The following is a 72,089-nucleotide window of genomic DNA, read 5'->3' as shown; positions in this document are numbered from 1 at the left end:
AATTTGTTGTCTATAGGACAACTTGATGATCTTAATTGCAAAATTGAAGTTCAAAACAAGATCATGAAGATAATTCGAGGAACGCTTGTATGTATGAAGGGAGAAAAGATAGCTGCAAATCTATACATGCTGAAGGGAGAAACTTTGCAAGAAGGAGAAGCTTCAGTTGCCACAAGTAGTCCAAGTGAAAGATGCACAATGACTTGGCACAGGAAACTTGGACACATGTCAGAGCAAGGAATGAAGATTCTTGTAGAGAGGAATCTACTTCAAGGTCTCACAAAGGTAACACTACCCTTTTGTGAACATTGCATTGTAAGCAAGCAGCATCGACTCAAGTTCAACATATCTAATTCTATAAGCAAAGCAATTCTAGAATTGGTTCACTCTGATGTGTGGCAAGCACCAGTTACATCCACAGGAGGAGCAAATTACTTTGTATCATTTATTGATGACTATTCCGAGGAGATGTTGGGTGTACCCTATCAAGAGGAAGGGTCGATGTGTTTTTAATTCAAGTCTTCGATTTTTACAAAGCGGGTGGAACTTGAATCGGCAAGAAGATTAAGTGCTTGAGGGACCCGATAATGGAGGAGAATACCTGGTAAAGAATTTGATGAATTACGCAAGCAAGAAGGCATCAAAAAGGCGATTCACTCTGACATACACTCCTCAACAAAATGGAGTGGCAGAGCGGATGAACAGGACTCAGGTTGGAAAAAACAAGAGCCATGATGGGAGCTGCAAGCTTAGACAAGAAGTTCAGGCGAGCGGCCCAGATCACTTTGTTATGTGGTGAATCGGGCCCCATCAACTACAATCGAGTTGAAGACACTGATGGAGATGTGGACTGGTAAGCCAGTTGATTATTCAAACCTTCATATATTTGGAAGTCCTGTATATGTAATGTACAATACCCAAGAAACTACAAAACTGGATCCAAAATCTAGAAAATGTATGTTCTTAGGATATGCTTATGGTGTTAAGGGGTACCGCATGTGGGATCCCACTGCCAATAAGGTTGTAATCAGCAGGGATGTTATCTTCATAGAAGATAAAGAACAAGAGCAAGTAGATGGTGAAAGCACTTCAAAAGAAAGCACAAAGACTACAACAATACAGGTAGAAAAAGAAGCTGAAGCTACACCAGAGCACGAGGTACAAAAGCCAGCTGAATCTGAAGTTCCAGAAGTTCGGTGGTCAACTCGTACAAGAAAGGCATCAAGTTGGTATTCGGACTATATTATGGAGGGTAATATTGTGTACTGTCTTCTAACTGAGGATGGAGAGCCATCAACTCTTCAAGAAGCACTGAATAGTTCAGATGCATCTCAGTGGATGGAAGCAATGGAAGAAGAAATTGAAGCTCTTCATAAAAATAGGACATGGGAACTGGTGTCGCTACCACAAGGGCGAAAATCCATTGGCAACAAATGGGTCTACAAGATCAAGCGCAATAGTGATGATCAAGTAGATCGTTATCATGCTAGATTGGTGGTGAAAGGATATGCTCAGAAGGAAAGTATTGACTTCAACGAAATATTTTCACCTGTGATTCGACTTACAATAGTCCGAGTAGTCCTGACGATGTGTGCTACATTTGACTTGTAGCTTGAGCAGTTAGATGTCAAAACTGCATTTCTTCATGGAGATCTTGAAGAAGAAATTTACATGCTCCAACCAGAAGGTTTTGAAGAAAAAGGTAAAGAGAACTTGGTTTGCAGGTTAAACAAATCTCTGTACGGTCTAAAGCAGGTGCCAAGATGTTGGTACAAAAGATTTGATTCCTTCATCATGAGCCTTGGATACAGCAGATTCAATACAGACCCTTGTGCATATGCCAAGAGGTTTGAAGAAGAAGATTTTGTCTTCTTTTTGCTGTATGTTGACGACATGTTAGTAGCAGGCCCCAACAAAGATCGTATCAAGGAGTTGAAGGCACAATTGGCTAGGGAGTTTGAAATGAAGGACTTGGGACCGGCAAACAAGATTCTAGGGATACAAATTCACCGAGATAGAAATAATAGGAAGATTTGGCTTTCTCAGAAGACTTATCTGAAGAAAATCTTGCGGCGGTTCAACATGTAAGACTGTAAGCCAATTTCTACCCCACTTCCTATTAATTTCAAGTTATCTTCAAGTATGTGTCCTACCAGTGAAGAAGAGAGGATGGAGATGTCTCGAGTACCATATGCACCAACGGTGGGAAGCCTAATGTTCGCCATGATCTATACAAGACCAGACATTGCACATGTAGTGGGAGTGGTAAGTCGGTACATGGCGAATCCTGGTCGAGAGCATTGGAGTGTTGTTAATAGGATTCTCAGATATGTAAAGGGAACCTCAGATGTTGCATTATGTTATGGGGGATCTGACTTTACTGTCAGTGGATATGTTGATGCTGATTATGCAGGTGATCTTGATAAAAGAAAATCCACTACTGGATATGTGTTCACACTAGCAGGAGGAGCTGTGAGTTGGGTTTCAAAACTACAGTCAGTCGTGGCTACGTCAACGACGGAAGCAGAGCATTTGGCAGCTACACAAGCCAGTAAAGAAGCAGTGTGGTTGAAGATGGTGTTGGAAGAACTCGGGCACAAACAAGAGAACATCACTCTATATTGTGACAACCAGAGTGCATTGGATCTTGCAAGGAATCCAACATTTCATTCAAAGACAAAACATATCAGAGTTCAGTACCACTTCGTTTGTGAGAAAGTGGAAGAAGGTATAGTGGACATGCAAAAGATCCATACCAAGGACAACCTAGCAGACTTTATGACAAAAGCAATCAATGTTGACAGATTCATATGGTGTCGATCCTCTTGTGGTCTGACAGAGACGTAAGCAACATCGAATGGCAAGATAGAAAGAATGGTGTGAAGATCTTATTGTCTTTCAATCAAATCTTCAAGTGGGAGAATTGTTGGCCCAAAACCATTTCCTCATCAAACCACCAACTTAAACCAATGGCCTTTTAATCCATGGATGATAAATTAATGGCTCATCAAACCATCAACCCTCAAACCAATAGATCATTATCCATTCACCCAAACCATGGATTCTCATCTTTTATAAATAGAGAAGATGGGCTTCTCATTCACATACAACCTTGAGTGAAGAATCAAGTGAAAGAAGTGAGAGTGAGAGGAAATTAGAGAGAGAAGAAAAGTGTGGAAAAAATATTTTGAGAGTTAGTCCAATCTCCTAGTATAAGAGAGAGTTCTGGTTTTCTCCTTGTTATTAGAGAGAGTTTGTAACTCCTGGAATTTTCCCACTTAGTAAATTCTTCCATCTTTGCCCATGGTTTTTACCCTATTTATTTAGGGGTTTTCCACGTAACATCTTTGTGTTCTTTATTTTTCAGCATTTCTTTTCATTTATTTTGCTATTGTATTGCTCTATTCGGTCCTATATTTTACAACAATTTGTTCAGTTATATTAACCTATTAATACTCTAACTATAAATTATGTTGGAAGAAATAAAATCCTGCACATCTGAACATGGGAAATGAAACTATTTGGGCTCAGCAATAGTAAATGAGTACAGAGAGTGCAAGTCTTTTCTTGTAATTAAAGTATTTATGCAATATTATCACCTTATAATTAGAGTACTGAATAAGGCTTTTGCTAGGTTGTTGCCTTAGCTAGTGAATCAAAAGAACTATCATCATCTTAACTAAAGGCATCAGGTCACAATCTAGTAAGCTTAAAGATACATCATCAAAGTCAAGGATGCCTAATGCATATAAAATTCCTCTTTGAGGCAAACTAATAAGAATAACCTTAACCTTAGTTGGAAGCATTTTTTTCGAGTACTTATCCCAAAAAAGAAAATCATCTTGAACAGTGAAAATTCATATAAAATAATCCATTACAAACGTTGCAACCTAAATTGAGTCTATAAGAACAGGGAAAAAGTGGAACTTTTATTTCTTGTAGCAATGTTATAGAGAAGAATAGGAAAGAAAATTTGAAATATAATTTCTCTTTCAAATCAAATAGTAGACTAGTGTAGAAAGAAGGAAGAAAATTATCTTTTCACATTTCAAAGTCTAGGGAAGAAATTAAGAACAATTAAAAGAACAAAATTCCTCATTTCACAACAAAGAGGAGCACGCACAAACATCTAATTCATATCTTAACACTATAGCTCAAGTAAGACCAAATAAAATGGAAAAAAAAAACACTTTGAAACATGAAACAAAAGCATAAATCCCAAATCTAAAAACAACTAAAAAAAACATACAAACAAAACAAACAAATAACATCAAAGCTTGCAGATCAAAAGAAGTTAAAGTTCTCATAAACATTGAACTCACCAAAATGACACCCTATAATATCCACACTTCCTCAATTAGAGAGCCGAGTGGTAGCACCAATCTCCATCTGTTGATAAATAAAAGAAGTGGAGGCTTGCTATTATTGTAGATGCTTGTGTTACCTTCTCCTGGAGGACTTGATTTTCCATAGTTTCTGACATGCTATGGATGTGAGGAATTCTAAAGGCAATGGATTTAGTTTTATAGACAATCTGAGTTTCATAGGTTTTTGAAATCTAGTAAGCCAAGCATTGAACTTCTAAAAACCTAATAACTCTGCAAAGCAGCCCAAACAAACACTATCTTAGTGAATTTAGAAACTGTTGATAGGAATGTTGATGTGAACTTAGAAATTAAATTTGTAATATGGTTCTATAAGTGTGCTAATGATCCATCTAAATACATTTCAAACAAGTTCTTGAAAGTCCTATCAAAAGGTGACTAAAAAGTTATAAATCTTATAAGGGTACATAATTAATGGGTATAAATTTCATACAAAGGATCATGGTTTTGATAGAGCAATGATAAATAGTGGCATATGCATAAAGGTAATGAATTACACTACTAATGAGAATGACTATTATGGACAATTCATTGAAGTTCTATTCTTAGAATACCATGGTTTGCCAATTAAGAGAATTACTTGTGTTAAATGTGAATAGTTTGATCCAACACTAGATATGGGAGCAAAGGTTCATCGACAATATAAATTTTTGGAAGTTAATCATAAGCAATCTTTCGATAAGCATGAACCATTTATTGACACTGTCTAATTAGCTTAAGTTAATTATACAACATAACCTAATTTAAGGTGTGGCGAGGTTGATTAGTAGGTATTGTTCAAACTATAGGCTAGATCTACTGTAAAGCTTCCTCAATAAGTTTCTATGATGACTAAACATATCATGTGAAGCACTTTCTCAAGAAAATGAAATGGAAGCTCCTTTGTCACATGTCAACATTAATGATGTAGACCAATCATTGAGTGATCGAAGTAGATACTAATTAAAATTAATGATGAAGTTGAGGATAAAGAGGAGCCTCAACTTGCATTAGAAAGTGAGCCTATAGATGATGAATTTGATAGTGGTAGTGAATGAATTGAGGTAATTCCCTTAGCAAAAATCTTTTGTGTAAACTAAAACCAATTAATAATAGTAGTATAACTTGTATGTCATTTGTTTGTAAATTTTTCTTTTATATATATATATATATATATATACTGATCTAATGGTACTTATTCAAGCAAGATAATTAAGGGGGATAAGATATAGAAGAAAATTAGTTGATAAATATTTAACTATGTAGTTGAGACTAGAGGATCTTTAGAGGATTTGGGGGATTATTACTTGCACGATTTAACTAAGTAGCTGATAAAGATTTATCTCCTACAACATGACTTACTTATATTCCACCGATCAGTTCAGTGTATGGTTCATTACCTACTTATGCATCTATAAGATTCTTATTGTATTTAGTTTGTACTCATCTTACTGGTTTCCCTATTCTCTTGATGGGCCCTAGTACTATTGTTAATAGATTTGACATCATCTATTGATGACTTAGAACTTACTAGTGGGTTGGTGAGACCATGCATACAACTTGCAAATGCAGCAAAAGTATTATAGTTTTTTAGTTTCTTATACAATTATTAGTTGTAAGTAGGTTATTTAGTTTATTGGTGCTAACTACTTGTTTTTTGTTATTGCTTGACTTTGTCTATTCATAGGCTATATTCTTCTAATGTTTGTACTAAGAACTCGCATCCGTCTTTAAGTCTAGATGAGAATACATACTATAGAAAAATTTCTCTAAGGAGACAAATGACTTCTACTTGGATGAATTTTAGATAATAAAATAATGACATTTATAATATTATGTATGTTTTTTATTTGGGTTACTAGCTTTAGTAAAGTTTAATGATGTTCATTTTAAGATGGGTGCTCTTCTCCAAATGGAATTGGATACACATGATTTAATAAGAGTTTGTTTGGATGTTTAGGATTTAGTCACATTTGGTAAAAAAATATTTATATGGTAAAAGAAACAAGGACATAGGAGCAATATCTTCACTACCCATTCTCACGCATTGTGCTAGCATATTGTCTAAAATATACACTTGAGTGAAGTCTTAGCCTCAAATACTATATGCTACTATACTACTTTCTCACTCTAATTGGCTCCACTAGATGTGTAAAGAAAAGATGAGTATACTTTAGGTTAAAAATGGTATAAATTAAATCAAAAACTTTGATACTAATAAAGTTGCCATGCCTTGACCCATGGTTAAGCAAGAGGCAATCACCATGTTGCCTTAAAGTAGGTGACATTGACATCCATCTTACCCTGAGTTACTGTAAGGCAAAATATCCTGTAAAACTCCATTGGGAGAAAATTATATATATATATATATATATAGAACATGAATTCCAACTAGAATATAGTAGTTGGATATTGATGAAAATAGTGTGAGAAATACAAATATTAACCATTAATTACACACTAGTTGATCTACTTAAAACAAGTTTGAATACAAGAACAAAGTCTGACCTAAAAACAAACTCTAGTTAAAAGATAAGATACATGGAGCTAAGCACAACACCCTAATGTGCAACGGCTCTAAGAATCAACGCCTAAAAAGAGGGAATAGAGTGGGTGAGTAACATAGTTACTCAGTGAGCCGTTAGAACTATTTCTCAATACTTACAAAAGAAATTAAACATTTTTCGACAACACTTTTCCATTAATAACATCATAATATGAAATCAATAAATAAGTTTTATGTATAGCAAATAGTTCCATGTAAAGTTTTAAAAGCCAAAATTCAAGATTTGTGTGCAAAAATCAAATTTAGTAAAAGGGTTGTACACAAAATCATCCCTCTAACCAAACAGCTGTCGTGATAAGGAATGGGACAACCAAGGCTAGTTATCCATTTTGAATATAAAATCTAGCCCACCTTAGCATTAGCCATGAGATCACTATTGAGGTGACACAATGTCTCAGAATCAGTGGAGGACCCAACAATTCCCAATTTAGGTTCGCTGCACACCCCCTAAAAGTGTAATCTATGTTAGGAATATTGAGGAATATTAGGTGAAAATTAATATAGCTTGAGGCGTGTTATCACTGCCCTTCAGGATAATTGGTCGACACCAACAATAAAATTAGCACAGCATATCCTCCAGGATTCAACAAGCTCTTCTATATAAAATAGGATCAGGAACAACAGATAAAGAGAGAAGATCAACCCAGCTATAAGAAGAAAGGTTGAAAATGTAAAAGAGAGAGATAGATTTTTTTTTCTTATCTTATCTTCTTATTTTAAGATCTCTTATAAAATCTCTCCCTAACTGGTAGTTTTGAAATCTTAAAACCCACATTCACAAATCTGTTAGAGTGATAATAGGATTACAAAAATAATGGAGAAAATAAGTTTTACTAAGTCAATATTGAACTAGATACTTTTTGAAATATCCTTATCCCTTACAACAACCTATGTCAGCCAATCATAATGCCATCTCTCACAAGGTTGGTCCTTTGTGATTACTGCTGTAATAGTCGAGTCATAGACTCATGGTCACCAATATCCAAAAATACCAACAGTGGTATACATGATTAAAATCAACAATTACATACAACTTCACTTTCCAACATATCACTTAAAATATTTGATGTTTTATATCACATTCTTAATTCATGTTAATTTGCAAACCCATCAAAACATTCATGATAAAGAGATATCATAAAGCCAATTACGAAACCCCATAGCTCATTGTAATAATATAAGAAAATGGTTAGTTTACAACATCAAAAGATAGGACATAAAGTTATTTACATCCAATTAATAAAACCATTTCACTATACCGGTAAGGATGGTATCCACTTATAGTACCTAAACCCTTTAGTCTAAAAGCTTAGACGCGGTATTCCCATGTGAGCTTCTTGCCCTTGGTCTAGGGTTCCCGACTTAAGAGCAAATCCAACTTAATGCAAATTTTAACTAAACCATGCATGTAAGAGAGATATGGATAATTCTATCCCTTTATGTAATGCATGAAGGATTTGGGTCAGTTACAGGCCATAAACCTTTAACGAAACACCTTACAGGCTCCATAAGGCTACTTATAACCATAACCACTTGATAGAAGGTGACAAATCCTAGGTGAGTGGGTATCGTATCCACAGGGAGTAGGGAGTAAAAATACTTAAATTGTTTCTTAACCAAGTGAAGATGAATAATGATTGTGTTGACAAGATGTAATGTAAACAAGAATAAAATGAGCAAGAAAGGAAAGCACAAGTAAGTGAGAGATAAGGCAATCGATATAAATGGGGTACTCGAATATTAATCCACCTAGGACAATCGTTTCAAGTGCAAAACCGACTATTATTCCTCCCAACTAATACATTAATTAGTCATGGAAATCTGTCAATACACGATCCCAAATCTAAGGTCAACCGTGACTAACTCTATACCATGTCCTGGAGGAGAAATCGAACAATCTCAACACTCGCACTCGGATAGAATCGCATGGAGTTCTACGGATTCCAAGTGATAAACCTTCTTCCTAGATATAGACCTAACCCTTTGGTCCAGGTGAGAGGTCCCTAGTCACAATTAAGTCCAAGCTGCTAAAATCACTTCAACGCTTCACTCCATTACCTCTGCAACTAAGCCCCAGCGGAAGGTCATCCCTTAGCCCATTCACTCTACTATGACCGTAAAGAACTCAAGGAAATGAAGGTAGGATAGATCACATCGGAGGTAAAAGGGGACGCTCCGCTACCTCTCGACTCACCCTCTTGACCCTCTCCAATCTAGCTTTGTCTAACCCTTGTGGTGTGTCACTCACTCACAAGGGTTACCAATATGAACTCTCAACCCTAGTGTCAGTCTAAGGGAGGATTCAATCAATCAAGCATTCAAGATTAGAACTTAAATAAAACATCAATTAATGAAAGCATAATAGAAGGTTTAATGAAACAAATACATCCTAGGGTTCACAAATCCAAGTACCCACTAGGGGGTTTAGCTCTCCATGGAGGTAATTACAATCAACAATGAAATCGAATGTAAAAACAAGTAATCCATAGAAAACCCCCTCGATAGTCATGACGATGGTCTTGTGGAGAAGTCTCGTCTCCTCTAAAGGTCCCTTTGTCCGGCCAAGGACACACCTCGCCGGATCGGTGCCGACGAAAACTCTCCCAATAACCTTCTTCCAAATGGAGCGCGATGTCGAAGCTGAAAAATCTCTCCAAAAACCTTGCCAATACCTCTCAAAACCCTAGCCGCAACCTCCTCTTAAGTTTGGGAAAGAATGGAGAAAATAATGCTGAAATTGGTGCTGAATCGCGGCTTAAATAGGGTTGGAATCGGGCATCCACACGCCCCTGTGGATTTGCCCAAGGATTTAAAAACCGGACCGGTTGGTGAACCGGTTGGCCAACCGGTTCACGGTTCAACCGGTCCAACCGGTTCGACCGGCCGGGTCCAACATTTTTTTATTTTTTTAAATTTTTTTGTTAAAATAAGAAATGTCAAAAAAATCATAAAATTATAAAAAATTCAAAAAAATCAACAAAAAAATGCCCATTCATATTAGTGAATAACTCTTGATTAATAACTCTTGGCGTTATTAAAATTGTTCAACCGGATTTAATTTTTTTCAAATAAATAAATATTTAAAAAAATTAAAAATAATAATAAATAAGTAAAAAAATAACTTCAAAAAATAAAGAAAAAAATAATAAAAAAAGATACAAAAATTACATATTGCAAATTTAAATTACCTTTATAAGGTCACAAAGTCTTAACTTTATATAAAAATTAAAAATTTTTTTAAAAATACAAATATACAAGGATACAACTATATAACAAATATTAAAAAAATAAAGAATTAAATAAAAATATAAGTATACAAGTATACAACAACAATAATGATTAAAAAAATAAAAAAACCAAACCATTGAAATGTTTTGGTTTTAATACTTTAATACTTTAATTTTTAATGATTTAATTGTTGATTAGCGTAAAAATTATAAGTTAATTATAATAAATTAATGATAATAAATCATAATATATTAATATCTTCAAGTATTTTTGTTTTTCAAGTATTTTTGTTTTTTTGTTTTTGACTTTTTTGCCTTTTTGAAATTTGGACCGAGTTAATGAGTTTATTAACTTTATTTAAGTTTTTAATTATAAAAATAAATAAACTAATTAAATAATTTAAATTAATAAATTGGCGGTCCGGTTCAGCAGTTCACGGTTCACCGGTTGAACCGGTTGAACCGCCCGACCCGGTTTTTACTATTTTATGTGAGTAATCGGACCGGGTTTATCGGCGGTTCCCGGTTCAACCGGTTCAACCGGCCGGTCCGGTCCGGTTTTTAAATCATTGGATTTGCCACACGGGCCTATGGAATTTTCTCACGGGTGTGAATAATTTCCACACGCTTGTGTGGATTCTTTGGAATTCTCTTCTTCGACCGGCTGTGAATAGTACCTGCTACAATACCAGCCCGAAACACTCCCAAATCTATTTTTTCATCGAGATAACGTCAACGGGCACACGTTTAGGTCGTAGATCACTTTGCTATTTTTTCAATAACCAGCCTCATTGGTGAAGATTTTGCTATCAATGCACAAGCCGGGATACTTGAATGTGACTGCCTTTGTGCCCCTCCAAACCATTGTGCTAGCTTGAATACATGGAGGTTGGCACACATTCTCGTATCTTGAACCTGACTTATGTCTTCGCGTTTGACACTTCTCAAGATTTCCTCCAAATAGTGCGTTTACGATCTACATTGGCTTCTTTCTTTAATATTCGGCTTCACAACCCTATATGCATGAAAGTAACACAACAAGTATTAACGATAAAACCTGATAAAAGTAATGCGCATCACAAGGAAAGAACACTTCGCATTCTTATCACACAGGAACTGATCAGAAGGCCTTATAGGCTCCTTACGGGTGCTTATGGTTGTAAGCCCTTGACCAAATGCCCATAAATTTTTAGCCATAAGCTTTGTAAAAAGGTTGGAAAGGATTTATACATGTATCCTTTCACCTGTAAGGATTTGGGGAGCGTAAAAATAGGTCATTTAGGTGATAAGAGTGAAAGAAAATCAAGGGTTACAAACATACAAATTTCTATATAAGTTTTCTTTATATGTAACAAGGAAAAAAATTGAATCTAATTAAGAAATGATCATTTAATGAATCTATATGGGGTAAAAAAAAAATCCATCACCAAGGTCCTTGTGATTCTTGAAGTTGCATTTGTGTCTTACTGCGCTAGCATGAAAAAGGTTTTTTTGAATATCATGTGGTATCACTTTTGAATTTCTTGGTGCAATCTCCAAGAGAACACTTTTGATGGTTTCATTATGTTTGACAAGAAATCTAGGAAGTTTAAGATACTTTTATTGATTATGAAAATTATCTATTTCACCTCTACTATGAAAGGCCAAATCTTGACAAAAGATAGACTGAAAGCAATTAAGTGTCATCGTAAAGTAAACTTTATATTTTTCTCATGCTTGATCAAATCTCTTCTTAAAAGTAAATTCAATGTTGTTTTTATTTAACAAATCTTGTCATCTCTTCCAAGCTTTATAGTAAGCACTTGTTAGAACCTCCAACATGAATATCAAATCTTTCTTTCTTTTTCTAATTTGTGAATCCCTCCATAACAAATGAATTACGACTTGCATGCTTTCTAGTATATGGCCTAGAGAGATAACAACACAAGCAACAAAAAGCAGCATGCTTCTCTACATTATATTCTAGTCAATTACCATAATTTTTTAGCAATGAAGTATTAAAATGATATAATGTCGTTTGTGTGGAAAATTATATGTATAAAGTTGACATGGATATTTTATACAAATGAGCCCTTGCAACCTTGTTTCTCTTATTGGGGGTGATAATCTAAAAGTATTTTTTTTCATAATTCGGTATATGAAGCAGCTTCATGAAGTTAAGCATCTCAAATCATGCCATTAACAATTACAAAAAACATGAAGATGAAAATATTTTGTTCAAACATAAATCTGTCTAGGTAGTAAATTTGCTTTATATATATATATATATATATATTCCAATCAATTAACCATCTCGTAGTAAGGCTGAGGATGTTTAGATAATGGAAGCCAAAAAATCAGTACATCAGTTCTAAATAGTATGACCGGAGCTAGAACACTAGTGAGTTATTCAAAGACGATAACACTACAAAAACTTTACAGATTTGCAATGGCAAACTCAGTGGGAAATCTATTGCAAACAAGCTTTTGTGACAATTTTGCAACATATTGGCAATAGTTCCATTGCAAATCCGTTGCCAACCATTGCAAATTCACAACATTTTTGCAATGAAGTGTGTAGATCTGTGACAAATTAGTTGCAAGTCCATTACAAATGTGCAACCTCTTTGCAACAATTTTTCCTATTAATTAGTAACAAACTCTATTGTTGCAAAGTTACATTGAATTTACAACAGCCGTTGACGATTAGTAACAAATCTGTTGCAAATTTATTACAACTTTGCCACAAATTTGCAATGCTGTCTATGACAAATCCACTGCATTGTTGTTGCAAAGTCTCATGACCATTATGTTCCATAGTCGTTGCAAAGGCATTGCAAATTTACAACGAATTAGTCACAAAGTCCATTCCAAATCCTTTACAAATCCATTACAATGTTTTTAACATTAAAATCAGTCTTCAAATGTTTCAATATTTATCTTATTACACTTAATGTTGATATTTTAATTTTGTAAAAATTAAAAGATGGATATAAATATAAAGATTCTAATATATTTAACAATATATAATATACGTAGTAATAACAAGAGTAGTGTGTACAAATACAAACTACAAAATAGATCTTTAAGTAAAGGTCATCGTCGTCCTCCTCATCCTATTCCTCCTGGAGCTGAGAACTCTGACCTGGTCCATTAGGTGGCAATCCAAATTGCATCATCATTTTCATACACCTCCAATCATGGCGGATCTGTGTGAACATATTATGGTTTTATTGGATCAAATCTGATTTTGCTGCTCTAACTCTACCATTTTCCTCATGCCCTCCATCTCAAACATAATCTCTGGGGGAATAGTAGTTGTTGAAGATGGTGGGAGAGTTGATGTAACACCACTACAAAATGACTCGGGATACAAGTTGGATGCCTGAGATCCAATATCATAAACTTCTCTTTTCTTTTCTCCACCAGAAACCTCCAAGTATATAGCATCCATATTAGGTGCGGAAGGCTGTGAACCATCTGATAATTACTGTGAAGAATTCTTAACCATCTTTTGCATGGCTTCCTGCAATTAATTATAATGATGATTACAATATGTACAATATAACATGTAAGTAAATCAAATAATATCAAATAATACAAAGAGCATTAAATAAATTATTTTAAAGTGAAATTAAACTTTATATATTTACATAAAACATTCAACCATTATGTATTAGATTCATACAGAGAGTTGATTACTGCATTCAATAACAAAGTTTACTCAATATTCAATGGAGAAAAAAATGGATGGATGGTTAAAGTGAATTCATTGACAAAGCTTAGTATTTAGATCAAAAAACCAAATCTACCACTTGATACAATTCCATCTACAAGCCTAATAAAAAAATAACAAGACATAACTATTGATGTAAAACAGAAGAGAATTATTTTCAAAAGTAATTCTTAGCCTAATTTATTCTACTATTCAAAGTTTACCTTAGCACGAGTGAAAAGTTCACCAATACTTCATTCAATATAAAAAGCTAATGTTTTGCTATCTTTGATAAATAAATTGTTTCTGATAAGATTATAAACTATTACTTCAACTTAGCATAAGTGATAAGCATCACTAATACCTCTATGGAAAAATAAGATCAACTTAGAATGAATGATTTTGGAAATATATAATTTCAATTAAACAAAAAATTAACAAAAAAATATAGAAATGTAATGTTTCACTTTCTTTTCTAAACAAACAAGTTGAAATGATATGAACATAGACCCTTCTTTGCAATTTTGTTTTCACATATAGTTTTAAACTAAATTTGAAATTTATTTTTCAATATAATATGTATCACATTAAGAAGATACTTACATAAAAGATTAAATTATACATGTTGTTACGCATTTGCATGAAATCATAGACATTAATTAATTCAAAGAAGATCAAATAAATTTTAAATATTATCCAAATTGGTCATATGTTTAATAAATGAATTGGAGGCTTATACAAGAATAGATACTAATTCAAAGTGAAGCAGATGAAATAAAATCAACATATTTACCAAATCTATGCCATGCTAATCATATAATTTGGAGCTTCTTAGATGTCATCTCATTTCTTATTATGCATTTCCACACAAGAATAGATATTAATCCAAAGTCAAGAAGATTAAAAAAAAAAAGCTTCAAGATATCTATGAAAACTACAACATGCTCAACAAATGATATAAAGCCTCCTACATGCTGGCTCATTTTCTTACGTATTTTCACACAAAAATATGCATTAACTCAAAGTGACGACTAAATAAATTTAATATGTTTAGCAATTCTAATAGCATGCTTAACAAGTGATTTTGTGTGATTTCTTAACAAGAATAAATGTTAATTCAAAGTGAAGAAGATTAAATGAATTTAATATATTTACCAAATCCATAGCATACTCAACAAACGATTTGGAGCCTCCCAAAATGCATGCTCATTATGCTCCCTTCACCTCCCATCTCATTGCGCCGATTGTTAGAGGCCTACCTAGACTTATGCTTGAATTCATCTTTATTCCAATTTTCAAGCCATTTATTCCAAAGTTCATTCTCAACCCAAGCAAGCTTCCTACGAGTCATTTCATAATACTTGTGCCACCTACATAAATTACAGTTATATTGGCATTGACAAACTTTTTCCCAAACTGCTTTAATAGTTTTTTCTTCTTCTAGAGGCCAATAACATTTTTCTGAAAAAAAGGAAAAAGAAAGAATTTATATAAATATTAAAAAATACTTACAAACATAAATTAATACAATAAAACAAATATTGTCAACAACAAAGCCTAACATGTGAATGGTAATAAAATCATACATTAAATTCTCTACAATAAAAATCATACGTGTGCTTATTAATATTGAACCATGTATATCCTTCTTTTTGTACTACCACTCCTTCATTTTTTATGTGATAAATTTAGAAATCGCATGACCACGTGGTACAAATCTAATAACACAAAAAAAAATTATGTTAACAATAATTTGTACAACTTCATAATACAAATATGTGCATGCAGTTTTTGTGATATATGTACACACTTTCTCTTTTACCTGTCTGACTGGACCTAATTAGTGTCACCGCCCTTAATGGGAGCAGAAACAAAAGGAAGGGAAGCTGCTGTAGTGATTGTAATAGGAACTGGAGTAGTAACAGTAGGAGACACATAAACTGCAGCATAAGCAATAATAGATGGCATAGAAATGGGAGCAGGAGTAGCAGTGGCAGCAGTATCGTTCTTAACAAAACTAGAAGAAGATGATAAAGATGCTACTGTAGACCAAGACTGAGAAGTAGGAACACCATTCCATGATGAGTGGGCAAATGACTTTGCCCAGTCATATCTACAAAAATATATAGGGCTAATATTATTATTGTTAGATCATAATATTTAAGTACTAAATATTTGCATTAAGAAAACTAGAACATTAAATAAACAATATCAAAAACTATAAATTTACTGTCATAAGGCAATAAATTTAAAAAGTACATTCTGCTTTAAAAAAAGTGTAACTTAAAAGTGAAATATTCATTTCCACATCAAATTCTATTTCAATTTGCATCATCTACATCATTAAAAGCATCTACTCATCCACCTTTTCTTCGTCTTGTTTGTCTTCCTCGCTTTCTTCACCTTCTTCATCTTCTATTCCTCAATATCGATACCATCAATTTTACTGAATATACAATCAAATGAATTTAGAGATACCTCTTCCTCTTCATTCTTAATTTCATATATTTGTACTTCATCGCTTGAAAAGTAGGAAAAATTGATGATGCATTTGATTCAGTTATCTCCACAATAGATCTAGCCATAATTGCACAAACCATAAGCCAAACATTAGAAGATCTTGTCAATGAAGGATATGGTGAATAAAAAACTTGTGTAGCTTGGGTTGCAAGAATAAATGGTTCATATTTGTTAAATATTCTATTTATATGCACATCGATGAGCATACATTATAGGTGTGTTCTGGTACCAATTCTCAATATAGTATCAAACCATATGCATTTAAATAATATATACTACAAGAAACCTATTAATTATCAACGGAATTTACCTAGGAAAAATTTTCCTTGTTAATTAGGTAGGGAATTGATAGGGAAAACGATGGAATGATTAGAAATAAAGACTAGAAAAATTGCCAAGGGATTACACAAGGAAATACCTAGGGAATTACCATTTTCCCAAGTTATTCCATTAGTAAATCATTCAAGAACTGCGCGCCTAATATTCAGCTAGAATTAGCATAAAAAACTATCCAATGGCATCTATGCCCTAATTAATCCCTAGGTAAAATTGAACACTTTTAAAAATACCTAGAGATTAGTTAGGTAACGTAACCATTATTTTTTGTCCATAACTAATCCCTGCGTAAAATTGAACAGCTTCAAAATTACTTAGGGATTAGCTAGGTAACATAACCATTATTGTTCGTCCATAACTAATTCCTGCATAAAATTGAATAGCTTTAGAATTACTCAAGGTTTAACTAGGTAGAGTTACCATTGTTATTTGCCCGTAGCTAATCTCTGGGTATAATTATTTCTAAGGATATTTATTTTGCAAGAGATTGGCTTCTGTAGGTAAAGTTATTGAACTTAAACATTACTCAGGAATTACCTAGGAACGATAGCCATCACGTTTACTGCATAGTTAATCCATGCGAAAATGTGAATTGCCTTAATTTTTTTTGGATTTTTTTATTAAATCTAAAAAATCAAATCTAAAAAATCTTATTATTGATTGTATTAATTTTATCATGACATATATATATATATATATATATCAAATTTTAATATCTAATTTTGGTAAAAAAAAAAATATGCAAAAAGAATTTTATAAAATGATATTTGAGTGGAGGCCAAAGGATGATATATTATGTAACATGTTCTTTGAACCTATGAAAAATAATATTTTCTTATTTTAAAAAATTTATACCATATTTTAGAGCCAATATTTATCATTGCATATGATTTAATTGTTATATATATATATATATATATATAAGTTGTATAATTGAAATAGCATAAAAACAAAAATTATATGGTCCAATCCAGGTTTATCGAATGTATTAAATATATTAGAAAATTCTATGTCAACTAATCATTAAATAATATTTTCAATAGTACTATAAACAAACTCATTGATATTGTAAATATTAACTAGTAAGCTTTTTTATTTTATTTTTATAAATAATTTAATATAAACAAATATTGTTAATTTAGTATAAATATAAAATTTTGATGGAGAGCACCCTCTCCAACTTTTCTAATTGTTGGATCATCTTCTCCAATATCATCTCCATCACTGATTCACTTGAACAATTACACTCACCTTTTCTTCTCCTCTAAGCCCTAACTGTTCTCCTTCAAGCTCTAACCCACTCCTCCAATTTCTCCAAGGCCATCACAAAGGCCTTTTGGGAATGTTTCTTCATAATCGGACGGATGACCAAAAGACGCTTTGAATTAGAGTATGACTGATCATATTGTTACTTATAGAAATCATATTATTCTACGTTATTAGAATATAGATAGGAGCTAATCGAGAGTGGATGTATAATAGACTAACACACGGACATAGGTTAATTAACCTTGAATTTGTGGTTAGCATAGAGTCATTCATTCAATATACATGTGACCAACTGAGATTTAAGGATGGTGATAAAATAAGATGGCCTTGTTGTAAGTGTCAAAATCAAAGGTATGAATTAGTTGATAATATGAAGTTTCACCTTTTGAGGAATGGGTTTACTCAAAATTATCATCAGCGGGTCTGTAATGGGGAACCTAAAGTATATGCAAACTGCAGTGAAACTCAGTGCAACACTTCAAGATCACAAGATGTTGAAGGATCAATTTCATACAGAGACATGATTATTAATGAAATAGGTTCTAACTTTGACCCATATTATGATGCAAATGAAGAGTAAATACCAAACCCATAACTCAAAAATTGTATGACATGCTTGATACAACAGAAGAACCATAATGGCTTCAAAATGAAGCGCACACTCAACTATCTGCTATTACAATATTGTTAAAAATAAAATCTAAGTAACATATCTCAAAGAGGTGTTATGATGTTGTATTGCAATTTATAAAAAAGGCATTACTAGCTAATGATAAATTGGTCAATAACTTCTATAATACAAAGAAGTTTGTTGTAGGGTTGGGTCTTTCATGTGATAAAAACATTATTGCATAAATGGATGCATGTTATATTGGGGTGAGGATAGTGATGGAAGGAGCTACAAGGTTTGTGACCACCCTCAATATAAAAGTAAGAAGAGAGACATTGGAAATCATAAAGATAATTCACTGAATGAGAAGATATATTATTTTCCTTTGACACCTAGGCTACAAAGATTGTATGCTTTAAAGGTGAGGATGAAGGATATGTAGGAATGCGGGTGGGGCGGGGAATCCCCGTTCCCCGCGGGGCCCCGCCCCGACGGGGCGGGGATTCCCCGAAACATCCCCCCCGCGGGGCGGGGAGCGGGGAAAAATTCCTCCCCGCCTAGCGGGGCGGGGGCGGGGGCAGGTGCGGGGAATGGTCTCCCCGCCCCACCGGGATCCCCGCCCCGCTCCCCGCGGGGATTCCCCAAAAAAATATATTATATATTTTTAATATATTTATTAAAGATTATTTCAACATTAACATAATATTATATATATATAATCAATAAATATTTATTTGTTAATATTTTTAGTTATTATTATGGAACTCACAATTATTTCATACAACTTATTAACTATTTAAATTTATATATTTCATTAAAACATATATGGTATTTCTTTTAAATTTATATATTTTTAGTTATTATTATGTATTTCTTTATTTTTGAAGATTTTTGTTTATGGTCAACAATCCAAGCTATTTGTTCTACATTTGATGAAGAGGAGGATGAGAATGATGAGGTAAATATGATTTTTTATAAAATTTTATCTTTAATCTTGATATTATTTATAATCTTATTATATATTTACAATTTTGTTTATTATTGAAGGAGGAGTTATCATGTCAAGATGCTAGTGTTAGTGGAATTGGATTCTCAATATAAATGACTTGGAGAAAGAAGAAACAAATTGATGGAAGCATGAAATTATTGTGCTAGTTTTGCATTATGAATTTTATTTAATGGATTTGTAATTTTAATTTAGTTTTAAACTTTATGTTATTTGTACCTTAATGTTGTTGTTTCATTAAACATTATATTATGACTTGTTAGGAGAAATATTATGTGTGAATTTTTATTTTATATATGATGTGTATGTTGTAAAAAAAAAACTTTGGTTGAGAATTTTTATTTTATTTCATCATACATTATATTTTTTTATTTTCAATTGTATATAGCATCTTTAGCATATGTGTAACATAAATGCATTAGAAATATTATAGTTATTTATAGAAAATTTTTATATTAATGTTTTGGGCGGGGCGGGGATTCCCCGTGGGGCGGGGATCCCCGCGGGGGAGTGAGCGGGGGAGGATTTTTCCCCCGCGGGGAATTTTAACCGGGGAATCCCCGCCCCGTGGAGAGCGGGGATGGGGACGGGGATCCCATTCCCCGCCCCGCCCCGCCCCACCCCCATGCATGAGGATATGAGGTGGCACAAAGAGCATAATAAAAAAGATGGCATGATTCGCCATCCTTCTAAGGCTGGAGCATGGAAGTATTATGATCACATAAATCCTCTTTTTGCATCATAAGCTCGAAATTAAGACTTGGGTTGTGTATTGATGGATTTTAACCATTTGGACCATCATGCATGCAATAATTTTATTGGCCTGTTATTATGACACCACACAGTTTGCCACCATGGATGTGTATGAAAGACAATTATATGTTTTTAACTGTTATTGTACCTGACCCAAAATACCCAAAGCAAAAGTTAGATGTGTACTTGTAACCATTGATAGCATAATTAAAACATTTGTAGGATATTGGAGCACAAACATATGATGTGTCTAAGAAACAAAATTTTCAAATGAGAGCTTGACTTATGTGGTCATTAGTGACTTCCCAACTAATGCAATGCTATCAAGATAAAGCACATCAGACAGAAAAACTTGTCCATATTGTATGGATAAATAAAAGGCTTTTAGTCTTGTGAATGGTGGTAAAGTATTATGGTTTGATTGTTATCAGCAATTCCTACCAACAATCATCCTTTCAAAATAAACAAAAAATGACTTCATAAAGAACAAGATTGAAGACTCACTTCCATCTATTTTTTTTCTGTAAATCAAATTTTGAAACAAATCCAACACTTAAAATTAAAGAAAATAATAGAAATTGGTGGCAAACAGTGGAATGCTCCTATTTGTAAGTCAAGTAGATGGTACAACCATAGCATATTTTGTGATTTGTTTTATTGGAGTATTAATGTCATCCGTCATAATCTCAATGGCATGCATATTGAAAAAAAAATTTGAAAATGTGTTTGACACTATAATGAATGTGGAAGGTAAAACAAATGATAATGCAAAGGAAAGAGAAGATGTGAAAATATATTGCAAGTGTAAAACATTGGTCAAAAACAAAGCTATCAGAAAATATCCTAAAGCTTGTTATAGTTTGGGTTCGGAGGAAAAAAATTGTTTGTCAATGGGTAAGTCAACTTCAGTTTCCAGATGGGTATGCCTCAAATATGGCAAGGTGTGGGTAAGTCAACTTGGGTTTTTGCATCATTCAAAAAAGAAAGTAACTAACAAATCAAAGGTTAAAGGTTCAATTTTATATGTGTACTTAGTTGAAGAAGCATCAAGTTATATTACTTTACGCCTCATGTGAACACAAAGATAAGAAAAGTACCTCGTAATGATAATGGAGGAGAGATTGAAACATCTGAAGGTCTTTTTCAATATTTAGTTTTCTTGGTCAACTATATGGCCAAGCAAAATCAAGACGTTTGACTAATAAAGAGTACCATCGAGCTCAAACTTACATATTGCTAAACTTTGATGAGTTTTAACAATATGTCCAGTATGCCTCTCTACTTCTATTTAATTAAAAAGTAAACTTTTAGTCTCATGGTTTATTTTTTTTATATTTAACACAAAGGATTTCACTTTTGTAGGATATTTGTGAAAGAGGTGGTAAGAAATGATAAACGCCTAAATGTGTATATTCCATACATATATTTGTTGTACTATTCATGTATTAATTACGCACCCATCCAGAGTCTCTATCAGCCACCAAATTTGATGTGTAAAATCACTTTTGAAAAGTCGGATACTAGGTATGACTTAGTGGGATAAAGGGCTATCTCAAAGGATGTGTGAAAGCTACTGTTCTAGATATTAAAAAAATACTGATGAAGCCAAAAAAAGGGTGAAATGTAAATAAGTAAATAAGTTTGGTGTTTTAATTAGAGGTTAGGTGAGTTCTTATTTTTGCATAAACAAATAAAGGTTGAAAGATAGCAGCGTAGTAAAGACTAGACATGCATGTTGCAATTGCAGACCATGCTTGAAATTTCTTTTTGTAGGTTTTAAAAAATCCAATTTTGAGGCCGAAGTTTCACGTAATGTTGCCTTCAGTCGTATTGAGTTGTTTTTCATCTCTATATTCATGATTTTTTTTTTCTTTTCCTTTTGTTTGAAGGCGAGCAAAACTCTAACTTTGGGGTTATTTGATGAGTATAATTTTCACTCAATTATATAGACTTTTTTTTTTAACTCATAATGAATGAAAAGTGAATTATTTTGAACCAATTTTACTCCTAATCTTATTTTTATTTCAATATAGGAAAGAAAGAGAATGGTTTGAAAGAAAAACACATAAAAAGAACAAAAATGGGAAAAGAAAGTAGTAAGTTTCAATAAAGACTAAACAAACAAAAAAGAAAATCTAGTGCCTAGGAACTACAACATTAAGAGATGCAAAATAAAAAATATAGCACCTAGGCGCTACCTGATATTCATATTATAAAAGGGACTATAGTTTGAGATGAAAGGAGGAGGAGAATTTTGGAGAACAAAATGTTGGGAGCGAAAATTCGGTTAAGATTGACTTCCAAGTTTTAGTTTTTAGTTATTCTTTGTTTATTTGATTATGAACCTTGTTAATATGTCAAGCTTTGCATTTATCATGTTTTAAATACCTTGTATTAGGGTTACAATGTAGTCGGACTATGAAACACAAATTCATCTTTAATTAATTTAATTGATGCTTGCTTGAAAAATATGTTGGATATTTTATTCATTACTTAGTGCTTGTGATTGCTTGATCAACAATTGCATTATTGATAATTCGAATTGAGATCGGGAGGTGATAATTGAATTAGGTTTTATTAAAATATCATACAATTATTATAAGATAGAGATATTTATGAGACTGTGCGTATCATTATAAATTTTCAGAGTTTAATAAATTTCATAGATTCATAATTATCTTAGAGATGATGCTAACTTATCTAATGGAATATATTGTTGATGCTTGAGAAAGATCAATAGGTAATGTAGAGAAATTTGATGATAACATAAGAAATAAACATCGATTGATTGAACTAGACGATCTAGGTGGAATTAGTGTAGGTGAACTCCAAAACCCTAGAATCTCTAAGCATTGATTTCTTGTTTTCTATCTACCTCTCTCTATTCCTTAAATTAGATCATTCTAAATGAAATCTTTTCAATTTCAATATTCAAGGAGAATTAGTTTTAGAGTAATTTTGGTAGTTAATAAACTCAATCATCAAGAGATGATACGCTCTTATCATTATATTACTTGTTTACGACAGTATATACTTGAATGCATTAGAAAAAAATTGCACAACAATTGTCACAATGTATTAGATAATTATATCTTGAGAGGCCACTTCAGGAATGCATTAAATCAAATGTTTTGGGTACTCTTTAAATCGAAGTCAAAATAAAATGAGTTATGTTATAGCAAAGCTAATCATGTAATTTGAATAAATTTGTATAATTCTTCAATGTAAGCTTGTCAATAGGTTTTCTTTGAACCCGAAAACTAGCTAATTTTGGATAAATTGAAATTTGTGCAGAATATGTTAACTCCATATTGTTATTCTCATGTATGGTTTGGATAAGTAAAAAGGCAGAATTTAAAATGAACTTATATCTACCTTATGTCCATGGCTGTAAACTGATCAAATTATTTGTGTAGTTCAAACTTAGCTGGAAATATTTGAGTATTTTATAATTTATTTATATTTATAATATTTAATATTATAAATATAACATATTAACAAGCCATTATAATTATAGCTATTATATAATTTATATTGTTTATAATTTAAAAAATAAAAATAAAACTATAAATGAGGTTCTAGTTTCAAATTAAATGTGTATATATATATATTAACATTAGATTTTTTAAAATTAAATTTATTAAATTTTGATTTTGAGATAAATTAAGCTAAGCACGAGCTTTTGAAATTAAATAAAACTAAATTCATACAATTTTTCAAGCTAATCTTGAGCTTGAGCTACAATTTTGAAATAAGCTTGTAGGCACTGCACAACCCGACTAAGCTTTGCTTATTTACAACATTGCTTGCATATCTCTCATTTTTATTTTGTTTATGTTTTGGCAAAAAATGATTTATCTCATTTGTGGGCTTTGAGTTTACACAAGAGTAGAAGATTCAATAGAAATATTGGATTATCTAGGTATGATGGTTATATTCTTCTACTCAAGATAAGCAGTATTAATTGGAAAGTTAATTAATATTCATCCGGTGGATCGCAAGTTGCCTTCCTTTAAGTCATAAGGCTAACGAACTTTCATGATGTTCAAGAGCATCTTCATTTGTCAGGTAATGTAGTCAGGTAAGAATTATGAGTAGTGACTTAGCTGAAATATATTTCAACATGCCCTTTTACTACAAGGGGAAAAATTACAAGTTTGCAACAGCTATTTGCACCCGAATACATTTGTTGCAATTTTACAATCGATTAATTGGTCACATATTTGTGATGGAATAGAAAATTTGTGACATATTTTGTAATCGAAAAAAATAGATTTGTGACGGAGATGTTGTCATAGATTTGCAACTGATTTTATCACCAAAAAATTTATGAAAAATGAAGCAACTTTTTAAAAAAAATGACATATATAATATATTATTGGTTTGTCTTATTTTTTCCCCAAGTAATTGCATGTATTAATTTTAAAAGTTTTTTCCATTGTCACCGATCGTCTAGCCCTCTAGCACTCAGGTGAGTTTTATTTTTTAAATTTTTTATTTTTAGTTAGTTAAGTTGAGCATAATTTTATATTTATATTGTTTAATTTCTAATGTTATCAAACTTACTCTATATACCTTCCTATTCTACTTAGTATAATAGCTTTCAATAATTTTATATATTTTAATTAGAATAAATGATTGTGAAATTGAAAATTAATATAATAAATTAAATCATAGTAGCCAAAAATTAACAAAATATTATTCTGAATAAAAATGTTTACAAATTGAAAGAATTTATACAAATAAAATATGAATAAAACATGAATATGAATAATTTGGAAATAAAGGAATGAAGGAAATTTTAATGTTAAATAAATTATTATTAAATACAGTAAATCGATTAATGTATTACAATACATAAATGCATTCATTACCAAGCATATCTTCTAATTGCTTATTTGAGGATATGTTTATTTTATTATTATTGATTATTGATTATTATTGAATATTAATATTTTGTTATATATGTTTATGTATTTTTCTCATGATGATTGAGAAATTGTTTTCACAAACCAACCACATACAAAAGCCTTTTGTATCTTCAAACTAATATACATAGGAAATTTTCTTTAAAATATAAAAAATTACTAATTATTTAATATTCACCATAAAATTAATTTATGTAAAACAATTAATTAAATAATAAATTATTTATTAAATTAAAAAATATTTAATATTTCTTTAATTTTATTATTTTAAAACATTATAATTAAACTCAAAAAATACTTTACTAATTATTTTATAATATTTTCAATTATAAAAATATTTTTAATAAAAATATTTTAATCATATAAATATTAAATATAAATTATTGTGAAATACATTCAATGGATTAATGTATTAGAATACATGCAGAATGATTATATGAAATGGTGACACCAAGCCAGATATGTTCCCTTTCAATTAGAGATCACCACATCAGATCGAATAGATTTTTAAAATAATGTGATGCCAACTTGGCATCCACGTCATCATTCATGTTTTTGTAAATTTCAAATTCAAATTGTATAAATTTGTAAATTTTAAAATTATAAAACATTATAAAACACTACCTAAAACCTTAAAATCTTAAACCCAAATGTCATAAAATCTTTTACCAAAAATTCTAAAAACTTAAACCCTAAACCCTAAATTTTAAATTAGAAACCCTCTACATCCAAAACATTATAAACTAAACCCAAAATCATAAACAATAAACCCTAAATCATAAACACTTAATCCTAAATCATAATTTTAAGCCCTAAACCCCCTTGTTATTTATAATTTAGGATTTAGGGAGGGGATTTCCACTTTACAATTTATAGGTTTAGATGATAAGAGAAATTAAATTTTTTCATTAAAAAAGATAGAAAAACTTACGATGTGGTAACTTCTAATTTGAGGGGATATAATCTTTTGTGATGTCACCATTTTATTAAATCCTAATTCTAGAATACATTAATGTATTCATTAACGAGCATACCTTCTAGTTGCTTATTTGAGGATATGATTAGTTTTTCTTTATTATTGATTATATATTATTATTGAATATTAATATTTTGTCGTATATGTTTATGTATTTTCCTCATGTCATTTGAGAATAATTTTCACAAACCAACCACATACAAAAATCTTAATATCTTCAAACTAATATATATAACAAATTTTCTTTAAAATATCAAAGAAATTTTATATCACTAATTATTTAACACTCGTCATAAAAATTAATTTAAATAAAAAAATTAATTAATATAATAAATTATTTATTAAAATTTCTTTAATTTTGTTATTTTATAATTTATAATTAAATTTAAAAATACTTAATCTACTAATTATTTTTATATTATTTTCAATTATAAAATATTCTTATGAGAAAATATTTAATGATATAAATATTAAATTATAAAAATATTTTATATTTCATTTTATTACTTAAAAATATTTTTATAAATAAAATTTTGAAATAAAATGATTATTATTGAATATTAATAGTTTTTCATAAATGCTTATGTATTTTTCTCATAACAATTAGGAATTGTTTTCACAAACAAACTACATATAAAAATCTTAATATCTTTAAACTAATGTACATAACAAATTTTCATTAAAATATCAAATAAATTTTAATTACCTCAAATATTTTAGTTAATTAAAAGGCAATATATTTTAAAATATAAATTTATTTTTTATATATAAACAAATCATTTTAAAAACTAAATATATAATCTATATAGTTATCAAAATGTTTAAAAATGCTAAGAATTCAAAGCTTGGGTATATATGCTTTTTATTCATTGAATCTTTATTACCCCAATTTTTAGATAGAATTCTAACTAAATCTTAGTTTATCAAAACATTATTTTAAATTAAATAAGGTTGAGATGTACTCAATTAAAGAAAAATTTCTATTATTAAATAAACTCAACTTTCATTTTTTTTTTGGGAACCTTCTCCATCTCAAGTCTCTCCAATCTACGCCGCCACACTCTCTTGCTCTTTCTCGTCTTTGTTGCCAAAGGATTTAAAGCCCTCCAATTCCAGTTCCATTTTTGTTGTCACTCTCCGACTTTGTTGCAGCTCGTTCCAGTGCTATTGTGGGTCTCAACTCACATTTCTACCGGGGAGATGGCTAATAGGGAGCTTCAATCTCACTACTAACTTCAATCGTTTCTTGGAAGAGGGCATTCTGATTTTGGGTTCTCAGGTTTGATTTATTTATTTATTTATTTATTTCATTGGAGAATTAGATTAGGTTTAATTTATCAATGCTCTATTGTTGTTGTTTTTATATTTTAAAATTCAAAGTGTTTGATTTGTGTGAATGAAATTAGATGAATGGGGAAATAATTGGAATAGATTGAATTTCCATTTTTTTTTTTTTTAAGATGCAAGATTGGAATTGAATGCATGTTATATTGAATTTATGATTTTAAATTTAAGCATCATGCATGAAACAACCAAAATTGTGATTGTTTTATGAGCTGGTTGAGTGAAATGCCAAATCATTGAGCAATTAGTAGTGAAGCAAAAATGAAATTCAATGGCAAAGATGTAATATGATTGCTATATCTGTGCATTGTTGAATTGATGCATCAACCATTTCTCCATTGCTATCCTGCTCTATTATGTAAAATATAAGACCGACAAATTTGCAGAGTGGAGGCAAAGCACTTTAAAATAGTTTGTACTACAAGAAAATCAATAATTAGCATGGGAAAATGTCCCTAACTAAAATGCAAAAATCCCGTGGTAATAGTCTTTAGCTGGGGCTTTCTCAAAGATTGGCATTCCTGGGTAAAGACTCATGGGTAATAATTCCCCCATTGATTTTCTAATTCCTAGCTAAATAGTAACAATTTTTCCGTGGGTAAATACTAAATTTCATGGCTAATTTATGTTAACCAATTCTAAAAAGACAAGGAATTTGCTACAAAATATTTCCCAAGCAATCTCTTGGTAATTGTAGCAGTTGATTTTTCCTAGGTAAGCTGGTGCTAGATTTTCATAAATTAAAATGTTAAATCCTTGTGTAATCCCTGTGTAATATTTTTAGGGATTTTTTTCTTGGTTAATTCATTAATATTTGGATTGAGCAACAATGAATAGTTCCCTTGATAATTCCTTGCTAAATATACTTAGGGATTATTTTCTAGGTAATCCCTTGATAATACAAAATAAAAATTTATTATTATTTTAAATTTATATTAAAAATTATAATATAAATCTGTATTAAATCATTTATTTAGAATAATCAATATTTTTCTACATAATGTACTAAAAATAATAATTACAATGTATCATAATCAAATAACAAAGATTATATTGAACCTTAGAAAAGCCATTTAAAAAAAGCACAATTCATATTGAAATTAAGTGCAAGTCCACATAGTAACATAAGTGACAAATAGTAAAACTTAAAAGCAAGTATCACAAGCAAGCAACAAATGTGACAGAGAAGTTACAACATAAGAATAACAACAATTAACTAGGTGAAGTAGGATCGATGCCTTCATTATGACCTCCATGATTTATTTGATAAGGTGCTTGATTTTGAGATAGAAATAATTGTAGAACCTTCCTCATTTCAACCATCTCTTGTCGAGTTTCTTGAATCTTAAGTTAATGCCGCTCTTCTTGGAATTGTAGTTGATTATGCATAGATGTTAGCTCATTTTGTAAATCTTCATTATTTTGCACAATGGAAGATGTTGCAGTAGAGATATTGACATTTGAATTGGAACATCCGTAATAAGATGATACTTGAGAGCCAAGACCATGCTCTCCTTTTTCTTTTTATTATTTTTTTCCTTTTTTTTTTTCTCTATCAACAGTTTCAATATAGAGGGTCAATTCATCTACTTGAGTAGGTTCTGAGTTTTCTAACCTAGATTCTATAGAAGATGCATGTTGTCTCAAGGTCAAAATCTTATACTACGTTGAAGACAAATGTTAATAATGTAGATTTATAAAAGATGAACAACTTTCATTAAAATGTTATGGGTATTAGAAATGTTTACATTGATTGTTTTTGACTTAAGATCCACAAAAGTTTCCCCACTATGTTTTTTAGTATGATTTTGCAAGAAAATATCATGTGGAGTGGTTTTTTTTTTAAACCCAATTTAGATTCTTATATCAATAACAAATATTAAATTTCTTTGGCAACATGTAATAATGGAATTTGCAAAAAGGGGGAAAAACGAAAAGCATCTCAAGACATTTAAAATATTATATTCATACTTACAAGCTTCTTCCCTCAACATGAGATATTGATCCTCCTACATGGCATGATGGCCCAATAACACTGCTTCGATTTTTAGAATTTATCTTTTGTTCTTTTTAAATTCAGGCTTATATTAGATAGGCTTCCAATATTTGTACTCTTCTTAAGTTAGATATCATTGTGAGCATTTCAAAACCCAAGCTTCTTTCACTTGTGCCTCTAATGAGGAATCCCAAATGAAGTGCTTTTGCATAAGATAAAAATATTTCAATGTTCAAAATGTGTAAAAATAAAAAATAGTGGATAAATTAATTAGAAATGATAATTAGTGATACCCTAAACTCTTCAAAATAAAAATCTTCTATAGGTTGTGACAGCGTCTTCCATGTGTATCCTTTAAAGTCCATCTTCTGGTTAAACATTTTTGTGGTTACCCATTCACATTCGCTAGATAGCTCTAACCTGTCATAGTTTAAGTAAAAACAAATATTGAATAGTGTACACAATAAGAAGATATAATTGTCAAGTTGTGGATACTTATAATCCATTCATAATTGTGATACACAACCTCCCATCAATGGTTGAAGCATCTTGTGTGCTACCATGGTTTGCTTGAGTATCATTAACTGCTACATTATTATGATTAGGTTCTTGAGATCCAATACCATCCACTGTTTCCTCAACATTTGGAACATTGGCATTTGAAAATGTTACAATGTCAGCATTACTTGATCTTTCAGTGTTTGAATGAGCATGAGAAGTGCGACCCCCACTTTTTTCACCTCTTAGCCTAGTCCTTTCTCTACCTCTAGCCATACTTGTAAAATTATAGAAATACAATTAGTTGATAAGAAAAAAGATTCAACATATATAAATAATGCATAATATAAAATAAAATAAAATAAAACAATGTTTTTTAACAAAAAAAAAACCTTAAAAAAATAGGGCTAACAATACACAATGATCATAACTTGAATAAAATTGTAAATCATCTAATACCAATCTAATAAGAAAACTAATAATTAAAACTCATTATCATAGGATATGTATTCAGCCTAATAATCTTCTGATTTGTCTTTAGTTTCACAATTTGATTCAATTTCATCTTCTATTACATTATCATGTCTATCACCAGCCTTCATGAAACCTCCATTTGAATCATTTACAGGTCTTGATACATCATCGACATTAACAATGGAGTACTCCTTGAATTCTTTATCTTGGAATGCCAAATTCGCTGTTGGAGCATCAATAATTTGTCCTGGTTTGATTTTGCATATGGCCTACCAATTATCTTTGTTATGTTTCATACTTGGGTAAGATACATATACTTGTGTCATTTGTGCAGCTAAAATAAAGGGTTTATCCTTATTAAACCTTCTTTTGTTGTTGATATCCACAACATTATAATCCTTTTGAATCTTCATCCCAATATTTGGAGTTGGATCAAACTAATTGCACTTGAATAATGTAGTCCTTTTTATTATGAGTTCTGGATACTCTAATTATTTAATCTCCATCAAACGACCATAATAATCATATGAGGATGCATTATAATTAGAACCATTTACACAAACTCCACTATTAACAGTCATCCTTCTCGCACCATACTCACTTATGTGGAATTTGTACACCCTTTGATGAAATACATTGGATAAGTCATCACAACTTTTAAAGACCCAGTTTCAAGATCCTTCATCATTTGATTGGTCACATTTTTGTTAGGACCCCATGCTATATCATAAGATGTAATATTAATAACAATAAACAAGAAATCAATATATGAGGTGAGAACTACAAGCCTCTACACTAAGAAATGAGGTGAGATCTTTCCAAATCTTGCTTCTTCCTTCGATTTCCACTCCAAAGAATATCTTCTTGAGCTTCCTTTATGCCGGATCTAGAGGTGGAGGTGAGAGGTCTAAGGTAGGAGGAGAATGAATGCTAAAAAAGCCCTAAAAATCTCTTTTAAAACCCTTCTCGGGTTAGCTTCACGGTTTGGTTCACGGGCATGAAGGAGCCCATAAGAGCCTCGGGATTTCTACCAAAATTTCAGCAAAGTGCTATAGTAAATGATACAGTAAGCATTATAAATAAACTGCTACAGTAAACCGCCCATTCTTCGGCTAATTTACGGGTATCTTCACGGCCATCAGAGAGCCTGTCAATAAAACCCAAGATTTCGCCGTTTCCTAACTCCTTTGTGCTATAGTGTCCGAGCTCTAAAACGACATTTTCGGTGTCAATTTCTTTCTCACTTGTGTTATCGAGCTCACATCCTTGAGACCTGTAACACGAATATGACCAATTATATAAAGTTGAGCCTGTGAATACCGCAAGTGCACGGATCATTAAATAATACCTCGTAGGTGAGCACGAAGGTCGTATTCCTCAGTGAATGGCAAGAGGTTCCAATTACTTCATTTTCACTTAATCAATAGCCTAACATCTATATTGTTTCTTAATATTACTTCTACAAACTACTTAATAAAATACAATTTAGGGTCGTTAAGATTAATTGGAAGGATTTGGGTAGTTATATGACAAATCCCTCAACAATTACTTGTGAAATAAAGTTAACAAGTGACAATTCGATCTAGTATTGGACTAAGGGAATTCAAGAGCCTGTCGATCTCAATCTCTTGGCAACCAGGTCTAAAACACTAGGAACTTAAGATGGAATCACTTTCACCCCAACCTCCTATGTTTGACTTAAGTTCACGAACTCCTCTAAAATGAACAAATCAAACCCTAAGTCTAAGGGGTGACCAAAACCTAATCTAAAAACCTAGATATAACTAATCTCTTAGCACATGCATAGATCTAACAAGACATGTGTGTTCTAACGCAGGGGTATATCTTCCTCATCACATCAACAAAATAATCATTAAATAAACATGCAATGAATCACAAGAGAGTAGAAAGATTTATTGAATTGTCAATAAAAGTTCATAAGTAATAATCAAAGTACCCAGATATACAATTCCCCTCGAATTGGGGTCCTATGGATAAAAAATAAAGATCTAAATAAAGATAAATCCACAAGAACAAAGAATAAAGAATTTCTAAACTAACTCCCTCTAATAGATCTCCGATGGTTGAGGTTGAAAGGATACCAAGATCGTCAAAACAGCGCCGAATCTCTTCGCACGCCCTACACTATTGATGCATGTTAAATCACTCTTGGAAAACTCATTAGAATCTGCTGAAATAGTAATGAAATTCATCTCCAGCCACTTAGGTCTGCAGAACTCCGGCCGCTCTACGAAATTCAACAAAAGAATCTCCCTTTAAACAGTAAACCCTAGGGTTTTATAATATCGAGTCCACCACGGCCTCACCACGCCCATTGTGGATGCCGTGGTGAGTGAGTTGTTGCTTGGACTCCAAGTCGCATCCTGGTATGATATTTTCTGGGCATTGTGTGGATTGGTCATAGCTGTAATGGTTCACAACGGCCGTTGTTGAGGCCGTTGTAACTTCTCTGTTATTCTTTGTTATTCCACTCTGTCACAGCTTGATAACGGCTATGATGGAAATGGATAACGACAGTGGTAAGATGTCAGCATGGCCGTTATGAGCCGTGGTGATGTTCTGATTCAGTAAGTTGATATGTTTTGCTTCAAAACGCCCCCATATTCGCTTCTTTGGCCCTAAGATAAAATAAAAGCTCGTGGTGAACAAAAGAATGAAATTATGTACTAGTTTAGTGCTAAATATGTCAAATCTCATGCAAACTGCAGTATAAATAATATGTAAAATATGCACTTTCAAGCAATAAACAGTAGTTCTTTATGTTCTTTCTTTTTTGTTTTTTTGTTTTTTTTTTGTTCATTTTTTTATATTTTTCACATGGCCTAATTAACTAGTTCAATGGCCTTTTAAAGTTTTAGTAAGCTCCTAATTTGCATAAATGATCTCTAAGTATTTGGAAAACTTAGTAAGCATAACTAGATGAACTAAGAATGTAAAGGAATAAAAATTACTACAACATAAGCACTATAGTGAAAAAAGAGACACATCAATTATTTTCCATAGATTACAAAATCACTACTATATTTATCATATGCTACCATTATTCCACAAACCAAATGAACCCTTAGCCAACTCACTATTTCTTTCCTTTTTTTTTATAATAAGCAATACATAGGTAATACCACACCTCTAAACTAACAAGAAAACATTGTTCTCAATCTTAGCAAAGAGAAAAAAAAATAACAATAATAAAATAAATAAAATAAAATACATAAAATAAGATTAAAAACTCCCCTGAATGTCTCAATTCTTGTCCACTACGTTGTCATCATCTGGTGGTGGGTGTTTTTGGAAGGTTAGCACTGATGGGAATTGAACAACATTAGATTTTGTGTTCAAATTGTGTCTCTAACAAGATTGTAATAAATAAAATAAAATAAAATAATAAAATGTTAAAACTGCCTAGGTTGTCTCCCCACTAGTGCTTGGTTTAGTGTCACACCCTTTTGTCATGGTGGATTCAAGATGATGTTCATTTTGCGTTTCTCAAAGCTACACTAAAATACAGCTTTAATAGCTACCTATTAACTTTGAAAGTTCCTTTCTCGGGATGAGTGACTCCCACAACACCATATTGTAACATATAATTGATGGTGAATAGTCTAGACCACTTTGACTTTAAATTTCCTCGGAACAATCTAATTTTGAATTAAATAAAAGTACCTACTGTCCTGGTAGAAATAACTTGTGTGAGATAAACTTGTCCTACCAAGCTTTTGTTCATTTATCGTAAATTCTGGCATTCTTATAGGCTTCATTTCAAAACTCATCGAACTCATTCAATTGCAAAAGACTTTTCTCATCAATACAAAAGCAATAATCACTTGCTTGAGGATATTTATAGGATAAAAATATTGAAAAGCACTTCTCCCTCTTGGACCCAAAGATGGAATTGCCCCTTTTGCACATCAATAAGCACTCTTCTAGTAGCCAAAAATTGTCTGCTTAGTAGAATTGATATGCCTTTATCTTCTTTCTACGTCAAGTATAATGATATTAGCTGGAAGTATGAACTTATCTATCTTGATGAAAAAATCTTCAATCACTTCCCTAGGATGCTTCAAGGAATAATCTACTAGTTGTAATGTGACTATAGTAGGCCGTGCCTCTTCCAATCCAAGCTTCTTGAAGATTGATAAGGGCATTAAATTAATACACACACCCAAATCACACAATACCCACTCAAACACCACATTCCTAATTAAGCATGGGATGGTGAAACTGCCTCAATCCTTGAGTTTGGTAGGCAATTTCTTTGTAAGATTGCGTACACTCTTTAATAAGTGCTATTGTCTCATAAACTTAAATTTTCCTTTTGCTTGAAAGGATTTCTTTCATAAACTTCACATAGAATGGCATTTGTTCAAGAGCATAAGCAAAATGGTATATTAATGTAAAACTTCTTCAATACATCCAAGAATTTAGCAAAATGCTGGTCGAGCTTGTTCTTTTTTAGCCGCTGAGTAAAATGAATTTTGGATAGATATATCTTGGGGTAATGATACTTGAATATTGGTCGAGCTTGTTCTCAATTAGCTTTAGACTTGTTGTGTTCCAGGTTTCCTTAATGATGCCTCTGATTTACAGACTCCGACTTTTTTCTCTGGGGTCTTTAATTTGTTTCCACTCCTCAAAGTGACTGCATTGCATTATTCATTATCACTTCTTCTTGGAACTGCCTCAGATGTGCTAGGTACGCTTCATTGTTATCTCTTAATCAGCATATCTATTATTTGACTTAGTTGAACGTCCAAATTACTGATTTGTACAAACTAATTTTGCAGACTAGTCTGAGTTTCATTCCTGAATTGGGCTTGAGTTATCGCTAATTGAGTCATTGCTTCTTTCAAATTTATTTTCTTCTTTTATGGTGGATTGCTCTGTTCAAGCATGGATGGGCTTTTTTTCAAGACTAGATTGTACCTGTTAGAGTAAGGGTTATTTTTTTGCCTGTTAAAATTCCCTATATATTGAATTTGTTCTACTGTCATTTGCGAAAAAAGGACTGTCAATTGGTCATTCAAAGCTTTGCTAAGGCAAATTATGCATTTTACAAACCAAAGATGTAGCCTTTATTAATTTGTAGTTAAATTGTTGCTTGTAACTACTTGAGAGAGCTGCTACTTGGGAAAAATGTTGGTAATGACATCTATCTCATGTACTCCAGGGACCTTTCTTAACATGTTTCGCTCATTAGGCTATTGATAGTTATTAGCAACTAAATCTTCAAGCAACTCATACACCTCATCTATAGTTTTTTTCATTAAGGCTCCACCTGTAGATGGATAGTGTTCTAGTGGTGTTGTTCAGGCCTTGGTAAAAGTTTTGAATCTGTATCCACTTATGTAACCCATGATAAGAACATTTCCTTAATAATTCCTTATATCTTTCCAACGCCTCATATAAAGTTTCGCCTTCGTATTGAGCAAACTTGTTAATTTTAATACACATCTTTACTATTTTGGCTGGTGGAAAGAATTTAGCCAAGAATTTCTGAACTAGATTATCCCAGGTAACAATAGAATGAGGTGGCAATGAGTTCAACAAACTTCTTACTTTGTCCCTCAAAGAAAAAGGAAATAAACGTAGATGAAGGACTTCATCATCCATTCCATTATACTTGACTTTATCACAAACTTGAAGAAAAATCACGATATGACGATTGGGGTCTTCATTAGGTAGCCCACTGAATTAGATTTCTTAAATCTTTTGAAAAGTCACTGGTTTTAGCTTAAAGTTGTTTGCCTAAACTACTCGCCACCTAATAGCATGTTGAACACCAGTTGATACCATTGCGTAATTATGCAAAACCATTGATTAATAAACCACTATTAGATTATTAAATTTTTGCTCATTTGCTTGTGCATTGTCCCTAGCTCTTGCTTCCTCGACATTATCCATGCTTCTTGTGATCGATTAATTACAAGTCACTTCTCTTTCCTACGACATGTACATTCTATTTCAGCATCAAAAGGAATAAGACTTCCACTACCAAATTTTTGCATTCAAATTTAACAATTTTGATAAAAAGGAAAAATAAGATCAGGAACAATGAATTATAAAGTAAAACAAAAGTTATTTGGTCTTTTGCAAGCATTAACAATATATTCCATTGGATAAGTTAACATCATTTCTGAGATAACTATGAATCTATGAAACTTATTAAACTCTAGAAATTTATAATAATGCATACAATTCATAAATATCTCCATCTTATGATGATTGTATGATATTTCGAACAATAACTAATTCCGTTTCAACTCTCGGTACGAATTATCAATCATACGATTACTGATTAATCAATCACAAGCACTAAGTATAGATTGAAATATCCAACATAATTTTCAAACAAGCATCAATTAAATTAAATAAAGATGAATCTAGGTTTTCATAATCCGACTACATCATAGCCCTAGAAAAATGTATTTAGAACATGATAAATACAAAGCTTGCCACATTAACAAGGTTCATAATCAAATAAATAAAGAATAACTAAAAACTAAAGCTTGAAAATCAATTTCGCTCAAAACCTTTTGTTCACCAAAATTCTCCTCCTCCTTTTGTATCAAACACTAGTCACTTTTATAACTTGAAAATCGGGGTATCACCTATGTGCCAAAGAGTGCTGAGCCTAGACGCTATACTTTATGTTTTGCACCTTTTAATGTTGAGGGTCAAAGTGCTACATACTAGTAATTAGGCACTTAGTTTTCTGTTTTGTTTATTTTCTTTATATTGAAACGTACTTCTCTTTTTTCCAATTTTTGTGCTTTTGATATATTTTTTTCTTTTAAATCATTTTCTTTCTTTCCTGCAATGCAATAACAATAAGGTTAAGAATAAAATTAGTTCAAAATAATTCACTTTTCATTCATTATAAGTTAAAAAAAATCTATATAATTGACTAAAAATTACACTCATGAACAATAAAAGACAAACTGATTCAACTTTTAGTTACACATGATTGCAACGTTCCACATACATTAGTGTCTGATGAAATAAATCACCTATAGCAAATGACGGTCACTGATTACTGTATGCACCCGGCTTACTAAGTAGTACAAATGGGATGGCTATCTAAGACCTAATAAAAATGCAATGACAATACCTAAAATGAGGAGCAAACATGAAGACAATTAGTGCGAGTCCAAAACAACTAAAATTTGCCAAAGATAAGAAAACAAAAAAGGATGTTAGTCATATACTCAGATAATTACAATCTGTACATGGATATTACCTGCAATGTGCTAGTAATTATTTGTGCAAATTATGCAGTTGAAAGAACCTCGAAACCTGAAAATCAGTCATCTATGGCACTTCTCCATGCAGACTCAATAATCCTCCTCCTCAATGCTCTCTCGACAGTAGGTAAGATCACAAGCCTCTGGTTGATAACCAGCAGATAATAAATTACATTTCATCTCATCCAACATCTCATAAATTTCCCTAGTCTGCACATGATACTTGTCCCCGACTACAAATTCATGCACAGAGCCATTAACCTCAATTGAACTGAAACCATGAACTTTTTCTGCCCTGCTCTCCTCCATCATCATCCTCAGCTTAGCTGAATCCTTCCTTTTTCCAATTCGAGCATAAAGATTTGATAGAAGAAGATACCCACCACCATAACTAGGTTGAATTTGAATCAAATTTTTAGCTGCAATCTCTGCAATCTCTACATTGCCATGATTCCTGCAAGAAGCTAACAATGTAGACCAGATCACCATATTTGGTTTCATGGGTAGCTTGTCAATAATTTCTAGTGCTTCTTGTAGAAACCCAGACCGGCCTAGCACATCTACCAAACAACCGTAGTGCTCGATTGATGGCCTTATGCCAAAGTGTGCCATGAGGTCGAAACAAACTAAGCTTTCATTTAGAAGTCCAGCATGACTGCAAGCGCTCAAGACACTAACAAAAGTAATGTCATTCGGCTTTGTGCTAGAACAAAGCATCTCAGAGAACAGAAGAAGAGAAGCCTCCGCGAGGCCATGTGCTGCCAGTCCTCCTATCATCGATGTCCAGTGACCCACATTTTTAGCTGGAATGCTTCTGAAAACATTGGAGGCAGCACCGATGCTCCCACATTTAGTGTACATGTTTGTCAATGCAACCCCTACAGCACCATTCAAAGATAACCCGCGGCGCATTATGTACCCATGCACCATCTTACCTGCCGCAAGTAGACCAATATCAGAGACTGCAGAAAGCATAATAGACATTGTCTGTTCATCAGGCTGGAGACCAGACAACTGCAACTCAAGAAACAGCGCAAGGGCCTCATTCAGAAGAGAATTCTGCACGCACCCTCCAATCAAACAATTCCATGAGACAATATCCCTCTCAGGCATCTCTATAAAGGATCTATATGCAGAATCCATGTCACCAGACTTCACATAACCATCAACTATAGAGTTTCCAGCAACAACAGTTCTTTCAGGCATTCCATCAAGCACCTGAAGTGCGACATCAATTCTGCCACATTTCACATACACATCAACAAGGCAGCTCTGGACGTAGACATCAGTGGACAAGTTGTTTATTTTGAGGACCATGGAGTGTATTTGCATGCCTTCTTGGAGGGCTGACATCTGGGAACAGGCTTTGAGGACCAAGGGGAATGTGAACTTGTCCGGAAGACACACGCATTGTGAAAGCATGTGGTTGAAGAGGAAGAGTGCATGGTGAGGGAGATGGTCCTGGATGTAAGTCCTAATGAGGGAGTTGTAGGTGAAAGCTGAAGGTGGTTGTCTGGCACCATGGAGAGTATGATAGGGTTGGTACAGACTAGGGTTGATCTTGTTAAAGATTTGGGTGGGGAGATGATGAGTTGTTATGGAGGAGCTTGGAGAAAAGGGGAGAAACGGAGGGAAAGCAGGAGTTGAGGCTAGGGTTGATAGGTCTGGCATCTGCCTGCCTGTGTTTGCAAAATCCTCGCTTATGGGTAGAGTGGTAATGTTTCAGGCCGGGCGCGTGATTAGCGTAGGATGAACTAACACTGATTTTTCCTTCCGATGAGTTGAACCTGAAAAATTTGGGTCACGCCGATTGCTAGTAACTGTATAAGGTAAAAGATACATAATTAAATGAATTGTAATAGACTCTTTATTTATATTCAGAAAATAATTAGTGGAATATTTTTATATTTAAATATTTGTTTAGTATTAATAGAGTGGGTAAAAGTAACTCATTAGATATTTTATAAAAAAACCAATGTTGTAATGACGGAATGATTAAAATATTTGATTACTATGAAAGAAGTTGAGGATTTGACTCTCCCTAATGCACGGTTCAGGCCTAAATAGAGTGCGTGAGTGCAGTGGTTTGCCCACATTGTCAACTATGTAAATATAAAAAACTTATTGCATAATAGTTAAATTAGGAAAATATCTACATAGCCCTCTCAAATTCTAAGTTGATATGAGGTTATTCAAGTTTGGCAAATGACCTCAATGGCCTTGCTTTTTAATGTGTTAACTAGGAATGATGCTAAAGTAATAAATGTGAGGGAAAATTACGTAATTATCCCTATCTTTTTTAATATTTGAATAATAAGAAAGTGAGATGCATTAGATAATAAGAGAAAATAATGATGATCATGATGACGATGACAACAAAAACGGTGGTAATGAACATTTTAGTTGAGAAGAAGAAAAAAAAAGAAGACCATAAAAAAGTATTCATGTAAAAGAAAAACAAAAAAGAAGAAGAAGAGGAAGAGGAGAGAAAGATAGAGCGATGACGACAATGACAATGATGACAAAGTAGGGGATGTAGCTAAGATGATGATGGTGGGTGTTATTGCTTAGCAGGTAATGAATAGATGGCTATATTCTCTTGTATAAAAATTGTAAATAATGCATGTGTGGCGTGCCACTACCTAGCAAATCAATGATCTTCTACCAATTCTGTGTGCGGATCGCCATAACCTCTTATAAAAAAATGTAGATAATTTAAGTGTGGAGCACCACTAGCAAATTGGTGATCTTCTACCAGTTCAGTGAGTGGATAGTAATACTATTTTCTTAAAAAAAAAGTAAACAATGTAACTGTGGACGCCACTAGCAAGTCGGCGATCTTCTACAATTTGGTGAGAGGATAGTTATAATCACTTGTAAAAAGATTGTAAAAAAATATATTAAGTATGGGCTGACACAACCTAGCAAGTCAGTGACCTTCTATTAGTTTGTTCAGCTGATAGTTTGATAAGTATCCAAATATATATATATATGTATGTATGTATGTATTTCATACACTATGTATATATTTTATTGGATCAATACACATTTAGGGGTTATTTGGTTGGCAGTAATTCAAATTACATGTAAGTGAAAATGTTGTATTTCAATTTACATCATTCTTGTTTGGTTTGATGTAAGTAAAACTACTGAATTTGCTTTTTATGTGTTTGGTTTGATGTAAGTGTAAGAGGTATGGTCACCATATAAATGGCATGGTGAAACTACCTCCATTAGTTTTTATTATTAATTATTTAATACTTATCGTACAAATTAATTTAAAACAAAATGATTAATTAACTCAATACGATATTTATTTAATATAAAAATATTTAATATTTATTTTTTAAAAATTAGTATTAAATTTAATTAACAAATAATGTTTTCTTAACAAAAAATTACATTACAATAAAATAAACAGAATACAACACAATTTTTGCCTCAACGATAAAATAAAATACAACATGACATTGATCGAAACAACAAATAAAACCACAACATGGTACTTGTCTCATGAACAAAAAAAAATTACAACCTGAGTTGAGGGTCTGGCACAAACCATGCAGGTTAAGTGCGATAAGCCTCATCAAATGCTGCATTGAAGGCCTTAAACCTTTCCCTCAGAGTGGACTTTGAAACCCCTGAGGAAAAACTCCCACTAACATGAATTCCCACATCTCGCAAGCAATGCAAGATCTTCACCCAAGCAACCCTTTGATAACTGGTCGCCAATTGTTGATATTTCTGAGTAAGCCTCCTCAAGTACTCATCTCCAATCATTCCTATGAGCTCAGGTGAATCCTTACTTTGTTGACAATATAATGCAAGTTGTTCATTAGGAAAATGTGAGACAAAACAGCATCTTTGTATAGGTTGGCCTTGTTTTCAAGATTGTGTTGCAAAACAAGAATGATCTAGACCAAGTGGGAGGCTAAAGGTGTTCGATTAGCAAGGTCTGGGAAGTTGATTTCGGGATGATTTGTGGTCTCTTACCCAGAGAACCTCGCCGAGGGTGTGGTGACAATGAGTTCATTTAGGGTTAGCTGGTAATCGGAGATAAGACTGATGTAATTCATCATATAGCGAGTTAGGGGATGGAGTGTACCTCCGAGGACAGGGATCCTCAAGGCTTCACGAAGCACGACATTCTCGAACTCGGAAAAGGTGCCTCTTGCGGCCTCAGCGAGCTGGGCAAGGATTTCCGGCGCCTGGGTGTGGATTGACTCTGCTGGGCCTAACCGAAAGATGGCAGCGACGTCAGGAAGGAGGTCAGACAAAGCATCATCGAGGATCTTCTTCGGATCTCATTGGTGGCTTATATGATGAGGTTCCATGGCCTTCTTTGGCAGCCATTTCAGATGCTTTTGGGGTAAGTATAAACAATCTATTTTACAAAATTTCAACTCACAACAATAGTTGCTGTGAGTTGAAATACTGTAAAAAGGAGTTTTGTGGTAACTTGTTTCACAGGTAAAAGTTAGTTTTACATCAAAACAAACACCAAAAAGTAAGTTTTACATGTAAAACTATTTACATCACACCTACTTACCTCTACTTACTACTAACCAAATAGCCCCTTAATGCTTTATTTGGTTTTATTTGCTTCATAGGGTATTAACAGGTCATCAAGAGTTCAATAACGTATTTTGGGCCAAATTTGGGACAAAAATAAGCAAGTTTAAAGGTGAAATACCATAGCATTTTACTATAGTAGCAATGAGCAATGAACAGTTTTCGTATGCGGCCCACACAATACCCGTATAACCTTTCCAGAAAGCCATGTGGCCTTTATGCACTTGCATGGAGGCCGCATGAACCCTAGACTTTGTCAAATCCATCTTTTTGCATCCCATGTGGCCCCCATGCAGCCATGCAGCTAGCACAGATCCCTCATGCTAAGGAAACTATAAAAAGACGAAGTTAGGGTTTGAGATAGAACCTTGATTGCCATTTGACTCCACACACTTTTATATCCAAATCTCATTGGGAGAAGACCCTTTTGAGCTTAAATTAAAGGAAGAGGAAGATAGATCTCAAAGGATTCACATTTGAAGCTTTGACAAAGGAAAATCAAAACAACACTGCGTTTTGGGGATTCTTGGAGGGCAGCGTCATTAGGATCCGTTAAGCTTCTTCACTATCATCATTCATTAACGGATAGGGAGTTTCACTATGAATTCTTATTCTTTTCATATTGACTTTGTGATTTCTTTTTTATTCATGTTGAACTACACTCCAAGGTCCACGGGGCATCAATGAACCTTGGAAGGAAAACTTTGTATGGAAAATTGCTTTCTTTATTGATGCATGATAGCTTGTCTCTTAGATTTAATCTATGTTTCTTCATGTGTAATCTACAATGGATGGATTCCATAGGTTAAATTTGAATTTCATCTGTAGAATGTGATGTTTACATGCACAATGTCATTTATAAATTAGAAAGGGATTTATTGTATCTTCACGCTGGAGGTTCCATGTGTTGATTGCCTCTCGCATTAGGGTTTAACCTAGATTTAGAGATTCCTTGTACCTGATACAATCATGGTGGTGACTGAGAGCAGATACCAGTATGGGATAAGGGGTATTCACTGAAGGTTTGTGGGTAGCCAACCTTAGAATCTCACAGTCCAAGCTTACCAATAACTACTTTATCTTAATATCATCCTTACATTGCTAGTACTCCCGAGGAGATCTTTGCCTGAGGCCTATTTTGTTCACAGAGGGTTTATATTAATTTGAGTTGTTTGGTGGCATCTTTTTCTTTGTTTGTTTTATTTGCATTTAAAACATCACTCTCTTGATTGGTGATTGAATAGTGACATAAAGAAGAAATAATAGTACTTCTTGGGATCATAGGAGTACAATTCTCTCGCAATCTCAAACGAGCAATTTATTACTTGATGACCCGTGCACTGAGGTCAGGGAAGGTATCATGTTACACTCTTGCCAAGAAAAAGTAAAAAAAAAAATGTAAGTATGACGATTTGAACCATGGTCATTTGGTTCCAAAGCCACATCTTAGTAACCAAGCTAATGTATTTAATTTGTGTGAATTTTTATTTTTATATATTTGAGCCTATAAATCATATTCCTTCAATTCTTTGCCATGCACATTGTTAGACTCATTAGATCATTTTTTTTCTACAGTTTACCATAACGTTAGATCAGACTCATTAGATCATGTTGTCGTATTTATCGGTTAGATTTTTCTTTTAGTTTTCCATATTACTAGAACCCATTGCCATATTATAAGACTATTAGATAATAGTAATCCTTACTTTGTCACATTGTTAGAATACTTGGTAGTTACCCCATTACTAGACCCTTTTTACTACATTTTCCTTTTATCATTGTTTCTCCCCCTCCTCCTCCTCCTCCTCCTCCTCCTCCCTCCTCCTCCTTCTCCATCATTATCATCATCATCATCATCATCATCATAATTTTCTTGTTCTTGTTCTTCTTCTTTTTCCTCATTTTGTAAGGAGGTAAAAGAAATTTGGAGTTCATCTTCTCCAATTACGCTTCCCTTCCTTCCTCAGACAAAGAAGAAGAAGAAGAAGAAGAAGAAGAAGGTGGTAGTGACTGCAGGCAGTGGTGGTGGTGAATATGAGTGGTGGTAGGGGTAGTGGAAAATTATAGAAGAAAATGGAATAAAGAGATATGACTAAGTAGAAGGATGATGATGATGATGATGATGATGATGAAGAAGAAGAAGAAGAAGAAGAAGAAGAAGTAGGAGGAAAAGGAGGAGGACAAGAAATAGTGTAGCGTAGTAGCGCCACTACCTACCAGATCGACACTATTACCTAGTAGGTTGCCACCATTACCTAACAAGTTAGCATAGTGGTGCCAACCTACTAGGTAGTGAGGATAAGCATGTTGGTACCACTGCTCCAACATGCTAGGTATTTCTTGAACCTACTAACCTTGTTTGGATTGGCAATTAATAAAAGTGCTTTTTTAAAGTTTTGTAAAAGCACTTTTAAAAAAAGTGCTTTCAGAGAATGTTAAGTGCTTTTCTGTATTTTATGTTTGGATAGATTAATGCAGAAGTGCTTTTTTATGTGTGAAGTTGTTTGGATGTGGATTTGTAAAAGCACTTTTGGAGATGACAAATTATTAAAATGGGCATTTATTGATTTTTCATTCAGTTACTATTATATATTGATATTAATAATGATAATGACTACTGTTATGATAATAATAATAACTTAATGTATTACAATTATAATATTAATTTTAAAATAATTCTTATTTTAAAATTAATATTATAATAAGTTATTATTATTATAATATTAATTACTTAATAATTAATATCATTGTCATTAAGTTATTAATGTATTGCAAATATAATTACAATTATAATTATAATTATAATTATAATATTAATTATATAATAATTATTATTACCGTTGTCATTAACCCGAATATGAAAATCATGGATTGTAGAGAAGAATTGAGTGAAATTGATTGTTTGTAGCGGTTACTTTAGTAATTTAACAACCCCAAAATAGCTTCTCATAAGTGCTTTTCTGAAAAGCACCTATGGGGCAGCTTTTGAAAAAAGCTGAATTTTAGCTTTTTTTTCATAGCTTCTGCTTTTGCCCAAAAGCCCAAACAAACATATTTTTTAAAACTCAGAAGTGCTTAACTTATAAAAAAAAAAACACTTTTGGGCTTTTAAAAAGCCAATCCAAACACCCCCTAAGTAGTGGTGCCACTGCACCAACCTATTAGGTATTTTTTGAACATACTAAGTAGTGGTGCTGATAAGGCAAGTAGTGGTGCTAAGATAACAGTGCCATTACATCACACTTCTTCTTTTTCTTCTTCTCTTTTGTATATCTATATTCCATTTGTTATTGTTGTTTTTCTCTCTTTTTTTTTTGTAATCATGTGCCATTATTTATATTTTTTCTATCATTTTTGCTCATCTTTTAACATCATCATCATTGGTATGTCATCGTTGTAATCATCACATTATTGTCATAAATGCAGAGGTTGTAGCAGAATAATGACAACGTGTGAGAGCTTGGAGGAATGGCAAGAAAGAATTTATTTTTTTCCATATTAGAAAGAAAGTAAATCAGTTAAGATTACACTTAAAATACCTTAAAGTTGAAGTCTTAAATGGCATGAAACATTGCTTTTGTATGTTCATAGTGTTTAAGTTATTTACTTATGTCTTATATTTTCTTTATCATTAGTCAAAATGTTTGTTCTCTAATTATTCATTTGTATAGGTTTGATGGAAAACATATGGGGCAAACCTTCACTTCAAGATAATTTGCTCTTATATAAAAAGAATATATATTTATGTGCTTACTAATTGTCTTCTTGTTAGTTGTGGACTTCTTTGCTTAAAATTTAGCAATATGTTGTACTACCATTTGCAAGTGGTGTAGAATAAATGTTGTACTTTTTACTACAAGTATGAATTTTGCGAAAGAGGAACCAAATAATATTGTTGTTCTAGGTGTTCTATTTGGTTAGGTAGAATACTACCATCTTTGTTATCTTCACAAAAATTTAAATTTTGGTGTATAGATGTGGTGTTGTTTTATTGTTTGTATTTATTATTATTATAAATTCATAATATTGGTATATCATGTTTTTTATATGAAAATGAAGGAACATGAGGTTTTATTTAACTAAAAAAATGATGGAAAAGAACATTAATTCTAGCTCGAGCTCGATCATAAGAATATCTAGAGTCAAATTGAGTTTATTAACCTTCATAGATCTTAATAAAGCAAACTTGAATAGATAGATTTATGTATGGAGTTTAGCTTTAGCTACAAAAACAAAGCTCAATTGAGTTTGAGCTGAGTTTTGAGCATATAGTTTTTAGTTGAGCTTGAGCTTAAACACCCTACTACTCGGCTCGAGCTCGATCGTTTATACCCTTATCTCTAGATGATGAAAGCAATTGGTGGGAGTTATTAGAAAAATGGCCTTATTCCTATTTCTATTGCCACTTAGCTTCCACTTGTGTATATGCACCATCATCTGGGGTACCTCAACCTGTCTGTTTTAAAGGGTCAATTTCTAGTGTTAGAGTTAGTTAAGTCTTTCAATTGTGAGGCTTCTCAATTTAGTGCGCACCACAAGTTTCAAGGTCGATTGGCATTGTTTTTGTTTTTTTGTTTTTGATTCACTTTTGTTTTGTTTTTGTTTTGTTGCCATTTTTTTGAAAACAAAAACATGTTTGGATGCAAAAGCTATAAGCTGTTGTATGTCAAGAAAAATCTCAACTCTATAACTGTCCTATCTCAAATTCCCCAACTATCTTCAAAAATATTGCAAACCAATCTATAACACTCTAATTATTCTCAAACCAAATTTAAAGAAAAAGAGATGGGAGAAAATAACTAGTGAGATTGGAGAAAAGCCAAGAAAAAAATTATGAAGAAAAAAAATGAGATCTCACATATCGGAAGATCAGATTGTGTGTTGCAATGGGAGCTATAAACCTTGATGTCTATGAGAAAGAGATATTGATTAAAGTCTATAATGGGTTAGATTAAAAATTTGAGAACTAATGTTTTGGAAATGTTTTCAAAAAAGTTGAAAACATTAAAAGTTTGTTTCCACTATTTTTTTTATTTTTTTATTTTTTTGAAAACATGGCAACTTGCCAAATGTGTTTTTTTTTTTTTTCAAAATTTGGAATTGGCAATGAAAATGAAAATTTAGCAATAATAAATGGGAGGATTTGCCCTTTACTGTTGTTTCCTAGATTTATAGGGTCCTTACAAGGTCAATAATGTCAGGAGTTATAAATGTTTTTTTGGATATAGTGGATGATTATGCTAGAGTAACTTAAGTCTATATATTATATGATAAATATGAAACTCTTTTTGCTCAAATAAAGACATAGTTTTCTTTAGTCATGTTTAGAAATGTTGGGGACATCAAACTTCTTGTGTTTATACATCCTATTAAAATGGGGTAGCTTAAAGGAAGCTAAGACATTTGTTGGATGTGGCTTATACCATTTTGTTTTAGATATATGTTCTGAGTACCTTTGCCCCGATGTTGTCATAACTACTTGCTATGTTATTAACTAGGTTGCCTCATCTATTCTTCGAGGGAAGGATCTCGTATCTCTTTTATGCTTTGATATTATTATACTTCTTATCCCACCTTATATGCTTGGATAAGTATATTTTGTTTATTAGTTTTTAGTTGGCAAGTTGTCTCCTAGTTCTATGAAATATGTGCTTGTTAGGTACTCTTCGACCCAAAAAGGTTATTAGTGTTATACTCCAAACACAAGATGTTATTGTTCCAATCAAGAAAATTCTTTTGATCCCACTATTATTAATGAGGTATGATGCTCTTAGGGCTGCCAAGTAGTAGTCTAACAAATGGGGATTAGTCGCTCAAGTAATATAGTGTGTACGTAGAGTGTTAGTCTGACTGAAACTATGAGTACTAGTAATAACTATCCTCCTATTATCTACCTAACAAAACAATATGATTTGATTGCAAGAATTGAATTAGAAAAAGATTAACACTAACAGTCAATGATAATAAATAGTTTTGGGATACTAAATTCCCCTAGGATTTATAATGCAACAAGACTTCAATATTAGGTTTAACCTCAAGTTCACTAGATCATGGAGATTTCCAAATTATGTTTATTTTTTTCTTAAGACTATTAACAACTAACACTAGATATTGATCCTTCGAATTTTTTTATCTAACCAAATCTCCCTAAGGATTGCATTAATCGTTTCATGAATCCGTCTATTGGTTTGACACTATATCAATGGATGTATGGCCTCCTATCCCTTGGCTTGTATGCAACTCCTCTAAACTATAGTACATCAATTTATGCAAAAAAAATAATAAAAAAAAAACAAAGCAAAACATCTATTTCTTAATCGTATAAATTGAGATTAAGATTTAGATTGAGAAATACTTTTGCATTTTCAATCCACAACAATCAAGAACACATAGTTGAATCACAATAACCATGAGAATTAAACTAATATAAGAGAAATAAAATGACAAAATCCATACTAGGGTTCATCAATATCCATGTATTGAAGGGTGATTAGTTCCTTATCATCAAGGCAATAATATCAAATCCATAGAAGAAATAAGAAGCTAATGCACACATTGAATAAACCTCTTATGAATCTTCATAATCTTATTAGCTCGATAGAATCCTTTCCAAGGATGTTTAATCTTCAAACTCCAAAAAGCACTAGATCTCTGATATCCTCTCCCAGATAATCTTCAAGGATCTTCTTTTCGAAAATTCTCTCGAAAATAGATCGAATAATCTCCTAATTGTCTAATAAAATGCTAGTTAGTTTTACCTTTTATATTTGCAAATTTCGAGGAAGACACATCTGGAACACGGGTGTGTAATTGCTTGTGTATCTTGAAATCACAAAATATTTGGAGTAATTCTTGACATTTAACATGCTTGTGGAACTTATCTAGCTAGTCATGTTATCCAATACAGTGCCCCACACAAGTCTGTTCATGCTCGCGTAACTCTTAGGATGGACTGCCAACTTCAACTTTGTCATGTATAGTCAACTTTCAGTGACAGATATTAACACAACCCTAACATGGCTATGTATATGCTCACCTAACTCCATGGAGCTTCAATTCTTGAAACAACTCCAGACCACTCCAAATCCATCTCTTTTGCTCCAAACATGTAAATTATAACCTAAACACAAAATATGAACAAACTAAGTACCAAAATTAACAAAATTCATTAAAGAAATAAGCAAAAAAACTTCAAATATTATTATAAAAATATGTACAATGAAGCATTTATCAATATACACTTACATATCACATATATCCTTTGATTAATGTTACCTCTCCTAGGGGGGGATGTGATATTTTAAAAAGTTTATCAATGGACTAAAGACAATTCCTACTACAGTGGCTAAATTTTGATTTGTACCAAGTGACATGTTATCTAAAGTAGATCCGCTATTTAACTTAGTGGATAATTCCCAGTTGCCCATTTCTCATCACAAAACAAAAGGGGACTGTCTATCGCTAGCTCATTATTCTATCTTAAATTATACATCTTTATCTAGCCTTGATCATTACTCTTAAAATTTTGCTCTTGCACTTGATGATTTAGTTTATGGACAAGCCTAAATAGGTTCACTGGAGGTGTATTATATACTTCACTATTTGAAGTCTTCCCAAGGTAATGGCTTGTGCTTCAAATCTCATAGGTATCTTAAAGTAGTTGGATTCTAGGATGTTGAACGTAATGACCGCCTTAGAATTGTGGTTGTTGTAAATTTCTTAGATATAATATTCTCGATCTCATTAGCTTTGCTTTGAAAACTTTCTAAATCCAAGTGGAATGATTGGGTATAAGTTTCGTAGCAGGAAGGCAAAATGGTATTTTTTTTGTCATTAATGCATTGTAGCTATTCACCATAGTGTATGGTTCTTTAGCATCATATTTGCATACCATATTGTAGCTACTTTACTGTAGATAGGTTATTGTAGCATCAGATCCACTCGATTTGCTATGTCATTTAGGGTGTGTTTGGATGCAAAGGTTGATCCCTAAAGAATGGGGGTCAATCCTTGTAGCATGTGCATGCCCATGTTTGGGCATACACCAAAGGGCATGGGAAGGGAATACGTGGCGAGTGTATGCCACTCAAACCCTTCATGCTCATCCCTCTCATTTTGGGGGGATTGAGCATGCCTGGATAATAAAATTACTTTTATACCCCTTATAGATAATGTATTTACCGTTATACCCCTCAAATTGAGATTTTCTTAATTTTTGAATAATGTTTTGGATAGAAATTGAAAATCTCATTATGGTTTGTATTTATTTTTGAAATATTAGATTTATTAAAATTTTAGCAATTTAAAAATAATTAATTTTGAACATTTGTTTATTTTAAATAAAATAATTAAATTATATTCGTCTATTAAAATGTATAAATTTTAAATTTTATTTAGAAAATTAAAACATCAATAACTTATTTTAAAAAAAATTATAGAAATTGGATCCATTTAAAAACTTTTTTACGATTAAAACATATTATTTAAATAAAATATGAGAGAGTACAAAAGTAATTTTACTAAAATTTTTCCCTATATCCTCTCCTATCCCTATTCACATTCCTTCCAACCAATCATTACTTTTGTTCGCATCTCCAATCCACCTCCCCTATTTCTATCCCCAACCCCATCCCCAATGACAACGCCCTTTCGCGTGTTGTACCGCAAGTGCACGGGTTTGTCGAAGTAATAATACCCCAGTGAGTGGGTAGTCCAATCCTCTGGAAATAGTGATCAGAAACACAGAGATTTCTATTTAACTAGATTAAAGATGAATTGATAGTGATGTGAAAACAAATCAATGCAAATAAAAATAAGAAAAGAAGAAGGAGAAGCAAATAAAAGATAGGAGAGGCAATCGACAATAAATAGGGCACCCGGACATTGCTCACCCTAGGAATGTTGCTTCAAGTGAAAGACCAAATATTACGTCTCTTAACTGATGTCTAATGAGTCGTGGAAATCTTTAAACACACGGTCCCAAAACATAATGTCAACCGTGACTAACCCTACACTATGCCCCTGTGGTGAAATCACTCAGTCTCAACACCTCACATTGTGCTAGGTTACTTAAAGCTCCAGCGATTCCAAGTGATAAACCCTATTCCCGAATATAGATCTAACCCTTTGGTCCAGGCGAAAGACCCCTAATCACAATTAAACCCTAGATACTAAGGATTACTTCAACACTGCACTCTATTGCTCGCGCAACTAAGCCCCAGCGGAGTTCGTCTCTTAGTACTTCACTCTATTGTGACCGCAAAAAACTCATGGAACGTAAAGGTAGGATAAATCACACCGGAGGAGAAAGGGAATGTTCCGCTACCTCTCAACTCATCCTCTCAACCCTGTCCAATCTAGGATTGTCTAACCCTCATAGTGTGTCACTCATCCACAAGGATTACCAAAATGGATTCTCAATCCTAGTATCACTCTAAGGGAAAATCAACTCAACAAGCATTCAAGATTGGAACTCAATTAAAACATCAATTAAAGAAAGCATAATAAAAGGTCAAAGAAACAACGTCATCCTAGGGTTTACAAGTCCAAGCACCCACTAGGGGTTTAGTTCTCCATGGAGCACAATACAATCAATAATGAAATCAAAAGTAAAAAAGATGCAATCCATGAATAAAACCCCCTTGGTACCTCTTTCAACCCCAAATGCACAACCAAAACAAACATTTTTCTTTCTTTTTCGAATTTTTTTTTCGTTTTTCAGCAAAAATTAACACAAGAAACAAAACTAATTAGTCTCTTAAACATTAAACTTGAGTTTCCACAAAGTTTCATGAGCGAGTAGTGCAACAAGTGTCAATCAGCAAAATTCCTAGAAATTCAAGAAAAAACTAGAGCATGATAACATTCAATGTTGAAACGTCTCCTAAACTTAAGAATACAATAATTGCAACTAAGGTGAACCGCCATTGGCTACATGAGCATGCACAATCAAAGCATATATATAGAACATGTGTAATGTGAACTCCCATCCCCCACGCACACTTAAGATGTACATTGCCCTTAATGTAAGCATGCAAGCATAATAGAATATAAATTAATCAAAAAAAAACATATGTGGAAGTGGGAAATTGAAACAATACTCCCCTTAACTCCTAATGGTGTGTTTGATGAAGCTATTTTCATTGAGAGTTGAGTTACAATCAGTTGTGGAGCACACACGGCCATGTGAAAATCACATTGACCGTGTATATGACTAGTCCTCAAATTCCATACTCACAAGACCATCTGCAGGTATACACAAGGGGGATTCAATAAAGCTCAAAAAAGAAAATAAAACTCAAGTATATAAAGACAAAGCAATGAAATACAACTCAAGACAAAATGAAAATAAAAGATAAAATCAGAAGGAAGATCCTTTCCGAGTAGTACAAGTCCCAAAATAAAATATGGAAAATAAAATACGAAAACTAAAGAAACTAAAAGAAGGACGCATCAAGTGTCGGTGTCCTCTGTGGTCTCTACTGGTGCTATTGCTGGTGCTGGTGAAGAAGGTGGATCAACTAGTATTGGTACTAGTGATGGTGGTGCTGGGGATGCCTGAGGAGTATGGGGTCTTATAACAAATGGAGATGTCGCGTCTCGCTAGAGAATCTACTGTAAGATGTCAAGACGGGTCATCACCTCAGAATGGTTCGCTACCTGTGTGGCGCGAACCTCAGTAATCTCAGTCCGGAGTAACCCTACAGCACTCTCGAGCCTCTCAAAACGATCATAGGCTCGAGATGGAGAAAACATGTGCACTAGAGATGGCTCCTGTGTTGCAGGTGGTGCTTCAGTCTCCATCTGCTCTGGCTGCGGCTCAAGCACAAGCTGAGATCCCTTTGCTGCGTCGCCCTCAATCTCGGCTAGCTTTGGTGGAGGTATGTTTATCACATAAACTCCATCTCTGTAACATAGTCTCCAAACTGAGGGGTGCAGGTACAATCATCTTCTCGGCCTTTCTAAGAGCGTCCAGTAGACCGATCCCAATGATGAGTCTAGTAATGTAATGGCCGGAGAATAGGACACTAATCCTGGCATACTGTCCCTAATGGAGTAAATACTTTGCCAAGATATGTCCTAGATGAAGTGACACGCTTTAAACCATCGAGTAGAGGTACAATAGCTCCTGTCGGCTCGGGACGCCAGTGCTGTCACCACGGCCGTTCACTGACCTGCTCACAATGGCAAGAATATAGCGATATCCAGGTCGGGAAAGACACGTGGCCTTGGACACCCCAGGCTCATACTGTCTCTGTCCACACAGCGCTCTGTATGCGCGCTGCGGCATCAAACTACCGGGGTAATCTGTAGGAAGCTGCTCATACTCCTCTATAGCAGTAAAGTCCTCATCGTATAGCCCGAGTTTGACCAAAAACTGCGTGACGCTCATGCTATAATAGTGTCTAAATGCTCTGAACTGTATGACGTCGATACTGTCAAAACTCTTATAAGACTGGTCAAAATCGAACGACAATAATACCTCCAGCGTCAACATACGGATAGATGGCTTCTGAAAAGAAAGTAATCTCCTCCAGCTACCCACTTACAACAGCTTGTCGACCTCATCGGCCATATCATCTGCGAGCTGAACCTCTCTAAGTGCACTCAAGTCCGAGAATCGAGTATGTCCGAACTTGAGCTTCAACAGCCACTCAAACCGAGCCAAGTGCTCGGGTATCGCAAACTCTATCTGTTCCAGCTCAGGTGAAGGCTCGCAGGGATGTTTGCCGACCGCTTTCTTTGTCCTGGGAGATATATCTCCGAGTATTGAAAAGAAATCGATCAAATAAACTCACAGGACAATACTGTCAAAATCCATATGGCCGTGTGAAATTTTCACATACCCGTGTGGATCCACGGGGTGTGAAAACTGCATCGGAACTTGGCAAAAATCTCAAAAATACATCATAAATTCATTCTAAAGTTCTCCTAAAACAAGCATCCATCATTTAAACATCAAAACGAAGCACATTCACCAGTTTTAATCGAATAAAATCATGGAGAAATAAAGAGAGAATGAGGGTTTACCGACAAGATGAAGATGAAAACCTTGAAATCGGCGTGAAAACTCGAGTAAAATCTCTCTAAATCGACGGTGTGAAATCGGGAGAGGGCGAGGATGCGTTATCAAAGTGTTTGGGATGTGAATGAATAGGAGAACAAGATTTATAAAGAGAAATCGCGGCCTTTTGAATTCTGTACATCCACACGGGCGTGTGGAAATTTCCCACACACGTGTGCCCGACCAACAGGAGCACCCATATGCCCCTGTGGCTCCTCTGTCCACACGAGAATTTCTCTAAGTGTTTCACACGCCCGTGTGGAAATTCCACACGGGCTTGGATCTTTAGAAGGTCATTCACAGGGGCAGTCACACTTCCCTGTGTCTTCTCAGGATAGAAGAGAACTTTCTGCAGGAAATCACAAGGGTGTGTGGATATTACTAATGCCCATGTGTAGTTCACAGGGTCAGACATAGGGGCAAACACACGCACCTGTGTCTTCTCCGGATAGAGCTCTGAACTTCTGCAAAGAAACACATGCCCTTGTTGAATTTACCCACGGGCGTGAAACCGTCACAAGGTCATTCACAGGGGCATTCACACGCCCGTGTGACTTCTCGGGATGAGCTTTGAATGGAGACACATGGCCGTGTAGAAATTCCATATGGCCGTGTGCCTTTTCTAGATGACTTAGAAAAATTTTTAGACTCTGCAGAAAATTTCTGCACCCTCAAATGAACACAGAGCCTGCATAAACTATGAAAAACTGACCAGAGAAACATGAAAAACATGCTCAAACGACCAAGATACTTTGCCACACGCAATTAAGCATACTAAACACCAATAATCCATGAGAAAATCATAACAATAGCATGTAAAAGATCAAGACACCAACACTCAAACTCTTATTCATGCAAACACTAACTACAACCTAGAAAAACAGTAAAAACTTGGGTTGCCTCTCAAAAAGCGCTTGTTTAACCTCACTTAGCTTGACGTACCTCTTCTTACCTCACCAGGGCTCATTGATGAAGGTTTTCCTCTTACCCATGACTTGAAAGCATGATGAACATAGTCTTTTGAAATTAGAGGAGAGTTATCAAGTTTGTCATCGCACAAGAGTTCGTCACGCTTACTCCGTTCTTACTCATCCACATTAGCCTTGGGGCATTTCTTGTGATGTCTCCTTCCACGTTTCATCTTCCAAAGCATCTTCTTCATGATCCCTGGGGTAGGTTGTATCTTATCCTCTAGACCAAGCATCAAGATTTCTTCATTCTCTACTCCTTGATCTAGAACCCCTTCATATGGGTCCAGATTCATCATTTCCTGCACATATTCATCTATTAGTTCATCGGTAGTATCAAGAAAGTAAAGAGTATCATCAAAGTCTAGAGAATGTCTCATGGCTTCACCGAGGCGATATGTGAGCTTCTCATCCCTACTTGTAAAGTCAACTCCCCGCTATCCATGTCAATAAGAGCTTTGGAAGTGCATAAGAAGGGCCTTCCAAGGATCAATGAGACATCGACATCCTCATCAACATCCAACACTATGAAGTATACAAGAAATATGTACTTGTCAACCTTCACAAGTACGTCTTCAATGATGCCCTTCGACTGTCTAACAATTCGGTCCGCCAATTGTAATGCCATCCGAGTGGGCCTAGGTTCTCCCAAGCCTAGCTTTCGGAAGAACGTATAGGGCATGACATTGATGCTAGGCCCTGAGTCCGCCAATGCATTTTCTTCACCCATGTTACCAATGTTGCACGGAATGATTAAGCTTCCGGAGTACTTCTTCTTGTTTGGTATATTCTTTTGCAACACCGCCTAATATAAACCATCAAGAATCACAGATGCACTCTCCTCCAACTTCCTCTTGTTGGTCAAGAGGTCCTTGAGAAACTTTGCATAACGAGGCATTTGAGATAACGCCTCCACAAACGGGATGTTGATGTGCAACTCCTTGAATAACCCCAAGAATTTCTTATATTGCTCATCATTTTGGACGTTCTTCAATATTAAAGGATAAGGGATTCTTGGCTTTTCCTTCTATTCTCTACTCAACCTCCACGACCTCAGGTGCTTCAACCTTGGTTTTCTCACTCGGAAGCCTGCCCTCAATCTCACGACCACTTCTTAAAGTGATTGTCTTCACATATTCTCTCGGATTAGTTTCGGTGTTACTAGGCAAGCTTCCTTTAGGTCTCTCCGATAACGACTTCGTAATTTACCCAACTTGATTCTCTAAATTATGTAATGATGCGGTGTGGTTGCGAAGTGTAGCTCGACTAAAACCTTATATCCGATAATTGGACGAATCTAGTCAAAGCTTTCTCTAGATCAGTCATCCGGGTCTCCAAGCCTGAAACTCGATTCTCCATGTTCGGGGCTTGTTGTTGTTGGAAACCGGGCGGTGCCATCATCTTCTGTTGCCCTTGATTACTCCATGAAAGATTTGGGCGGCTCCTCCAACCCGGATTGTAGGTGTCGTTATATGGATTTCCTTGCCCTTTTATTGCATTACCCACAAAATCCACTTGTTCTACCGTGGATGTACCACCGATTGAAATCGGGCAATCGGATGAAGCATGTCCTCCCCCACACCCAATACAACTAGTCAAGGCCACCACTCTAGAAGAAGTTAAAGTGTCTAACTTCTTGCTCAATGACTCAACTTGGGCCGCCAATGAAGTAACTGCATCGATCTCATGAAGTCCAGCTACTTTCTTTCTGTCTCTAGTATTCCACTGATAACTGTTCATAGCCATTTCTTCAATGAGATGTCGGGCTTCTTCGGGGGTCCTGCTTCCTAAGGTACCTCCTACAGTAGCATCAAGTAATTGTCTTGTGCTTGGGTTCAACCCATTATAGAAAGTCTGAATGACCATCCACTCGGGGAACCCATGTTGAGGACATTTCCGCAGGAGCTCCTTGAACCTATCCCATGTCTCAATAAGAGACTCCAATTCTGTTTGTACAAAAGAGGAAATTTCATTCCTGAGCTTCGCAAATGTTCCAGGAGGAAAATATCGGGCAAAAAAAGCTTCAACCATCTCCTAACAAGTAGTAATCGATGCTCGATATAATGAATGTGGCCACTTCTTTGCTCTCACCTTCAAGGAAAATTGGAAGGCCCTCAATCTGATAGCATCATCTGTAACTCCATTAATATTGAGCATGTTGCACACTTCCAAGAAGTTCTCGATGTGGTTGTTCGGATCCTCATCGGCCAAACCATTAAACTGTGTCGAGTGCTGTATTATCTGGATGAATGTTGGCTTTAATTCAAAGTTCTGAGCTGTAATCGGTGGCCGCACAATACTAGACTGTGTACCCAAAACTACGGGTCTGGCATAATCTGATAGTGTCCTCTGTTGTTTATTCTGTTTTGCCATATTATCTGACCCTTCACCTTCTACCTCAGCTTCATTTAACTGTTCTTACACAGGTTCTTTTCCCCTTCTACGAAGTGTTCATTCAAGTTCAGGATCCCCTTCAACCAATGTCGAAGGGTTCCCTCGGGTTATAGACTAGAGCTGTAAATAAAGAAAGAAAATCAAATTAGAATGATGGCAGAATAACAAAATGTGAAATAGAATAAATGATAAATAGCTAAAATAGCAAAGTGCAAAGTGTTTCTAAAACGACTATTCTCCGGTAACGGTGCCAAAAACTTGACAACGGCCCTTTGCGTGTTGTACCACAAGTGCACGGGTTTGTCGAAGTAATAATACCCTGGTGAGTGGGTAGTTGAATCCTCAGGGAATAGTGATAAAAAAACACAGAGATTGTTATTTAACTATAGTAAAGATGAATTGATAGTGATGTGAAAACTAATCAATGCAAATAGAAATAAGAAAAGAAGAAGAAGGCGCAAATAGAAGATGGGAGAGGCAATCGACAATAAATGGGGCACCCGAACATTGCTCACCTTAGGAATGTTGCTTCATGTGCATGACCAATCATTATGTCTCTTAACTGATGTCTAATGAGTCGTGAAAATTATTAAACACATGGTTCCAAAACTTAATGTCAACCGTGACTAACCCTACACTATGCCCTGGTGGACAAATCACTCAGTCTCAACACCTCACACTGTGCTAGGTTGCTTAAAGCTCTAGGGATTCCAAGTGATAAACCCTATTCCCGAATATAGATCTAACCCTTTGGTTCAGAAGAAAGAACCCTAATCACAATTAAGCCTCTTATACTAAGGATTACTTCAACGCTTCACTCCGTTGCTAGCGCAACTAAGCCCCAGCGGAGTTCGTCTCTTGGAATGTGGAGATAGATCACACCAGAGGGTAAAGGGGACGTTCCACTATCTCTCGACTCACCCTCTTAAACCTCTCCAATCTAGCATTGTCTAACCCTCATGGTGTGTCACTCATCCACAAGGATTAACAAAATGGACTCTCAACCCTAGTGTCACTCTAAGGAAAAATCAACTCGACAAGCATTGAAGATTGGAACTCACTTAAAACATCAATTAAAGAAAGCATAATAAAAGGTCAAAGAAACAACATCATCTTAGGGTTTACGAGTCCAAGCACCCACTAGGAGTTTAGCCCTCCATGGAGCACAATATAATCAATAATGAAATCAAAAGTAAAAAGATGCAATCTATGAATAAAACCCCCTTGGTGTTCGTGTCGATGGTCTTGTGGAGTGGCCACGTCATCTTCAAGGCTTCCCTTGTCAAGCCTAGGACACACCTCGCCGGATCGGTGATGACGAAAGCTTCCCCAATAACTCTCTTCCATAGGAATGCGGTGTTGAAGACCGTCAAAACTATCCAAAAGCCCAAGCCTATCCAAACCCTAGCCGTGGGTGCCTCCAAAGATGGAGAAAAGATAGCCAAAAGATGGGGAAAAAGATTCTGAAATCGGGCTGAAATCGCGACTTAAATATGGTTGGAATCAGGTATCCACGCAAGCGTGTGAAATTTCCACAAGCCCGTGTGAATCTGCAGAAGTTCAATTTTCAGCGGCCTTTAAACAGTAACTGCTACAGTAAAATGCTACAACAACCTGCTACATTACTCCGCCAAAATACTCCCCAATCCACAATTTTAATCGAGCCAACATAAACGGGCACACGTCCATACTGTAAATCACGTTGTATCTTTAAATACAAACACATTTGACGACAATCTTGCTAACATTACACAAGTCAGAACAAATGAGTGCGACTGCCTTTGTGCCCCTCCAATTTGCATATTCACTTGAGCACAGCGAAGGTTGGCACTCACTCACATGTCTTTGAGCACAACTTGTGTCTTCACGTTTGTTCACTCCAAGATTCCATCAACAAATTACAAACGCAATCTACTTTGGCTTCTTTCTTCCATATTTGTCTCCACAACTCTACATACATAAAAGAACACAAATACACATGTATTATCAATAGAATCTGAGAAAAGTAATGCTCATCGTAAGAAAAAAAAATACTTAGTATTACTAATACACAAGCACTTATTACCCTTCCCCATCCCCATCCACACATTCTCATCCCCTCCAACCAAACAAAATGTGGAATGGGATTCTATTTGAAGTGGAAGGTCCGGTCTGAAGTGAAGAATAAGGAAATAAAGCAAAATGAAAAAAAGGGGAAAAGGGAGAGAAGAGAAGAAGCCACTCTTTGTAGTAAGTAGGAGATCAAGATCTTTGTGAGGAGTTGCTACTGATAACCATGGTTTTGCAGTCGTCGAGGCAAGCAATCATACCACCTGGTATCTCTCACTTGATATTTGATCACCTTGGTCGGATGAGGTAGCATGACGAATGGCAATGATATTGTTAGATTTTGTGATAATGTTCGAGTTCATGAGTAGTATGGTTTCCAAATAATGTTGTTGTTAAATGAATTGTGTGAATGCTTTGTGCATTCTTTGACAATTGTCAATTATGGAGGGAGAATCCTGAACCTTGTAAAATTTTAGCCCACAATCTTGTGTTTGATTATCTTGAATGTCTCCCTGCTGCTATTATAATAGTTACTTGATTTCTTTTGACTCATTAAAAAATTCCCAAGACTTGATGATTTCTATTTTATAATTTTTAGATGAACTTAGAATGGCTAGAAATAGCCATCTTGTTATGCTCTCAGCATTCTGATTTTGGTGATACTTGTGTTGCTATGAGTATTGATAAGCTATTAGTTTGTGTACCATTACTCTATATTTTAAATCTACTTAATTTGGAATCTGAGTACCTCCTTTTATACCATTGGTTTAGAGCCTCAAAGACCTTGTGAGAGGCGTTAAGTGCTATGATTTGGAGTGGTCCGATTGAGTCTTAGACGTAAGTGCCCCAACTATTTTGATTTATGATTTTCCTATCTTCCCCGACAAATTTAGAAAGATTTTGGTATGGGTTTATTCACTCTTTCTAGAAATCCTATTGTGAATGCTATTATTATTTGCATGCATGGCTCCTTCTAAAAGGCCGAAAAAATATTTTGATAAGTGTTTAATAATCTAAACGGTGTGGGTGTGGAGAGCATGTGTTTATCACAGAAATTTTTGTATGTTGTATGTGTTGTTTATTTTCTGGAAAGATGTATTTTATGCTATATGATAATACTTTGGATTGGTTCTATCGGGTCTAGTGAAGTTTTAAAAAATGTGGTTACTGTTTGGTTGTAGGAATTATATATTATATAATTATACCATGTCTTGGTTTTGTTAGGCTTGGGAATTTTTTAGATTAATTAGATATTGTCATCTTGTGAATATCAAATAATACATACTTCCACTTTGTGCAGTTGTTGTCAAACTTGGTGTATTAATATTTTTACATTAATCTAGGAAAATCATAAGCTTCATGTGCTACATAGGCATATATATACTTACCGTTTCAAATATTTGCAAAACTTTATACACTACAAGAAAAACAGGAATTTGGCACGATTTATTTGGCACGGTTTTGATTCCGTGCTAAATTTGTCACGGAAATTGGCACAGAACACAATTTAGTGACAAAGTTGTCACGGTATTTGGCATAGTTACTAAATCGTGACAATTCTGTCACGGTATTTAGCACCATTTATGTTTTCGTCTAAAATTAAGACAAAAAACCGTGCCAAAAACCGTGACAAACACATCATACATTTATTTGTTACTGTTTTTGGCACAGTCAAGCTTAAACCGTGCCAAAAACCGTGACAATGGAATCCATGGTATTTGGCACGGTTTTTGGCACAGTTTAGGGTTGATCGTGCTAAAAATAGTGCCAAACACATCATACATTTATTTGTCACGGTTTTCGGCACGGTCAACCCTAAACCGTGCCAAAAATCGTGACAATGGAGTCCATGGTCTTTGGCACGGTTTTTGGCACGGTTTAAGGTTGACCGTGCCAAAAACCGTGACAAACACATCATACAATTATTTGTCACAGTTTTTGGCACAGTCAAGCTTAAACCGTGCCAAAAATAGTGACAATGGAATCCATGGTATTTGGCACGGTTTTTGGCACATTTTAGGGTTGACCGTGCCAAAAACCGTGACAAACACATCATACATTTATTTGTAACTGTTTTTGGCACAGTCAAGCTTAAACTGTGCCAAAAACCGTGACAATGGAATCCATGGTATTTGGCACGGTTTTTGGCACAATTTAGGGTTGACTATGCCAAAAACTGTGACAAACACATCATACATTTATTTGTCACTGTTTTTGGCACAGTCAAGCTTAAACCGTGCCAAAAACCGTGACAATGGGATCCATGGTATTTGGCACGGTTTTTGGCACAGTTTAGGGTTGACCGTGCCAAAAAGAGTGCCAAACACATCATACATTTATTTGTCACGGTTTTTGGCACGGTCAACCCTAAACCGTGCCAAAAATCATGACAATGGAGTCCATGGTATTTGGCACGGTTTTTGGCACGGTTTAGGGTTGACCGTGCCAAAAACTGTGACAAACATATCATACATTTATTTGTCACGTGGGTTTTTGCGCGATCGAGCTTAAAGCATGCGCTAAAAACCGTGACAATGGAATCCATGGTATTTGGCACGGTTTTTGCACGAGTTTAGGGGTTGACCGTGCAAAAACCGTGACAAACACATCATACATTTATTTGTCATGGGTTTTGGCACGGTTTATAATAATTTTACTCTATTTATAATAATTACATAATAATTTTACTCTTTTGATCAAAAATTATGTACCCACAATTGAAAAAAACTTAATGCATAATATTTTTCTTACAAAATCTCTACTATTCTTCACAAAAAAATATTAAAAATTTGATAGCATAATTTAATTACCCATACACATAATATTCTATATTCATAATAGTTATACTTTATTTATAATAATTACATAATAATTTTATACTTTTGATAATAATTATGTACCCACAATAAAAAACCTTAATTTGTTTATTGCATAACATTTTCTTACAAAATTTAAATAGTTTTTATTACATTTAAGTTTTTATTTATATTATTTATAATATTAATAATTGAAAAACTTTGATCGCATTTATTTATTTATGCATTAAATGTGTATAACACCTTTGAAATCTAAGGTATACAAAAGTTTTTAATGAGAAGGTTTTGTTTAATTATATCAATTATATATATATATATATATATATAATATTACCTCAAAAACCCATACAAAATTTTGAAAACTTCGATGTGAAGCTGGGGAGAATGCCTAGTATATATTTAAAATAGATGTATAATTTGATTTGAGAATATTTCTAATAAAAAATTATAAATCACTTTAAAAATATTATTACACTTAAATATTTGTTTGCATTAATTATGATATTAATAATGGAAATATTTACTTGCATTCATTAATTTTGTTTATATATATATATATATTTAAAATAAATGCTTAATTTATCTTGGAACATTTCAAAAAACAATTATAAATATTTTTAAAAATATTATTACATTTAAATATATATTTACATTAATTATGGTATTAATAGTAAAAATTTTTAATTACATTCCTTGAATCTTTCATTAAACTTTTCAAAAGCATTTGTTTTTATAATAATAATAGTTGATGCCATTTGTCATTACATTAGCCAACTAGACATGCCACCAATGTCATAGGGTTATTAAATACGAGGATGTGGCTTATGTAGGTTTTGGTTTATATGTAAAAAATGAAATGTGTTTCCACGTTAAACAAGATAAATGTGTTTCGCGTTTTCTTCTTATTCAATCTTTTTCCATAATTTTTTTAATATTAAATAAAAATTATTGTGCTTTGGAGGTGAAGAAAAAAAAAACTTGTAGTAAATAACTAATGAACATGCTTTATTTAACATGGTGTTTGATGTTAATGGAGAATTAAACCGAGTAAAATATATAATTTTAAAAAAATAATATATTTTTAAATAAATCATTCCTTAAATTTTAGGTGTTATATTGTATAATATAATATATTTATTTTATTATCATAATTAACAATAAACATGATTTCGTAAAAACATCACAACAAATTAAAAAACCTAAGTCACATCAAATGCTTCTATAATTGACTATAGTTGACTATTTGATATTATTAATAATAATAATAATAATAGTGAAAACATCCTAGGTTTTCACTATAATAATAATAATAAGAATAATAATAATAATATAGTAATAATAGTGAAAACATCCTAGGTTTTCACTATAATAATAATAATAGTAGTAGTAGTGAAAACATCCTAGGTTTTCATTATAATAATAATAATAATAATAATAATAATAATAATAATAATAATAATATAACAGTAATAGTAATGAAAACACCTAGGTTTTCACTATTATAATAATAATATAATAATAATAATAATAATTTGAGTGGATGTAAAACCTAGGATGTAAGGTTTTACAACCCGCTCAGATTTTCACCCACCACTGTGGTCGGCCTCCAAATCCCCACCCCCGGTTTTGAACTTCGACGGCACCGACTCACTGTGGCCGTTCGGCGGAGTTTAAGAACAAGCCAAAGAGATTGAGATCCTGCTCGCTCTCATTGCTTCAGTCCCTCGTTTGCTTTCGTTTTCTATATAAACCCCAAAGAGATTGAGATCCTGCTCCCACGAACCCTAACGTCTTCTCCAGACAGAGCTCAGCGGCTGCCGCGGTCTCAGGTCCTCAACCCTGTAGCCGCCCCGAATGACCGTTGGTTCTTGAAGCATGTGTTTGATAACCTCCACGGCAACATCTCTCTCGATCCGGTATTTATTTCGTCTTATAGATATGGTTTTCGATTTCTTACTTTGTTTTGTTTTGGGATTTGTGGTCTTTGTTGTTGTTGTTGATTGTTTGGAGTTGGTTGCTGGGATTTTAGCGATTAGTCGACTGTTTCTGGGATTGATTGCTTGATTTGTTGTTATCTCTGGATTTTACTTTTTTGGAGTTGTATGGGTCTGAATCATTTAGATCTTTATTTGTTTGATTTTTTTTAATATTCCGTGGATTTGGTTTTGTGGTGGAGGGTTTTCTTTGGAAAGAGTAATTCGATGAGAATTTTTCTCGAAATCTTGTGATGTAAAACATATATATGTTTTTTGAATTTTGTTCTTGGTGTTTCTTGACTTCTGATGTTTTTGCATAAATATATTCAGGTAAAACCTGGGTTGGGTTACTATGCTAATGATCCACAAAAGGCTGCAAATTCACTCATTTCTCTTTTGGAGAAAGCTGAGAATGTGGTTCCTGTGGAATTGCAACGTTCTACACCTGTCACACTTGGAGTGAGAGCCATTGTTCTAATCTCAAATTAATATCTATTTTTTTTATTTTGATGTTGATTTGATGAATCTCAATTTTTGTTTTTGATTTTCAATGTCAATCCACGCAGGCAATAGCAGGTCTAAGAAACCTTGGAACTAAAACAGCTGATCAGATTTTGCAAGCAGTAATATATATATAGTTTCAAGATTCCACTGTCAGTGACCACAAGGTTAGTTTTTCTATTCTCTTTTTCTTTTCAAGCAGGCCTTTGTTATGGTTTGTTGAACATTCAACTAACCCAACTAACAGCTTTTGCATTTATTTATTTTTTATTCTTTAATTATTGGTTTAAATTTTGTCACCCGTTGGTTTGTCTAGAACTTAAAAAAAAAAAAAGAACACGCAGACATATTTATGTGTAAATAAATGATGCTATGACCTAAGATCAAGAAGAATGGGTCAATTTATGTCTCATAGTTTTTGGAAGTTAGAAACGGAGGTTGGAAAAAGCATCATTTGATAATCATTTTAGACTTACGTTGAATTTATTCATTAGTTGGGCTTAACAATATGTTTTCTATACCAAAACCTCAACTCAAACGTCACCAAGTTATGCATTTTATTGAGTCTAAGTTCTTGCCTTAATGTTCAATGGTAAAATATATTCTCAATATTTAAAAAAAAAAAAAGTCAATTGTTGCCGTCTAAATATATATGATTAAAAACAAGAATAAATGTCCTAAAAAAGTGAGAATGTCCAAGAGACAAATAAAGTCAAAAATAAACCATGGAATGCATTGTTTCCTCCTAAAAACCATTGAATATTATTCCCAAATCCTGACACTTACACAGAAAGTTCAGTTTATTATAATATACATAATAAATATATATTATAAACACAGCTTAATTAGTCTTAACCGTATACAAATGCAGTCTCTCATTTAATTTCCGTGCAAGCTTATTTGTAATTATTTAACCAAACCATGCATGCATTAATTTGTAAGATTGTTTACTCAAGAATTGGTATGCATTAATTTTTTTTTTTAAACTGAAAGGTATCAGGCTATATTATGTAGATGTTTTAATGATAATTAAAACCTCTAGGCCAACTGTATATCATGCTAGTCTGAAGAAGTCAATGTGGGAACATATGAAATAAACCATGCATATCCATGTTATCGAACTAATTACTTTTAAAAATATTTAATACAAAACAATGATCATATGTAATTTTGTTCATAGGTCCAAAAATGTTGTCAAGAAAATGGATGTATAATCGAAATCTGCCTGAATGAAAAGGATTGACTGATGAATTTATTGCTGGGGTGGATGAATTCATCCAATTTGCAGTTAGTCAAGATGACTCTTACAAAAATGGGGAGAATATTAGGTGCCCTTGTTTTAAGTGCAAAAACACACGATTTCTGGCTCCAGATGATGTAGTTTTGCATTTATATCGCCGTGGGTTTAAACAATGTTATTGGAACTTGACTTGTCATGGGGAAGAATTATTCCCAGTTAATGAGGAGCTAAATGAGAATCATGACCAAAGTGTAGAACATGTGGCAAACTGGGGTGACTATGAGCAAATGACTTGGGACCAAAGAATGGTGTATGATTGTTTGCGTTCTCGTGTTCCGATATGGGCACCATCTCATTGTAATGATGAAGCTGGTCCAAGTGTGCAACCACCATTAGATGAGCCAACTTCTGGTTTTCAAATTGATGAAAGAAGTCAATTAACTGATAGATTTTTTAATGTGTTAAAGATTGCTGACCAACCCCTATATGAAGGATGTGAGAATCACTCCCAGTTGTCTTTCGTTGCTAGGATGTTATCTATCAAGTCTGATGCTAACATGTCTGAGGCTGATTTCAATTCCATGATTACCGCAATTAAAGAAGTTCTTCCTCCAGATAATACAATGCCAACTGATTATTACCATCACAGGAAAACTATGAATGAACTTGGTTTGCCTGTGGTTAAAATAGATGCTTGCAAAAATGGTTGCATGTTGTATTGGAAACATGATGCTACGGAAGTCTCTTGCAAGTTTTGTGATGAACCGAGGTACAAGCAAGTCAAGGGTCGACATAGGCTACCTAATGATCACGCTCATAAAATGATTGCACAAGCAATACTGAGATACTTGCCATTAACTCCAAGATTACAAAGGTTGTATGCTTCTAATGCTACAGCAACGCATATGACCTGGCATGCTACTCATGAAAGAAACGAGGGAGTAATGCAACATCCATCTGATGCCGAGGCATGGGAACATTTTGATAGAACTTATCCTGATTTTGCCCAGGAACCTCGTAATATTCGTTTGGGTTTATGTGCTGATGGCTTTGCACCGCATGGACAATTTGGGAGGACTTATTCATGTTGCCCAGTGGTTGTGACTCCTTATAACCTTCCACCAGGCATGTGCATGAAAAGGCCTTATATGTTCTTAACTCTAATTTGTCCCGGGCCTAAGAACCCGAAGAAGAACATAGATGTTTTTCTACAACCTTTGATTGATGAGCTGAATAATTTATGGGTTTTTGGTGAAATGACATATGATATTTCCAAAAGTGAATATTTTCGCATGAAGGCTGCACTTTTGTGTACAATTAATGATTTTCCTGCGTACGGGATGCTATCTGGGTGGAGTACTGCTGGGGTTTTAGGATGTCCAATATGTATGGAGAGCTCCAATGCTTTTCATCTACAACACGGTCGGAAGGCAAGCTATTTTGATTGTCATCGAAAGTTCTTACCACAAAATCATTCGTACCGTAAGGACAAAAAGTCTTTCATTCGAGGTCGTGTGGAAAAAAATGGTACACCACCAATATTGTCAGGGGATGAAATTCTTAATCGAGTTATGATGTTCCCAACAGCAGTTGAGGACCCAATTAACACTCCCCCAGGGTATGGAGCAGATCATAAATGGACAAAAAGAAGCATTTTTTGGGATCTTCCTTATTGGAAAACCAATTTGATCCGACACAATCTTGATGTAATGCACATCGAGAAAAATGTTTTTGATAATGTGTTTTTCACTGTGATGGATGTGAAAGGGAAGAGCAAGGATAACATTAACGCAAGAAAAGATGTTGGAGTTCTTTGTGATCGTAAGGAGATAGCAGTTCCTTCAAATAGTACATGTCGTTCTATTCCTAAAGCACTCTACACTTTAACTAAAGCACAGAAGAGGGTTATTTGTGAGTGGATTCACCAATTTAAGGTTTCCAGATGGTTTTTGTGATTCATTAACCATAAGAATGATTATAAAAGGCTAACTAGCCCTTTATACGGACATATTGGAATTCTTAATTATAAATAATTACTCCCTTTTTATTTTATTTCTCTTCAATAAAACCAATATATATATATATATATATAAAATAAACATGGTTCTCCAAAACATTAAATCTCATATATTCAATGATTTTTAATTGTTTTTTATTTCTTGATAAAATGAAAATTAAAAAAATTGGCATTAATTGTTAGGGATGACATGGTGAAATATAGGTCATTCATTTGTTTTTTTAGGTTACCTACCAAAACCCACATCTTGGAAAATAAGCAACCTTTACTTTTTTAGTCAAACCCTATCCTAATTAGGGTTTTTGCAGGGACCCGGAGTTTCATTTTTTTTTAATTTTAATAAGAAACAAATAAATCCGGTTTGGATCAAGCTCAAACTTAATTATTAAATAATTAAATCAAGATCAAGCACTATTTGATTTAACCTTTGCTTATTAAAAAATAATAATTTAATTATCTTCAATATTAAATCATCCAAACTTATTCTACATTGAACTTGTATTGATTTGTTACCTAAAATGTTAAATCTTGACTATTGATGCACCGTTTGATAAATGACAAATTAGGTGCCCATTATTTCTAGTTTTTTTTTTTAAATTGTTTACTAATTTATCACTAATGATGTAGACATTGTTGTCAAAATAACTAGATTTCATTTTCATTTAATAGCCAATAAGAAAAAAAATATTTCACATTGGTACTCTTCAACAATCAAAAGTAATAATAATAACAATAAATTAAAAAAAAAATTATCACCTAACAACCACCATTTCCAAAATGAAGAAACATAGAGATAATTTATTACACTTGTAATTATTTAATTACTTCTAAGGAACAACAGCAAAAGTGAATCAAAGAGACAAATTAAATAGGGTGGTTGGTGCTTGTAGACATAGGATGATGCAGCATCTCAGAAGGACAAATGTGAGTGCTAATGGTTGATCAAAATAATTCCTTAAACGAAGTCAAATTTTTAACCTTTCAAGGTTGTCTAGGTTCAGTACTCTTAGTCCAATGTTTTGGTGCACTAATGCTCCAGTAAGGAACATATTCTCATTTCATAAAGCTGATTTGTTATTAGCTAGGGTTTTCATGAGTTTCATTTTCAGAGTTGCAATTTATATTTTCTTTTAAGCACATGCCTTGGGAATATCATTAAGCTGTTGGTTGTAATTAAGATTTTGTTCTTTAAAATAAGACAACTATGGCATGTGAATCTAAACTAACCACACTATTCATTTACCCCTCTTATTAGCTATTTTTTAGCTCAGATTTCTAAGTGTCCTGTAGAAATAAATAAAGCCTCTGCCATATGCAAGATATATAAAGCCTCGGCCATGTGACATGTATTACTTAATTAAGCGGATATAGTCCCCATTGCACACGTTGTCAAAGATGGCTTCAATTAATGAGAGCATGCAAACGTTTGTGGACAATGATTGCTTATGGAAAACTCTTATTATCACTAAAACAAATATAATTAAGTAAAAGTTATGTAAGTCTCATTAATTAAAGATGGCTTCAATTAATGAGAGCATGCAGACGTTTGTGGCTTCAATTATTGTTTAGTCTATTGTGCTTTGGTTTGGTGGGACCATGGAGTTAAACTTTGTATGTTTTAGTTGTGAACTTTGGTGGGACCAAGTCAACAATGTTAGCCTTGTCTTGCAGCAGCAGCCAATTATCCAATTCATGATTTACTGTACATTCTTTTAGATGCCATAGAATGCATATTAAATATAGACGCCACTTGTGTTCGTTATCACATTTTTATTTATTTATTTATTTATTTATTTAATTAGTCCTAATATTATACTACTTTCAATTATGGGAATGCATTTCATGTTCTATGTAAAGAAAGTCATTGATTAAATTTATATTATTAATGAGAGTGGTTTTTGAGGAAAGGTCTGCTCAATGGACATTAATGGTATGAAAACCTAGGAAAGTCAGCTAATGTATGAAAACCTTGGATATTTATCTAGTTTTATTTAATATTTGAGAAATGGTTTTATAAACTCAAATTAATTAGCCAATTTAACTCACTATCATTTAATAATATGTTTATTTTTTAATGGATGCATGAGGAATTTGACAAAGCACTAGTAGATAAATGCAGTCAAGAGGTGGATGAGAATTCTATTAACCAGGACGAATTATGGGATGAGGTAGCCATTGGGAGTCGTAACAGAGTGATAGGAAAAGGTAATATTGTTAGGCAGATGTCTTCATCCACTTACAAGCCACGCTTGGGATCTTCTGAATCAAATGAACAACTTCGCAACAAAGTTAAGGAATTAGAGGAAGAGCTTGCCAGGGCTCGTGCTGAGGCTGATGATCGGTTACATGCTGCTAATGAACGGATACAAGCTGAGTCAACTCATCGCGAGTTATTTGAATCATCATTGCTTGCCGCACTTCGTGGCCAAGGTATTGACCTTTCTAGCATGCCTATTTTTGCTCGTATGCCACATGCCCCTCGAGCACCGACAGGAGAGTCACAGACACATGCCGATGAGCACTCTCCAATGCCAAAGAGAGTTCGTATTTCTCCATCTACCGATAATTCTCTTGAAGACATGGAGGATGATGTGTAGGATTTTTCATAATATACATGGTTTATGTTTAGAGTTTTGTGGATTTATGTAGATTGGACCTTATTATTGTCATGCTATAATTGTAATAACAATTTTGCTTATTTTAAAAATATTGCAATATATATTTTGATGAAATTAAATACAGGTTTTATTATTAAATAAATCCATTTATAAATTTTTTAAAGAAAACTGTTCCAAATTTCGTGACAAAAACCATGCCAATATCCTTACTAAATTTAAAACCGTGCCTAAAAATGTGACAAAAAATGTGCCAACAACTATATTATATTTAAAACTGTGCCAAAAAATCATGACAAAAAATGTGCCAAAAATTGTCTTTGTGCCAAAAACCGTGACAAAATTGACAGTATAAATCGTGACAAAAAGCGTGACAAAGCAAAACCGTTCCAAAAACAATGCCAAACAAACCGTGCTAAAAAACCGTGACAAAAACAAAAACCGTGCCAACAAAGGTTCCAAATAAATCCACGCTAAAAACCGTGACAACATAAAAAGCGTGCCAAAAATGGTACCAAATAAACATCGTAACAAATACTGCAGTGACTAATATAAAACCGTGTCAAAAACTGTGCCAACTAAATCGTACCAAACACCGTGCCAAAATACAACCGTACCAAAAAACTGTGACAACTAAATCGTGCCAAAAACCGTACAAAATTCAACTGCACGTGAAAAGACACCATGCCAAAAACCTTGACAAAACAAAACTGTGCCAAAAACAGTACCAAAAAACTATGCCTAAAACCGTGACAAAATTGGCACGGTTTAGTTAAAGCGTGACAAAATTTGGCACGGTTTTACTATTCCGTGACAAATTATATTTGTCACGCATGCTATAGGCACGGTTATATTTCCGTGCCAAAATCTATGCCAAAATCAGTTTGTCACGGTTTTTTTGCCAAAATCCGTGCCAAATCTACCGTGCCAAATTCCTGTTTTTCTTGTAGTGATAGTTACACACACATAATATATATATATATATATATGCTCTATATATGTTTTGCTATATAAGTATTTATTCATGATCATACATGTAAGAATATTTTGACTG

The 72,089-nt window shown here is 33.7% G+C and overlaps 2 protein-coding genes, 1 non-coding gene and 1 pseudogene across 5 annotated transcripts; 2 read left to right on the top strand and 2 right to left on the bottom strand.

The window, feature by feature from the left end:
- Window positions 1–32,594: 32,594 nt before the first annotated feature.
- LOC120281680 (pentatricopeptide repeat-containing protein At5g66520-like) lies at window positions 32,595–39,615 on the bottom strand. 3 transcript variants are annotated; one of them, XM_039288380.1, is made up of 2 exons: window positions 37,820–39,615; window positions 32,595–33,200 (listed from the first exon to the last, which is right to left on the bottom strand). In XM_039288380.1, the coding sequence occupies exon 1, from the start codon at window positions 39,492–39,494 to the stop codon at window positions 37,914–37,916; it is 1,581 nt and encodes a 526-aa protein (XP_039144314.1). In that variant the 5' UTR covers window positions 39,495–39,615; the 3' UTR covers window positions 32,595–33,200; window positions 37,820–37,913. The 3 variants fall into 3 exon arrangements, with proteins under 3 accessions (XP_039144314.1, XP_039144315.1, XP_039144316.1); XM_039288381.1 differs by lacking the exon at window positions 32,595–33,200 and adding an exon at window positions 33,799–33,884; XM_039288382.1 differs by lacking the exon at window positions 32,595–33,200 and adding an exon at window positions 37,447–37,690.
- Window positions 39,616–41,390: 1,775 nt separating this feature from the next.
- LOC120282767 lies at window positions 41,391–54,939 on the bottom strand (annotated as a pseudogene).
- A 2,364-nt stretch (window positions 54,940–57,303) lies between these two features.
- On the top strand, window positions 57,304–57,410 carry LOC120283196. Its single transcript, XR_005543192.1, has one exon. It is a non-coding gene; the product is annotated as a small nucleolar RNA R71 (small nucleolar RNA).
- A 9,298-nt stretch (window positions 57,411–66,708) lies between these two features.
- Window positions 66,709–68,358, top strand: LOC120282765. The gene has a single exon (XM_039289614.1). The coding sequence runs from the start codon at window positions 66,709–66,711 to the stop codon at window positions 68,356–68,358; it is 1,650 nt and encodes a 549-aa protein (XP_039145548.1).
- The last annotated feature ends 3,731 nt before the right edge of the window (window positions 68,359–72,089 follow it).

This window comes from Dioscorea cayenensis, chromosome 18 (assembly GCF_009730915.1).
Source record: "Dioscorea cayenensis subsp. rotundata cultivar TDr96_F1 chromosome 18, TDr96_F1_v2_PseudoChromosome.rev07_lg8_w22 25.fasta, whole genome shotgun sequence".
Taxonomy (NCBI): domain Eukaryota; kingdom Viridiplantae; phylum Streptophyta; class Magnoliopsida; order Dioscoreales; family Dioscoreaceae; genus Dioscorea; species Dioscorea cayenensis.
The sequence above is the reverse complement of the archived record's forward strand: the minus strand, read 5'-3'. Positions and strand labels throughout refer to the sequence as shown.

What these genes read in the sequence shown, in the direction of transcription:
- LOC120281680 (XM_039288380.1), bottom strand. Translation starts at nt 39,494, where the DNA reads ATGCCAGACCTATCAACCCTAGCCTCAACTCCTGCTTTCCCTCCGTTT.
- LOC120282765 (XM_039289614.1), top strand. Translation starts at nt 66,709, where the DNA reads ATGGTGTATGATTGTTTGCGTTCTCGTGTTCCGATATGGGCACCATCT.